This window comes from Colletotrichum chrysophilum (assembly GCF_026319265.1).
Source record: "Colletotrichum chrysophilum strain AFK26 chromosome Unknown scaffold_1, whole genome shotgun sequence".
Classification (NCBI taxonomy): Eukaryota; Fungi; Ascomycota; class Sordariomycetes; order Glomerellales; family Glomerellaceae; genus Colletotrichum; species Colletotrichum chrysophilum.
The window spans coordinates 830,862-897,379 of NW_026517288.1; the positions used below are offsets into that span (position 1 = coordinate 830,862).

The 66,518-nt window shown below is 55.0% G+C and overlaps 19 protein-coding genes across 19 annotated transcripts in view; 10 read left to right on the top strand and 9 right to left on the bottom strand.

Moving 5' to 3' along the window:
* Positions 1-2,941: 2,941 nt before the first annotated feature.
* On the top strand, positions 2,942-3,585 carry COL26b_000221 (uncharacterized protein; the record flags this gene model as incomplete). Its single annotated transcript, XM_053173191.1, has 2 exons — positions 2,942-3,287; positions 3,341-3,585. The coding sequence occupies 2 exons, from the start codon at positions 2,942-2,944 to the stop codon at positions 3,583-3,585; spliced, it is 591 nt and encodes a 196-aa protein (XP_053042897.1).
* An 889-nt stretch (positions 3,586-4,474) lies between these two features.
* COL26b_000222 (uncharacterized protein) lies at positions 4,475-6,042 on the bottom strand (the record flags this gene model as incomplete). The annotated part of the gene is made up of 4 exons (XM_053173192.1): positions 4,475-4,830; positions 4,895-5,277; positions 5,333-5,441; positions 5,490-6,042. 4 exons carry the CDS (start codon positions 6,040-6,042, stop codon positions 4,475-4,477), a joined length of 1,401 nt encoding a protein of 466 aa, XP_053042898.1.
* A 2,148-nt stretch (positions 6,043-8,190) lies between these two features.
* Positions 8,191-9,454, top strand: COL26b_000223 (uncharacterized protein; the record flags this gene model as incomplete). The annotated part of the gene is made up of 3 exons (XM_053173193.1): positions 8,191-8,304; positions 8,450-9,165; positions 9,217-9,454. 3 exons carry the CDS (start codon positions 8,191-8,193, stop codon positions 9,452-9,454), a joined length of 1,068 nt encoding a protein of 355 aa, XP_053042899.1.
* Positions 9,455-9,926: 472 nt separating this feature from the next.
* COL26b_000224 (uncharacterized protein) lies at positions 9,927-12,737 on the bottom strand (the record flags this gene model as incomplete). The annotated part of the gene is made up of 3 exons (XM_053173194.1): positions 9,927-12,477; positions 12,547-12,659; positions 12,720-12,737. The coding sequence occupies 3 exons, from the start codon at positions 12,735-12,737 to the stop codon at positions 9,927-9,929; spliced, it is 2,682 nt and encodes an 893-aa protein (XP_053042900.1).
* A 465-nt stretch (positions 12,738-13,202) lies between these two features.
* Positions 13,203-14,533, top strand: COL26b_000225 (uncharacterized protein; the record flags this gene model as incomplete). Its single annotated transcript, XM_053173195.1, has 4 exons — positions 13,203-13,307; positions 13,374-13,536; positions 13,591-13,901; positions 13,955-14,533. 4 exons carry the CDS (start codon positions 13,203-13,205, stop codon positions 14,531-14,533), a joined length of 1,158 nt encoding a protein of 385 aa, XP_053042901.1.
* A 577-nt stretch (positions 14,534-15,110) lies between these two features.
* COL26b_000226 (uncharacterized protein) lies at positions 15,111-16,567 on the bottom strand (the record flags this gene model as incomplete). The annotated part of the gene is made up of 3 exons (XM_053173196.1): positions 15,111-15,908; positions 15,978-16,260; positions 16,332-16,567. 3 exons carry the CDS (start codon positions 16,565-16,567, stop codon positions 15,111-15,113), a joined length of 1,317 nt encoding a protein of 438 aa, XP_053042902.1.
* A 3,467-nt stretch (positions 16,568-20,034) lies between these two features.
* On the top strand, positions 20,035-23,833 carry COL26b_000227 (uncharacterized protein; the record flags this gene model as incomplete). The annotated part of the gene is made up of 7 exons (XM_053173197.1): positions 20,035-20,161; positions 20,216-20,363; positions 20,420-20,879; positions 20,929-23,130; positions 23,179-23,496; positions 23,544-23,673; positions 23,724-23,833. 7 exons carry the CDS (start codon positions 20,035-20,037, stop codon positions 23,831-23,833), a joined length of 3,495 nt encoding a protein of 1,164 aa, XP_053042903.1.
* Positions 23,834-24,422: 589 nt separating this feature from the next.
* Positions 24,423-25,089, top strand: TIM22 (Mitochondrial import inner membrane translocase subunit tim22; the record flags this gene model as incomplete). Its single annotated transcript, XM_053173198.1, has 3 exons — positions 24,423-24,503; positions 24,562-24,657; positions 24,733-25,089. 3 exons carry the CDS (start codon positions 24,423-24,425, stop codon positions 25,087-25,089), a joined length of 534 nt encoding a protein of 177 aa, XP_053042904.1.
* Positions 25,090-25,702: 613 nt separating this feature from the next.
* Positions 25,703-26,972, bottom strand: COL26b_000229 (uncharacterized protein; the record flags this gene model as incomplete). The annotated part of the gene is made up of 4 exons (XM_053173199.1): positions 25,703-26,482; positions 26,532-26,578; positions 26,637-26,690; positions 26,762-26,972. The coding sequence occupies 4 exons, from the start codon at positions 26,970-26,972 to the stop codon at positions 25,703-25,705; spliced, it is 1,092 nt and encodes a 363-aa protein (XP_053042905.1).
* A 3,686-nt stretch (positions 26,973-30,658) lies between these two features.
* Positions 30,659-32,443, bottom strand: PRP45 (mRNA splicing protein; the record flags this gene model as incomplete). Its single annotated transcript, XM_053173200.1, has 2 exons — positions 30,659-30,826; positions 30,884-32,443. 2 exons carry the CDS (start codon positions 32,441-32,443, stop codon positions 30,659-30,661), a joined length of 1,728 nt encoding a protein of 575 aa, XP_053042906.1.
* Positions 32,444-33,063: 620 nt separating this feature from the next.
* Positions 33,064-35,107, bottom strand: COL26b_000231 (uncharacterized protein; the record flags this gene model as incomplete). The annotated part of the gene is made up of 2 exons (XM_053173201.1): positions 33,064-34,952; positions 35,014-35,107. The coding sequence occupies 2 exons, from the start codon at positions 35,105-35,107 to the stop codon at positions 33,064-33,066; spliced, it is 1,983 nt and encodes a 660-aa protein (XP_053042907.1).
* A 4,315-nt stretch (positions 35,108-39,422) lies between these two features.
* On the top strand, positions 39,423-40,952 carry COL26b_000232 (uncharacterized protein; the record flags this gene model as incomplete). The annotated part of the gene is made up of 3 exons (XM_053173202.1): positions 39,423-39,669; positions 39,816-40,323; positions 40,379-40,952. The coding sequence occupies 3 exons, from the start codon at positions 39,423-39,425 to the stop codon at positions 40,950-40,952; spliced, it is 1,329 nt and encodes a 442-aa protein (XP_053042908.1).
* A 2,161-nt stretch (positions 40,953-43,113) lies between these two features.
* Positions 43,114-44,236, top strand: COL26b_000233 (uncharacterized protein; the record flags this gene model as incomplete). Its single annotated transcript, XM_053173203.1, has 3 exons — positions 43,114-43,298; positions 43,473-43,891; positions 43,941-44,236. The coding sequence occupies 3 exons, from the start codon at positions 43,114-43,116 to the stop codon at positions 44,234-44,236; spliced, it is 900 nt and encodes a 299-aa protein (XP_053042909.1).
* A 1,445-nt stretch (positions 44,237-45,681) lies between these two features.
* On the top strand, positions 45,682-49,118 carry COL26b_000234 (uncharacterized protein; the record flags this gene model as incomplete). The annotated part of the gene is made up of 4 exons (XM_053173204.1): positions 45,682-46,411; positions 46,685-47,439; positions 47,497-48,699; positions 48,747-49,118. The coding sequence occupies 4 exons, from the start codon at positions 45,682-45,684 to the stop codon at positions 49,116-49,118; spliced, it is 3,060 nt and encodes a 1,019-aa protein (XP_053042910.1).
* Positions 49,119-49,786: 668 nt separating this feature from the next.
* COL26b_000235 (uncharacterized protein) lies at positions 49,787-50,960 on the bottom strand (the record flags this gene model as incomplete). The annotated part of the gene is made up of 2 exons (XM_053173205.1): positions 49,787-50,710; positions 50,841-50,960. The coding sequence occupies 2 exons, from the start codon at positions 50,958-50,960 to the stop codon at positions 49,787-49,789; spliced, it is 1,044 nt and encodes a 347-aa protein (XP_053042911.1).
* Positions 50,961-51,964: 1,004 nt separating this feature from the next.
* On the top strand, positions 51,965-54,125 carry COL26b_000236 (uncharacterized protein; the record flags this gene model as incomplete). The annotated part of the gene is made up of 4 exons (XM_053173206.1): positions 51,965-52,038; positions 52,136-52,666; positions 52,714-52,846; positions 52,899-54,125. The coding sequence occupies 4 exons, from the start codon at positions 51,965-51,967 to the stop codon at positions 54,123-54,125; spliced, it is 1,965 nt and encodes a 654-aa protein (XP_053042912.1).
* Positions 54,126-55,687: 1,562 nt separating this feature from the next.
* Positions 55,688-56,455, bottom strand: COL26b_000237 (uncharacterized protein; the record flags this gene model as incomplete). The annotated part of the gene is made up of 2 exons (XM_053173207.1): positions 55,688-56,023; positions 56,333-56,455. The coding sequence occupies 2 exons, from the start codon at positions 56,453-56,455 to the stop codon at positions 55,688-55,690; spliced, it is 459 nt and encodes a 152-aa protein (XP_053042913.1).
* Positions 56,456-62,830: 6,375 nt separating this feature from the next.
* Positions 62,831-63,388, top strand: COL26b_000238 (uncharacterized protein; the record flags this gene model as incomplete). The annotated part of the gene is made up of 1 exon (XM_053173208.1): positions 62,831-63,388. The coding sequence occupies one exon, from the start codon at positions 62,831-62,833 to the stop codon at positions 63,386-63,388; it is 558 nt and encodes a 185-aa protein (XP_053042914.1).
* Positions 63,389-65,502: 2,114 nt separating this feature from the next.
* COL26b_000239 (uncharacterized protein) overlaps positions 65,503-66,518 on the bottom strand; it is a gene marked incomplete at both ends in the record, with an annotated part of 3,507 nt that continues 2,491 nt past the window's right edge. The window contains 2 exons of the mRNA XM_053173209.1: positions 65,503-65,770; positions 65,821-66,518. The exon at positions 65,821-66,518 is cut by the window's right edge and continues 2,192 nt beyond it. Of these exons, the coding sequence (XP_053042915.1) occupies positions 65,503-65,770; positions 65,821-66,518 (966 nt within the window). The remainder of the gene's footprint in view (positions 65,771-65,820) is intronic.

A 66,518-nucleotide genomic window follows, 5' to 3' on the forward strand; every position in this document is an offset into this window, starting at 1 on the left:
GGTTGGAGCCAGGGGACGCAGTGGCGAGTGAACTGACCGCACTCTCGATTGCGGGAGTCACGTCAAGATCATCGCGTCTTGTCTGCCTTACAAGTCACTGATGAAACAACCTCTCGCTTGGGCGCGTCAGGGGAGGACGGAAGCGGACCGCACGCGGTGCGTGTTGGGACCGGGGCAAGCGATCCTTGATAAGATCGATGGTTCTCCCTGCCCTTTCCATTGGCAAGCCATGCTCATTTCATCCCGTCAGACCGCTCACCGTACCGGTGATTTGAATCTCGAGTCTCGCTCTTGCGGCCTCCATCGCTGCAAGTGCAGCGGGCCGAAGGCAGCACTTCCTAGTGCTATGATTCGGCCGAATGCTGCCTTCACCTGAGCGGATGTTGCTAGTCCAGACAGTCTATGAGCCGCTGATCCCCGGAGCAACGCTGCCAGCGCAGCAGAATGCCGGGGTGGCTTGACCCCTGTCAACCTATGCTACCACCAGATTAGCATCTTCCTTAACCGACGCTTTTTTGTCTCTAGAATGACAATCTCCTTTGTTACTCACCGAGACAGTCGAAGATATCTAGCAAGGTCTCTGGGGATTCGAAGTCGAGTCTTTTGTCTGAATTTCGTGGTCGTAAAGAGCTGGCCGGATATGCCTGAAGAGCGTGCCTGATCCATGGGCGCCTTGATGCTGCAGAACCAACAACCTGCCCTAACCTCCGAAACCTCGAAACCTCGAAACTCTGAAAATCACCGAAACCAGGTAATAATTCAACCATGCGCGCGGTGCTTCTGGATCCGTCATTTTTCCACGACAACTGTTGCGCTTGCAGACGTGTCTCCTCTCGCCTGTCATTTTATACTTCTCGAGCGTTGTGGACACTTGTCAAACGGCACTCTGAGCAAAGACAGGCCATCATGAATGGCATTGAATGGCATCGGTTTGCTTTCCATCAACTGGGTGAAACAGCAACATACCAATTGCACATGTTTCTGAGTAGAAGCGGTTTTCGAATCAAGCAATTACAATCAAGCCAAGTGGCTTCGCAGACTGGTTAAAGAATGAAAGCGGAAAAGCGAACTCGATCAACGGTCTACCAAAAATGGCTCGAAGTAAGCCTTTTGACCGGCTGTCGTTGAAATTCGCGGGACGACATTGTCTTATGTGCCGGCGAAGTCCGGCATGTAACACCGGACGCGCGTGGAAAATAGGGGCCCATGACTGGGGTTGTCGAGCTAAAAACGGCTCGGAACGCGGGGACCGCAGATTTCATCGGGACCGCCGGCTACAGGGGGTCACTTTATCTGAAGAAGATGGCCTTGAAGACTGGCCTTGCGTCAGACACCGTCATCACCTGCCTGACTAGAAGAACTGTGTAACGTTCCTGTTGGGCATGAAGTTGTGTGATGGCTTCTGGGTGTCATTGGCAGATGAATGCAAGGTAATGGATACCCGTACCCCCTTCCCCCTCCTTTGGAGTTGGACTCCATTCTTTTTCTGTGCTCGCAACGGACTTTATACCGCATTCATATCAACCATCGAGCTGGCACTTACCCCCTTTTGTGGTCTTAGGACCAACAGATGCTACCTCTCGTATCATGCATGACGATTTTCTGGAGGCAACTGGCATTGGGTAGCTTTGCCCTTCCTGCTTATTGTCGATGTTCCTGGACACTCTTCCCTTCGTCCCTCAGAAGTTTATCCATGTTTTCCTTTCTTATTCATCAGGCTAAGCCGAGCATGTCCAAAGCAGCGTCAATATTTGCATACTCAAGTGGCCCCTTCCGGCTCAAAAAGACGACTGGTTTCAACTGCATTGGAGCAGACCACTGGAGACCTCACTATACCAACAAGCAAGTAAGGCCCGCTGACGATTGGGCATTTCCCCCCGCGAAAGGATGTCTTACAGATGGCGCCTAAGACAGCCTTGAAGACCGGTGTGTTGGACGCGCTTCACACAAGCGCCGGCCTTGAACAACCGGTGAGAATGCTGCCCTATGCGCTGGAGATCCCGTGCATGATGGGCACCACGAAGCCTGCAGGTGGACTGCGGACATAGCAGCGGCGCCTGCAAGATGACTTGCAGCCTCCAGTGCCCTATGATTCTTACCGCCATTCTTCCAAATTTTCAGCTTCGCCTACATCGCCATGTCTACTTGCTCTAAGCCGTAGGTCCGTTTCGCTCCAGCATTCATCAAAGTCTTTCCCGAAAGATTCTCGGTATCTACAAGGAATCCTCATTCGGTGCGATTTACTCCTCTCGCACTGCCAGTAATTGAATCGAGGCATCACCGGTCTTCTGAAGAGCGCCCTTATGGAAAACGCGACAGCATAGACCAGGCAGCCAGTCAGGGGGAAAAGCTATCACACCATTCCAGACCGCCGCGGTCCATTTTTCTATTCTCGAGTTGTCAGTGGACTGCTTAAGGTTCAGAGTTGAGCGGCGCAATATACTTGGTCATCCGCTTACATTTCTTCGCCCTACACCCTCGTGTGTTCTCTTTGGGGTCCAAAGACCAACATTTCTGTCTCTCTTGACGAGAGCCTCGCCATGTCCGTAGTCCGAACACATCTTGGTCGGCTTTGCTGCACCAAGGCCGTTTTCTACAATATGGAGCCCGTTTCACAACCTTCTTTGGATCTGCAGCATCTTTTTCTTTCACAATATTCCGTTTCCTGAGTTAACAATGTATGGTTCGCGTCCGATCAACCTCGAAGCTGGGTTGAACAGCCACAGCGGGCAATCATCGGCAACGCCTCCCAGCAGACCGAATAGGGGCGGCTCGGGTGTACTTGGAAGCAACTTACCCGGGTTTCTCAACTTCCAGAGGCATTCTCCATCTGTTCATCGTACGAATTCTAGGTGCTCCTTACACGTCCGCGGAAGCCTGACCATTCCAGATCCAAATCAGCAGATCCCCAGCGGTGTACACGCCAAGATATACCGTCATAATGGTAAGTCATTTCGTTACGGAGTCTCATGGTCTCGCCATCGGTCGCGCTAACTTCTTGAAAGTCGAGCGCTATCCAGAGGGCTGGGCGCGCCTCGCCGCCGAACAGGATGAATCAGTCAACATAGCGATCCACCGCAAATTCAGCTACCTCGGGAACCGTTGCCTCCTGTACTACGAGCAGAAGATCACTCGCATGGAAGACCAGCTTCTCGAGATGGATTGGCAAATAGCCAACGGAGAAGGTGTCCAGGGGCAGCCGAACCAACACCCTACACAGTCGGACGAAGAGCCTGATCCTCGTAATCAGAAGATAGAAGCAATATTCGAGAATCTTGCGCGCTACCGTAAGTTTTCTATCCGACTTCTTGACTTGTGTTACTCTCACTAACAAAAGTAGAACAGGCATTGCTAAATGAGAAAGCTATAGCAGCTCTCTACGAGGTCGGCGACGCAGAACATAAGTTAAGGTACGACAAAGTTCGGAACGATGGCTACCTTGGTCAAGATGAAATGAAGTACCTATGCTATGTAAACGACTTCATCAGCACACGACCAGATAAGCTGCGGCTCGCATTCGAGAGCCTGTTTTACAAGATCCCGGACTCTTCCTTCACCGTGAGTAATCTCCCTCCACTGCTCTAATTCCCTGCGGCGGGTAAACTGCAATTGAAGATTCCTTGGTCTGACTGGGCACAGAACATACTGCAAGATAGAAGTGCAAGGCAAGAAAAGAACGCCAAGAGCCTTTATTACGCCGCCGTGGTATTCCTCTTCCGCGCTGTTCTCATCTGGTTTTGCGCGATTCTCTTGCTGCTTCCAGTGGCGTTGCTAGGCTTCCTTCCTAACCTAAGTATCCAAACGGCAGCCGGCATTGTCCTTGCATTCTCTGGTCTTGTTTCCATTGTGTTGGTATGGTTGGAGAATATCCAGACTGAGACAATTCTGCTTGGTCTTTCAGCCTACCTTGCCGTTCTGGTCGCATTCTTGACCAGCAAGGCGAGCACTTGATCTTAGGGGTTGAACACTACCATTGAATGTTATGTCGTGGATTCATGACTGTCCCGGGTCACAGTCTGCGATCCTGGCGCTTTTGCAGCAAAGAGATCATATATCATGATTCAAGCGTTGAAGTAGTACATGGAACTTTAAGTGAAATTACACAATTTGCTTCTGAGTCCAATCCTTGTCACCTCGAGGGCTTGCCTCGTCTCACAACCGAATAGGAACACTACGGAAACTTTGCAACTTACCGCAGGCTTGGTTACTCCTAGCGATGACGCTTACATGAGAATCGAATCAGGTTGGATGCACTCGAAGGGCATCTTAATAAGCTGAAACATGAACCACCAGTGATCAAGTTGGGTCGTCAAGTGGAAGCGAGTACGACCGGTTTCCCTTGACTGTGTCTGACACTATCCAGGAAATCGGGTTCCTTGCTTCCCAAATACCATGTGTCCTTCGCAAATGTGTAAATTTGCGTCTAATCGAATAACTCAGCCTTGGATTCCCACGTCAACTTTTGTGAGCCACCTCATGCCGCCATTTCATGTCTAACAGGAGTTGGCGAGTATGCCTCAGAAACCCCGTGATTACCCTGCAGTTCCACAGGGATCGACTGTTGGTTAGTACTCGCTTCATGGACCTGGGTCATAGCAGGCTCTGTGTGAGCACCGCCAACAGAACCGAACTTCGAGACCGGAGTGTAGTTTGCGGGATCAGGAGTCTCCGGGCGCCGCTTCTTTCGCTTGAGCAAGAATGCGGCAAGCCCAGCGAGGACAGCCAGACCTGCTAGTCCGCCGACAACGCCGCCGACAATGGCACCCGTGGGCTTCCCTGATTTTCCAGAGCCGCCAACGATTGGAGATGATGTTGGCGTATTCGTAGGATCTGGGAGTGAAGCTTCTCTTGAGATTAATTGCAGTCTCACCTTGCTGGGTCAATGCTCACTTACACTCTTTGAATAACGCTTCCACTTCATCGCTTGACCAGTCCACCTGATTTCCCTGGCTATACCAGTTCTGAACTACCTCGGGAGATTCATACGCATCCGCCTTTGCGTTATATTGATCACTCCAACGCATCTCTGTCATGTCGAAGATGCCGATGCCCTGAGGCCATGGATCTTTTTCTGTCAACGATGAGGGCCAGGCGCGGCCGTCTGTTCCGCCGACAGAGATCATCTGTCTCCCAGTTGCAACACAAGCCTGCTCCAGGCGTCTGGTCGATTGCGGATCGTTGGCCTTGAAGAAGACAAAACTGGGCAGGCTCAAGACGTATACGTCGTCGGTGGCATTCCGTATCGATTCTCCAATGACCAGCCCGCCGTAGATGAAGCTGAATTGGGCATTCGTGTGAGCTGCATGTGACTTCGACGAAATTCCCTGCTCACATTTCATATGTCTTGTTAGGTCCTTGGACACCAACTGTAAAGAACTTCTCTGTTGGTGGTGGAATGCTGCTCTTCGATCCGGTGGTACGCTGGGAGTGCCACTTTTTGGCTACGATTGGTTTAGTCGAGACTCGTGGATTTTGATGTTTTCACTCACCCTTTATATCATATAAATTAACGGAAGTGAAGTCTACGCCTGTCCAGTTGCCATAGCCGGTCTCTGTCGGTGCTCCTTGAAACCCTCCCAATGCGAGCAGTAAGCCGTCCGGCCCAAAGGGCACATATTCCATGGTGCCACCCTTGAATGTAAAGTTTCCAGACCCTTGGAAGGTAGTATGGTTGATCGAGCCAGTCTTCAAGTCGTAGGACACAATCCCTGGAACGTTGCGGGTCTTGTCCTTGTCTGTAATAGACAAGTCGGTTCGCTCGTTTGCATAGCCTCCAAAATAGTAGCCGGTGGTTTTGCTCTGGCAAAAAGCACCCTCTGTTGCTCGATCAAGTTTGTATAGCTCGGCCAGATTGGGCGGACTCCTCTTTGACCAGGTGCCGCCTCCATTGCCGTCAACCTCGAAACGCCAGATGTCGTTTTCCGGTGGTTTACTCCAATACGGAACTTGCCCGCCCCAGATGTAGAATGACTTGGACTCTGTATCGCGCCAGATGCCCTGGAGTTCCATCCTGGGCGTTTCGCCCTTAGGGGCAGAAAGCATCGTGACATTCGCGCTATTCCAGGACTGCTTCAAATTAATCGATAGCGTCGAGTTCACTAAACAAGAAGGTCAATGACTTGTTGTATTGCACTGGGAAGATGAGCTGAACTAACCTGGCCATGACGGGGTGCAATACGAGGACAAATTCTTGCCGTCATAGTTCTGTGCGACTTCACCGCCATCTATGTACAGATAGTCACCGATGATGATAGCTGAAGAGAAATTAGCTCCCAGCTATCAAATTTGACCCACAACAAACCTGAAGCAAAAGCTCGACGTAGGAAGTCAGAAATTGGCGGCACGTCGTCACGCCGGGCGAGTTCTGGCGGCTCCGACATGATTTGGCCATGAGCTGCTGCTAGCCATGGCAGCAGAAGGATGATCGATAAGCGCATCGAAAGCGGTTGTCACGACAGAAGCAGAAGTTTGTGACTGGTATGGGTTCAATTCCAATTACTATGGGAAAGAGGGAGATAGGCAGCCCATAAAGGAGCGAATGCTTGCTGCCTGATACCCAACTCTCGCCCCTCATCCCTTCGAAGGCCAAGGCCAGATGTCGCAGAAGAAGGGGTTAAAATCCTACATGAGTCCGTAAGCTCTGCCATTCCTTAGTGAAGGCGAAGACCGTACCGATCAGCCTTATGAGGGTGAGTGGCACGTTGTTGACACTGCCTGTGTTCGATGGCCAGCCACACATAACCGCGTTTATTCTCCGGTGCTTCGGGTGGCGACACTTTTCTGAGTGGTATTTTCAAGGACCGTGTCTTTCTTTCTTTTTAGTGATTACATGGTATCATGCTCTGAGACTACAGATGAGACAGCTCGTGCAAGTTCTCGTCTAAAATAGAGGATCTCATGCGTCTAAGTGAACCCACTGTAGCTGTCAGGAGCTGAATTTGAGCTTGACCTGGGTGGTGAATTCTTATATTTAGACCATGGAAGCATTATTTTTTTGGATGTTATTTTTGATACCAGCAGCGGCCAAACAGCAAAGAGGCCTTCTTGATGCTTGAGGCAGCCTTATTTGAGTCGCAGGCCAAGGGAGGCGTGTGGCTTGAACGCCAAGCCTTGGCCAGCAATCTGAGTCAGTAAGGGATATCTGAAGATCGCCACCAGCCTCGTTACAACTGGTTTATCCGCAGCCTTTCCATTATTCATTGAGAGGGGAGGAGCTGTTTTGTAAGTTCCCAGGCACCCAGGTTATTCCTCCACGATCAGAGTAGCCCTCCGTCCTTCCAAATATCTATTCAGAATAGTGAGACTTGTAACCTGATGTTGTTCAACAAAGTCAGAACAGACTACATACAATTTCACCCACGGTATATATGAAGTCAGGGCCCTTTCGAACTTCGTGAACGTGTACTCCACATCTAGTCGGCTTTCGCGTTGAACGCCCAGAGCCGAGTTGGGTCTAGAATGCCTTCTCCACGATTTCCCCACCCGAGCTTACCAACCGACACTCAACGTCGTTACACTGATGGTATTCTAACTTGGTTTTGGCATCAGTTCTCGAAGCCGGACTTGTAAATCGGTCGGATTTACAAACGGCGCCGCCAAGACTTCCGGCGGTATCCTGTTCCTTTTCGGACATCCTCGCTGTCCGGGCGGCACCGAGGTCAAGATCGACCCAGATCAGGCCGGATAGGTCATCGGAGCTGACATACATCATCCGAGCTCTAATATCCCAGAACAAATAAGTGAATCTAATTGAATAATGATTGCCAAACGGCTCCAAACGGCTTAGCCTAATCGACGGGTCGCCTCGCGCTTACAACCCCGTAGCGTGGTGATGACGTCAAAATCTGGGGTAGTTGACAAGGAGGAAACTCAAACAGGGGCATCACAGACCCCCTGCCAACCTACCCGCTACTAACCATCCTATGGGAACACAGCCGAATCGTATGTCATCCATCGCGCTCGCCCCTTTCCTACGTGCCTCATTTGTAAGCTGGCGAAGTTACATGTCGAAGGTGCCCCTGCTGCAGTGCGTACTTAATTAAGGTTCAGTTCCGGCCTGAAGCTCCTCCCCGGGGTTGATGCTTATCTTTATCTAAGATGCGACTATCCCCTGCACCGAAGAGGATCTCTAAGCACATTGCCATCATTGGAAACCGACCGTATTTTTTCAACTTCACGAGAGCAATCAAAATGGCGACGGCTTACAACATTAAGGTCCCGGTTGGAAACACTGGGTTGTGGAAGTTCAATCAGCAGGATGCCTCCGCGAATAAGGTGTCTGAGCTTCTGCAAAAGGACCTCGAAGTAGGGCCCTCATAAACAACCTCATCTTATCAGACTTGTAATGACCATTGCATAGAAGCACCATGTATTCTTCAACGCTGAAGGATTCCACAACCACGTTAGTTGTCTCTCACCCACCGTAGAAACTCTCTCACCCCCCTGTTAGATACCTCATCACCTCCTTGCCCTCTACGGCACTGGCGCCGACTCTGATGCTCTCCAACTCGCATGGAAAGACAATGCAAACTACCAGCGTCCAGCCAAGGACCCCAGCAACGGCGTCGCAGACGAGCTACACGACTGGGACAAGGCGCAAAAGTATCTCGGCAGGGAGAAGCACTATCCCGACTTCCTCCTCTTCTTCCAGCGCGAGATCGAGAAGAAGGGATGGGAGGAGACGCTTAACGAGTACCTCTTCAAGGGTGACGCGCGCGCCGAGGACATGTTTCAGCGTATGTCTGCGGGGTTCCTGCACCCCATCATTCAGCTCATGTACGGCGTCGAGTGGGAGCAGCCGGCCATCGTCGCCGAGGCCCTGGCAGAGGCTTCTGTGCACAAGAACCAGCTTGGTGAATTCTTCAATGAGGCCGAGAAGAACGCAAAGAATGCGAAGACGCCGATGCCCGAAGTCATGGATTTGATCGAGGAGATTAGAGGGAGGGAGAAGTTGGTGAACTCGGTACAGATGAAGGATTCGAACAAGGTTTTTGACGGGGTTCTCAAGCGTGCGCCAGGTGAGATGATGGAGATTGTGAGCAAGGTAAAGGTCTTGCCTGAGGAACTTGATGAGAGGACCGCAGAGATGTTCCACGCGAGTTGCTATGTTGCTGGGACTGCAGCAATAAAGCCTGGAAAGGAGACCAGATGGGACTTCTTCTTGATGTAAGTATTCGGGGTTCTTTGAGAAGTTGAGCGCCGCTAATGGTTGGACAGCCACCACGTCAACGCATCGCCAATCTTCCTCTGCTTCAACTCCAAATCTTGGATCTCCACAGAGAACAAGATTCGGATGCTGGAACACAAAATCCGTATGGACCTCGTCCAGTACGCGGCGCGCGGTAGTCCGCAGATCCGCGCCGACGCGATCAGCTCGTACAGGCCGAAGGACAAGGACCAGAACAAGCACCTCGTCTCCAAGCCTACAGGTTACTTCAGTCGCTCAAGTCAATGAGAGAAAGCATGCTTACATCAAGACAGATCTTCTCCCCAGATTTCACCACCAGTCTGATGATGGACACACCATCAAAGTGATACGAGCACTCGGAATTTGTCAGGAGCTATCCCAAAAATACAGCAATAAGCGATGGATCAGGATCAAGAATGACGATGAGTGGCTCAAGCTGCATTACTCAGTTCTGGACGGTACGGAACACTCTGGCACGAAATGGGTTCGATCGACTGGCCTGGACGAGGCGTGGAAGGTGAGTAGTCGAACTGAGATCCTCGACCTTTGTGACTGACTTATTTAGGACGTGCCCTCTCGGGACTCCTCGAAACTGTAACCAAATACGATATGCCGATAACGCCACTGCACAGGATATTCGGTGCCGGCCGGGCACTGAAAGATATCACCGAGGATGTAGGATGCCGGAAATTGTAAAAACGGGGTATACATTGTAATTTTATCTATTCCAGCCCATTATCTAATCCATACCAATCCAACCCTCACCATCAGACTCGCTCTTGCCATCCTCCGCGTCTCCAATCGCCAAAGTCTTGCTGGGTGCGTCGTAGGCCGCAAGATCCAGCATCTTCACACCGCTCGACTCCTTCTCACTGGCCTGGCCAAGCAGGTAATCCACCATATACACGTTGTCGTCCGCAAGCCTCCTAATCTCGTCCCTCATTCGTGCGACAGCTCTCGAAACAACACGCAGCTCAACATCGACCTTGCCTCGGTGCTGCGTGAGCCAGGCACCGTGCTTATCGACCAGCGCCTTGACCCAGAGCAGACAGAACTCAATGTGCGGCGTCTCCTCTGTTTGCGCAGCCACGAAGCGGAGTAACCTCGGGACGTAGACGATTGGCGTGTCCTCAACAACGAGGGCGATATCGCTGTGCGGTATTGAGAGGAACACACGCTTGATCAGACCGGCCTCGTTGAGGCGGAAGGCCATGACCAGGGCCTTGAGGTAGTCCTTCTCGTTTTCGAGGACGGCGAGGGTGGAGGCGGGTGTGATTTCCATGTTCAGGTCGAAGGGATCGAACTGCAGGAGGTTGTCGAGGCTGTAAATCAGCAAGCCCTCTGTGGAGGCGGCGCAGAAGGCTGTGCCTGTAGGCGCAAAGGCGACGCCGGAGACGCGGACTTCGGGCTGCTTCTTCCTCGAGGAAGGGTCGCCGCGCTTAGAGCCTGGGAGGGTGTTGTCCACTCTGTCCTCACGATCGGAGGCCTCTTGGTCGTCGAGCATGGCGTCAGGGCCGGCTTCGGTGAGGTGCCTGCTGTTGAGGAACTCTTGCGTTCCGGAGAGGGACAGGTTGACGCTGACGGTGAACTTCTTGAGAAGCACCATCGTGTGGACTGAGTAAAGGCAGATGTACTTGCTGTTGCCACCAGCCAGCAAGCAGCTGCCGTCTGTGCTGTATCGAATCGTGTTGAAGCTCTTTGTGCCTGACACGTTGGCTGCTGTCCTGCGGTCGGTGATCTTGCGACCACCAGAGACATCGCGGCGGCCGTCTACACCTGACACCTGCTCTGCATCCTGGATAGACCAGAACGACAGCTGACCGTCCAGCGTTGAGACGGCAAGCTGCAGCGAGTCGGGGCGCACGGCGATGTCGAGCACATCGGCCTGTAGCTGCAGAGGCTCGCTTGTTTGTGTTCGGTTGAAGATGGACCACACTCTTGCGGTGCGGTCCCAGCTGCCACTGATGAGAGAGTCTCCGTTTGGCGTGAAGGCCAAAGCGGACACAGGTCCTTCGTGTCCTGACAGTTGGTCCAGGAGCTGACCTGTTTGTACAGACCAGATGTGGATGTCGAAAGAGTCCAGAGATCCAGCAGCGACGACGTCGCCGCTGGGGTCGACGGCCATGCAGGACCATGATAACCTCGTCGGGGCCGTAAATGTCCTGAAGTTTCTATATCTGATGAGATCCCACGCTCTTACTGAGCCGTCCAAGCTAGATGTGAATAGAACGTTGCCCTTCTTGGAGAACTCGCAGGCTGTCACGCCACTCGTGTGCTCTGTGAAGGTTACGATGCAGAATCCTGACTCGACGTCCCAAACCTTGATCTTGCCGTCGTCTGCGATCGTAACGATACGCTGGCCGTCGGGCGAGTAGACCAGAGAGTTCATGGAATCGAAGTGACCCTGCTGCTTGAGGATGTACGACTCTGACTGCCATTCCCAGACCAATAATTGACCCAGCTTCGACGCGCCAAAAGCCAACCACTCGCCGCTCTTGTTGATCGTTACAAAGTCGATGTCGTTTTGAGAGATGTTCAGGTTGTGGATCATGTTGAAGTCGGGCATCTCGTACAGGCCAAAGGTGCCGTTGGAGAAGCCGGCCACCAAAAGATTGGACTCGGGGTGGAAGGTCGCGCAGCGCACATGCGCGCTGCCCTGCATGAAGTAGTGTCGGTTGACTATCCTCCAGCGCATATCGTCCTCGTCGACGTCAACCATCTCGTCCTCGTCCTGAACCGGCTTTCCGACATACTGCCAGTCAAAAACTGCGCCGTCTTTGCTGACCGTGTAAATTGTCTCCTGGTCTTCCGAAAACCAGGCGCCAATCACAGCTTGCTTGTGACCGGAGAGCACCGTGGGCACGAATCCCTCTTCCTGAGTCAAACTCCATATCCTGGCCGTCAGATCCTTGGACGTGCTAAGGAAGAATCGCGAATCGCTAGACCATTCGATGTGGCGCACGTCGTCAAAGTGGCCGGTGTGGGTGTGGTATTTCACAAAGGGGGCGAACTCGAGTTCTCCTTCGGCGTTGGCGTCCGGGGTGGATGGAACGTGCCAGACCTCGATCTTGCGACCCAATCCAACGGCAAAGTGGCGTCCAGATGGGGCAAATGACAGCGTGGTGGGAGCTGACTTGAAGGAGAATCGGTAAATGGCGATTCGGCGAAGGACATTCGTCAGGATAGCTTGGCCATCTTCGTCGATTGACAGCAACAGGTTTCCCCGGGGCGTCAGGCCGATTCTCGAGATGTTCTTTCGATGCGCAAATGGCAGAGTGTGAGACTTGTTACTACAGATCACAATTAGCATACCAGTGCCTTATGCGCCAATTCGCGACATTTTGCGAGCCTTCACCTACTTCACAAGATCAAAGACAGTGACCCTGTTCCCTACGGGGGAGAACAAATGGGTGCCATCGGGGCTGAAGAGCAGGTTGCCCTGGCAGTAAACCGTGCCGAGCAAGTTGGAGAACTACAAGTTTAACACCTGGTCAGAATCGCATGCGCTTGCGGGAAAAGACGCGAACCGTACCTTGAAATCGGTCTTCATTGTCAATTGGCACCCATTTCCTCACCTTGAAGCTACAGAAATTCTCTCCAAGTTTCTTATCGATTGAGCCGGGACTGGACTTTTTTTGGTGGGGTCGGCGAATCATTCATCCTTATCTCCGTGGGCTATCCCCATCAAGGTAAGGCGCGCTGTTGGGTGAACGGACCAGGGGAAAAGGGGACTGATTGGCAGGAAAAGGGGGGCCCTTTCATTAGTCCCCTGGACAAGTGCCCAATGAATGTGCAGCAGACAACCCCAGAAGACCGTAAGGGAAATTTGGAGGTGGCACCTTTTGATTCCCCTGAAGCACAAGCTCAAACCTCCCCAACTCAACTGTCAACACGCCCACACCGCAACCACATCACGAAATCCGTCGCGTGTTCAATTGCGAGACTCGCGGCCAAACAGCTCCAACCAGCCATCAACAACGTGTTTTGAGCAGTCAACCTTCAAATACCGCCCAAAATGGCCCCCGCCGCCGCCGAGAGCGCTTCACCGATTGGTATCGCCAACCTTCCCAACCAGCGGCATAAGATTGTCGCCAAGCGAGGAGCTGGCTTTACTATTATGGTACGAAAATTCTATTGAGAGGCATCTCGCTGGACGACCTTGGACGGGATACTGATTGCATTCTAGGTTGCGGGCGAGTCTGGCCTTGGAAAGACCACCTTCATCAACACCCTCTTCTCCACGACCATCAAGAACTATGCCGACCACAAGCGCCGTCACCAGAAGCAGGTCGACAAGACCGTCGAGATCGAGATCACCAAGGCTGAGCTTGAGGAGAAGTTCTTCAAGGGTATGGTTCTCCCAGGAACCCCAATGTCTGGATCATACGATTAACCTGCTATAGTCCGCCTGACCGTTATCGACACCCCCGGCTTCGGCGACTACGTCAACAACCGCGACTCGTGGATGCCCATCATCGAATTCCTCGACGACCAGCACGAGTCTTACATGCTTCAGGAGCAGCAGCCCCGCCGCCAGGACAAGATCGACCTCCGTGTCCACGCCTGCTTGTACTTCATCCGCCCCACCGGCCACACCTTGAAGCCCCTCGACATCGAGGTCATGAAGAGACTCTGCTCGAGAGTGAACCTGATTCCGGTCATCGCCAAGGCTGATACTCTTAGCCCTGCGGACCTGGCCAAGTTCAAGCAGCGCGTATGTGTCTGTGATAATTTCCTACTGACCAACACTGACGTGCTCCAACACAGATTCGCGCCGTTATCGAGGCTCAGAGCATCAAGATCTACCAGCCCCCCGTCGAGGAGGACGATGAGGCTGCTGCTCAGCACGCTCGCAGCTTGATGGCCGCTATGCCCTTCGCCGTCATCGGTTCCGAGAAGGATGTCAAGTCCGCCGACGGCCGCGTCGTCAAAGGTCGTCAGTACTCTTGGGGTGTTGCTGAGGTCGAGAACGAGGACCACTGCGACTTCAAGAAGCTCCGCTCCATCCTCATCCGCACCCACATGCTCGACCTCATCCACACCACCGAGGAACTTCACTACGAGGCCTACCGCGCTCAGCAAATGGAGACCCGCAAGTTCGGCGAGGCCCGCCCCAGGAAGCTGGACAACCCCAAGTTCAAGGAGGAGGAGGAGGCGCTGCGCAAGCGTTTCACCGAGCAGGTCAAGATCGAGGAGCAGCGTTTCCGCCAGTGGGAGCAGAAGCTCATTGCCGAGCGCGACCGCCTCAACAAGGACCTCGAGCAGACCCACGCCCAGATCAAGCAGCTCGAGACCGAGCTGGAGCAGATGCAAGGAAGCGCCGTCCGCAGCCACGGCCGCCGCTAAATGTGTCCACGGCGAGGTTTTGCCTCGAGTTTTTAGCGGTTTATGTCTCGGCAGTCGGTGCTTGCTGGATTCTCGACATTTGTTCTTCTCTTAGCTTCCGGGGATCGAAGACACCAAAGGCCCGCATCGTCCCCGGTCTTCCAGACGCATCTTTATGGATATGCCACTAAATCTGGTCGTTCGTACTGGACGCCGTGATCGACTTTATGACTACGACCTGAGTCTTATCAAAAAAACAACACACAAAAGCCACGTCCTACGACATGGTATGAGATGGGCCATGCGTCGGGAGTTTTCTTCTTTACAAAACCTGTTACCCCCTTTCTTCCCCGTTTAGTTACCCCCTGTTTCTTAGTCACGATGTAATCCAGCTCACCTTTTCATGATACCAAAATTAATGAGAAAGGCGTCCATAATCCTAAACATTCAATGCGTGTTCGTAATGAGGTACTACACTGCGCCGTCCCTGCAATGTCCCGGTTCCGCCGTCGTCGTCATTCGTGTTGGTATCTTTACATGTGCCTAGCCCTGACATATATGGAATAAAAGAAAGGATGATTTCTACTCTACACTGAAGCTACACAGCATCCATGGATGCTCTGGTGGTCAGTTGTTCGTTCTTGTTGCCAAGCTTCGATATCTGAAGGAAAGCATCTACGCCGTAGCCCTCGAGACTGTGTAGTTCGAGGTTTCCGGCCCAGTATTCCGCGTACACCCTGCTCAGGGGCAGACCCATGCCGAGACGCAGGTTCGGCGGTCGGGTAGTCATGGAGGACAGAGAGCTGCCGTAATTTGGCGTCTTCAAGTCCGCGCGGCCCAGCTCGTCGGTGACGTGCAGCTCTTGCATGGTGGCGGCCAGTTTAGGGACCCGTCCCAGGTTCTCCAGCCGGCGCTCGCTCTGGGGCCCTTTACTAAAGGACCAGAGGAACGGCAGCTCGTCTCTGGGTATGCCGCCGCCCTGGTCTGAGATGCGGATGATGACATGTTGCTGGGCCTCGCAGATGGTCACTTCAATAGGCGGGACGGGCCCGCTCTGGTTTTTACTACGCTGGCGGCGCTCGATAACTGCTTGGACCGAGTTGCGGAGCAGCTCGCCGATGATGTACTCCAGATGGCTGAGGATGTAGGGGAAGCTTGCTTCCAGGTGGCCCACGACCTTGATTTCGGGGACCTCGACGTCACGGCCGTACGTGGAGCGGGCGAGGGCCTCGACTGCGTGGCTACAGCGCTCGATCACGTCGCGGGCGATGCATTTTATGAAGATCTCGCCGATGAACTCTGACTCGTTGAGCTTCGCCCCTGGGGAGAACCAGGGGGAGTGGTATGTTTCTGTTAGGGCGAGGTGTTGCTCGGCGATGACTCTACGGGAGATTCTCTACACGGGGTATGTTAGGGTGCCAACGTGGGGTGTCGGCGCGGCCGTGCAGGGGGGTATGAAACTTACAGATCTGAGGATGGTGTTCATAAACTTGTCCAAGTCTTCGGCATCCATCAAGCCCCTGGATTCGAGAATGCCCATCGACAGTTTTGGAATGACGGTCAGATGCGCCTTCAGCATGCCGCTGATGATCTTGCAGAAGCGCTCATTGTCCTCAAGGCTCTTGATCTCCTTGACCTTGCGAAAGGTGTCGAAGGCTCTTTGATAGAGCTCGTATACTTCCTTGATGTGGGGGTTCTCGACGACGACGTAGGGAAGCTGCTCCAGATCTCTTATGCGGTGGGCGATTCTGTCGTGGGGGTCGAGTTAGTCTTTTAGACTCTGCGGAGGCGGTATGACTCGGTGGCGGCGACGACGTACCTAGTTGGCAGCTCCGTACGAACGTAGTTTGCAGAGCTGAGAAGTCGTGATTCCGTGAGAGAACGACCAAAGACCATAAGTTGGCGCAGACTAATAGGACGTGCTTCTTTGGCAACCCATCTGGGGGAGGTTGGGTCAGCATGTGACGACAGGTACACGACGGAAGGATTTGGCGGCGCACTCACTCGTCTAGGACCGACACCGGTCTCCAATTCGAGCTGCTCATGGGGCGCCATTGCGACAGCGAGGCGCTGAGATCCAGGAGCTTGTTCCTAGCCGCGGGCGATGCCCTCCTCGGGGCTGCTGTCAGTCCGCATCGTCGACTGGCATGGCTGGCATGCCGCAATGCGATTGAAACCATGCCGTCGATTCCATGCGCGGGGAGTATCTCTGGGAAAAAGTCGTCGGCGCAGGGAGCAAGCAGAAGCTGCTGTAGGAGCTGTCGGAACTCCAGGTGCGGGAGGAAAGCTGGACCTGTAGGAGGGTCGGGCGAAGGGGTATATGAGCGAATTTTAGGATCTTCGAGGGACGGTTGGGCAGCTGTTGAAGCTCATGGTCTGGTGGTCTCCCGGGGACGGGGCCTGAAAAGTGGTGGACGGATTGGATGACTCTCGCAGCAGGAAATGGCCGCTGAATGATACCCTGGGGCAGGCACTGGCAGGGTCTGGAACGGGTACCCCACACTGCGGAATCGGCGCACCACGCTGCGGACTGCCGTAACGGGCATCCCTGGTCTAGCGTAGTAGCGGCGGTTCGTGATTGGGCCGAGGGGGCGGGATGGAGCCCCTGCACGAGCTGTTTGGAGGTGCGTTTCTCCCGCCTGACAGACCGGATTTCCAGACATGTCAGCTCGGTCAAGGGGAAGAATCACATCTTGATCGAAAGAGGTAGAGTGAGGCGCCGTTTCAGGCATTGGGCGCTTGTCCAGCACGAGAGGAGATGATGTCGATGTCTTGATAGGTAGTCAAGCCAGGCAAGAAGAGGTCTTCACATGTTCAAGATGCTTGTGGGCAGATGTTTGTTTCCCTGTGACAAGGCTCAACCTTGTCTTGTTTCGAAGACGTACTGAGACGAGGTTCTTTCCTGCTAACCGCGGACCTGATGAGCTGGTTGCACTGGACCTGTATGAGGCCTATTTTTCCGGATCACACCATGGGCGAAAGAGCGATGGGATGGAAGCAGTCGATGGTTGGGTTCGCTGAGGGAGAAATAGGCATTGCCTCGGGATCTCTACTCGGCTGTGCTGCCAATCATGAGGCAGATGTAGTTGATGTGACATTTGTAACTGACCGGCAGCCTCCAGACGGGAGGGGTTCCGCAATGGGCAGTTTTGAAGTGGGCTGCCGCATCTGATCTCGTCTTGGATCTCATCTGCACCGTCTCCCATATATCATGTAAGGTTTATACAGTTGCAGAGCTGGCCTCCAGAGGATCCCGTGATGGAAAGAATAGCGTCGCCAACGATGTTCGGTGTAAGAGCTTACGTGCATCCAATGCTGTGGGAAGGCGCACGTCGAAGAGTCAGGGTGTGCCAGATGGTAAGCTGTTGCTTAGACAGAGGCAGCATTGAATTCGGCCGAAGTGTCGGGGTTCGCATTGACAGCTCTTGTGCACTCGGAAAGCTAAGCTAAGGTGAGGTTATCGAACGCCTGTGCACTTAGTCATGAATGAGTTGGAGATATCGTCTGAGGTCTGCGTTCGGGTTGAGGACCCAAATGCTGAGATGCTCAAGAAGAGATCGAACGGAAGTGAGAATAGGACAGCCATAGGAGAAATAGGGGAGACGGGACAAAAGGGACAATTGGCGTGCTCATGTTACTCGACCCGGAAACGGAACAGCAACAGCCGAATAGGGAGGCTTTCCCAACCTAAGTAGGCACATTGACTTGATGTCCGATGCTTCGAATAAAGTGCAAAGTGCGTTGGCATTCGCCCTGTCTACTTGCCCGCTGTTACAGAGCAATCCCCCTAGATGCAAGGCTATCGGGAGCGTCGTGCTGCTCGCCCCAGCAACAGGCGGCATCACCAGTGTCAAGTCGTGCCTTGCTTCAAGCGAGGTAACGTGCTAAGGCAAGGAGAGACGACGTGTGGCTTGCAGACATGAAAGAAAACGAAGCAGCCATGTTGGCGGTCACAGCAACGTCATTGGAGAGGGAGGTGGGGAACTGCTGATTGCGTGGTAGCACTCGCTGCACCAGACGGGAGGTAGTGTGGTGACTGAGGTGAGCCCGGGGAGTGGGAGTGGAGCAACAATAGGGCAGCTTTGCTCCGGGCGTGGTCCCGCGTGCCCGCACAGCACCCAGCAACTGGCGACTGATTGACGGTGCTGCTGCGCTAAGGTACCTACCTTACCTGCTGCGTACACACTGCAGTGAATGCACAGAGATGGGCTTCCTTGCTCCATGGCAGCATGGAGTTGAGAGGTGAGCCCAGCCAGGCGGGCATAAAAAAGTTCCTACTGGCTGGGCTGATCTCTCGACAGCGGGGCAATGCCCTCGACTGCGATTCCTCAGGTATCCACTTTTGTCAAGGCTGAACCAGCATCGTAACCCGTTTCCTTAACAGGCGATACCTTTCTCCAAGTCTCCATCGCAGTCCCCGTCCCGTCTCCATCGAGCTGCCTCTCACACTTCACTGACACTGGAGGAAGAGGATCAAGCAAATCAACTGTACGGGCTGCTCTCTGTCGCGGCACCACACACTGCGCCCTCCCCAACTTATTTTTTTTTCTTCTCCTTCCCTGCTCCACGACGACTGGATTTCCGCAGAGGCAGTGCTCAAGCTCAGTGTCTAGTCACGTACTCTGCATCTCCCTCACTGGACGAAGGAGGGCTGACTGGTAAATCGCCTCGAACTCGTCAACCTGTCTCGTGCCTGCTGCCCCCCGCGGCCAGATCCCACCATTTGCGTCAGTACTGTAGGTACCTGCCCGCCAGACCTCTACCGACCGACGCAGACCGACCGTCGACACGCTGCTTGCTGCTCACACCTAGACCGACCCAAGCAAGGTGAGGTACCTTAGGTTACCTACCTACCTACCGTACCAGACAGCCAGGCCAAGGTCTTGCCTCGCCCGCCTCCACCTCCTGGTCGTGGCTGCAATTCATGCAACTACTCTTGCCTCGCCGACACCAACTCCAACGCCGATTCCTTCTCACCAAGACACCATTGCTCCTTGCACCCGCCGTGCCCGTGTCTTTGAACGCAGCCTGCCGGCTACCTTCCATCACCCGCTGCCCGCCTGCCCTTCGCGGCTCCTACTTCGTCATCGAGGCAGCACTGGCGCGAATCGCTGTCTAGCTGTACTTTCCTGGCTTTGGCCCCGGCCCTGGCACTGGCAGCGACATTGTGCATCCTCTTGCACACCACAGTTGTAGACCATGGTAAGCCTCGACAACCACTCACTTGCCATTCAGCCCCTCTTTCCCTTGCCCGATTGTTTCTCGCCTCCGTTCTTTGAGCTTCCCGTCTGCTGAGTCCGCCCTCGTCGCTGCAATCTCCCCTCGGCACGTCCCATGTGCTTCACCTGCTTTTCACCCCACCATCCTCCAAAGTCCAAGCCCACAAGCTGCTCGGCCATCCTCTCCAGACAGACAACACTCCCACCCGTCGCCTAATTTACCATACCGCCAAGCCTGAATTGAGCTAACCCTCATCGCTACCGACACAGAGCTATAACAACGACATACACTCGCCGAACGAGATGGTGGTGGACACCGACGAATACGTCGGCGGCCCCGACTCCGAGAAGGAGCCCATCGCCATCATCAACCCAGACAATCTCGACAATGAGGTCGAACAGCTCCAAGACCTGCCCTTAGCCACCGACTGTGAGATCACCCAATCCTCTGCCGACACACCTTGCCCCGGCTAACTCGGACCAGATGAGGCCATGAAAGATGTCATCTTCCCACCACTTCTCGAGGAGCCCCGCATCCTCGAAGATGTCCATCACACGTGGACCGTGGAGTCCTGGAGGTCAATGTCCAAGAAAGAACATGGTCCCGTCTTTGAAGCCGGTGGCTACCCATGGTATGCTTCTACTCCCCGTCGCATCTCGCATCAACCTAGCTAACCACCCTCCATAGGCGTATCTTGCTCTTCCCGCACGGCAATAACGTTGATCAGTGCTCCATCTACCTCGAGCATGGATTCGAGCCGACTCAGATACCCGAGAACTGGAGCTGCTGCGTGCAGTTCGCCTTGGTGCTATGGAACCCGAACGACCCGAAATTATATACCCATCACTGTGCTCACCATCGCTTCACCAAAGAGGAGTCTGATTGGGGATTTACTCGATTCCTGGAGCTTCGCAAGATGTTCAATGTTCCCTGGGAGTCAGGCGACCGACCATTGTGCGAGAACGAGACGGCCAACATCACGGCATACGTTCGCATCGTCGAAGACGAGACGGGAGTTCTCTGGCACAACTTCAACAACTACGACTCCAAGAAGGAAACCGGCTATGTCGGTCTGCGCAACCAAGGTGCCACGTGCTACCTCAACTCTCTCCTCCAATCTTTGTATTTTACCAACGCATTCCGAAAAGTAGAGTCGCAATTGTCCCACCCCATCGGTATCAAGCTAACAAACATAGGCGATTTACGAAATCCCTACGCAAGAAGAAGAGAGCATGAGCAACAGTGCATACACACTCCAGCGTCTTTTCTATCAGCTCCAAACCTCCGAGACCGCTGTCGGAACCAATGAACTGACCAAATCTTTCGGGTGGGAAACGCGACACATTTTTGAACAGCAAGATGTTCAAGAGCTGTCGCGTAAGCTCATGGAACGCATGGAGGAGAAGATGAAGGGCACGCCAGCTGAACATGTTCTTCCTCAGATGTTCAGCGGTAAGATCAAGACCTACATCTCGTGCATCAACGTCGACTACGAGTCTAGCCGTATCGAGGACTTTTGGGATATTCAGCTGAACGTGAGCGGAAACAAGAACCTCTTGGAGAGTTTCCAGGACTATGTTCAGGTGGAGAAGATGGATGGCGAGAACCAGTACTTTGCCGGCGACGAGTTCAAGCTTCAGGATGCCAACAAGGGTGTGATCTTCCAGAGCTTCCCCAACGTCCTCCACCTGCAGCTCAAGCGATTCGAGTACGATATTCAACGCGACACGATGATGAAGATCAATGACCGATACGAGTTCCCCGAGCACTTCGATGCGTCCCCTTACCTGTCCGAAGACGCTGACAGGTCAGAGTCTTGGGAGTACCAGCTGCACGGTGTACTTGTTCACAGTGGTGACCTCAACGCTGGCCACTACTATGCCTTCCTCAAGCCTGAGAAGGATGGATGGTTCTACAAGTACGACGATGACAAGGTTACGAAGGCTACAATGCGTGAGGTCCTGGAGGAGAACTTTGGCGGAGAGTACAAGACCAGCCCCAACGCCTACCTCCGCGCCCCCATGCAGAAGAAGACCCCAGTTCTGCGCCAGAACAGCGCTTACATGTTGGTGTATATTCGCAAAACCCGCCTCGACAACATTCTTTGCCCTGTCACCAAGGACGACATTCCTATGCATCTCCGAACCAGGTTTGAGGAGGAAACCGCCCTCAGAGAGGCGAAGCGCAAGGAAAAGGAGGAGCAGCATCTTTACATTGGTGTTAAGGTCATCACGGAGCAGAGCTTCCGGAAGCATGGCGGCACGGATCTGACCTCGTTTGAGCCGGACCAAGCCGAGACAGAGGCCGCCCCCCGGTCCTACAGGGTACTTCGTCAGTCTGCGATGGAAGAGCTGGTAGCGACGATTGCGAAGGACATTGATGAAGATCCCCGGAAGATTCGACTGTGGATTATGGTCAACCGGCAGAACAAGACGATTCGTCCCGATCAACCCATCATGGATCTTCGCCCTACGGTGGAGGAGACCTTCCAGAGGGCTGCCGCGCACCGGGACCAGTCCTTGAGAGTTTGGGCCGAGGTCGCCGAGGAGACTACACCTGAAGGCGAAGCAATCTGGCCGACTTATCAAAGCCAGCTCAATGGGGTGGTTGTGAAGAACGATTTGATCCTACTCTTCCTCAAGCACTTCGATGTCGAAGAGCAGTCATTGAATGGCATCGGCCACGTCTATATTAGTAAGGAGAAGAAGGTCGAGGAGCTGGTGCCGATCATTATGAAGAAGATGGGCTGGGGCGATAAGCTGCCTTCTGATGAGAAGATCTCATTGTGGGAGGAGATCAAGCCAACCATGATCGAGGCTTTGAAGGCTAAGCAGTCTCTCAAAGCCGCAGAGCTACAGGACGGTGACATCATTTGCTTCCAAAAAACCACTGAGCGCAAGAGTGATAAGAACATTCTGGAGAAGCATCTGGGTTTGGGCGATAAGGACAAGCAAACACCAGAGCAGCCAGTCAAGAAATCGGACCGGTTTGACGACGCGCGGGAATACTACGACTTCCTGCACAACAAGAAGACTGTCAAATTCCACGCGCACCCGACACGTTGCAACGCCGAAAAGTACCAGCCTTTCGAGCTGGTTCTGAACTCCAAGATCACTTACGACATGCTCTCAGAACGCGTCGCCGACAGAATAGGTGTGCCGGCCACTCACATTCGCTTCTGGACCGTCAATTCGGCCACGGGAAACCCCAAGACGACTGTCAAGCGCGGCGTTAATCAGAGCTTACAACTCATCCTCAACCCTTCAGGTTACAACCAACTTAGCACAAGCCAAAGGACAGATGCTTTCTATTTCGAAGTCCTGGACATGAGCTTGGCTGAGTTGGACACCAAGAAGAGTATCAAGATTACATGGCTCAGCGAAGGCATCACGAAAGAGGTGAGGCAATTTTCAAAGAGTGCTGTGCGAGACGCTGACCCCAAATAGGACCACTACGATCTCCTTGTCGCCAAGAATGGCAACATTGAGGACCTCATCCAGGTCTTGGTCAAGAAGGCGGGTATCCCAGAGGAAGCTGAAGGAGGCCGCATCCGGGTGTATGAGACCAGCAGTCACAAGTTCTATCGTGAACTCCCGCGGGACTACCCTGTTATCAGCATGAACGACTACACGAACGTCTACGCCGAGAGAGTTCCTGAAGAAGAGGCCAACGAGGAAGAGGCGAACAACTTCATTCAAGTGTTCCACTTCCAGAATGAGCCGAACAGAGTCCACGGCATTCCGTTCAAATTCTTGCTCATTGAGGTACGCGTCACCTGATTTATTTATTGTTTGATGCTAATATGGCACAGAGCGAACCGTTTGCGGAAACCAAAAAGCGTCTCGAGAAGAGGACTGGCTTCAAGGGCAAGAGCTTCGAGAAGATCAAGTTTGCGGTGGTTAAGAGATCGCACTTCTCCAAGCCACAATACCTTCAGGATGGTAAGATAGCTAATCGCCTTTGTTGCGTTTGTGATTCTGACACTTGGCAGACGACGTACTCTGGGACATTGCGACAAACGACGACGACTTCCTCGGCCTGGACCATGTTGACCGGACGAGAACACTTAGGAACGGCGTTGGTGACCTGTTTTTGCGGTAAACGTTTCCTCTTGCTGCAGAATTGAATGCCCATGAAACAGGTTGAAGTTATTAGAATCACGTCCGATGCTGCATCTCGGAATGGTAACGATAAACTGCAGCCAATTATGGCTGGACGGAAGTTGGAGCCGAAGACGGGCAGGATTGGTCTCAACTCTTACTTTGACCAATAGGCATTCATATGATAGGCCGAGCGGGGTCATTGCGGGCGATTCATTCCGTGCCCACGCGATAGAGGCAGACTTCTTGTAGCTCATTTTAAGACGTGGAAACGAGTGTTGCTGTCCAGTAAGAGTGATGATGCTGTGTTTACTGATTTGGGCGGCGCACGGAGAATGTCCGGAGGGACCCCACCAGCTTCGGGAGGGACCGCTCGGAGGCCGGTCGGAGAAGCACGTGCCACTGAGTCCAAATCCGATAAGATAAGAAATTTATCTTTTGCCATCGAGAACGCTGAGTGGTTTGCTGCGGCAGAATTTTGGTGATCCGTCAACTCCCGCGAACCTCTTCCACGCGTCGCGATCGCATTCAATTATCGCGCTTCGAGCAACGTACCTCCCTACCGCGAAATATCGATCGATCTATTCATCATGAGTTTCCCCGGTGTTGGCCCTCAGGCGGGATCGCCAGCCGATGCGGCAATGGGTCCCTCGGATCCGCAGATGGCAGCTGTACGTGTGGGCATTTGCGCAAATGTGAGAGGAGCAAAGCACTGACGAGCCGTTCTAGATGCAAAACTTCATGGAGAACTGCTGGACCAAGAGCGTCATGTCTGGTGTGATGGGATTCGGCATGGGTGGACTGTTTGGCATGTTCATGGCCTCCGTAAGCCCCCCTCCCCGCAGTCACCTCCCTGAGCTGCCTTTACGAGACCGAGAAACTCACACGAAGACGCAATAGATGTCCTACGACACACCCTTCCACACGGCGACGATCGACGGCAAGCCGACGACGACGCCCATCGCGGAGCTGCCGCTGCGGCAGCAGCTGCGGGTGGGGTTCAAGGACATGGGGACGCGGTCGTACAGCATGGCCAAGAACTTTGGCAAGGTGGGCGCGCTGTTCGCGGGCATCGAGTGCGGGATCGAGGGGCTGCGGGCCAAGAACGACCTGGGCAACGGCGTGGCGGCGGGGTGCCTGACGGGCGGGATCCTGGCCAAGAACGCGGGGCCGCAGGCGGCGCTGGGCGGGTGCGTTGCGTTTGCGGCGTTCAGCGCGGCGATTGATGCGTACATGAGGAGTCCGAAGGACGAGTAGATGCTGGTCGACGGGGAGTGTATGAAAAAGGGGGTTGGTGGTGGTGGCTTCATATTGTTTGCATTGCATGGCGTTCAAGGGGAGCCTCTTCGGGATGGAGGCTTCGACGGGGGGAGGGATGATAGACTTCAAGGGACCTCTCCACTTTGACTTTTTCTTTCCCCGGGCTGTGGCAGGCAGCATTTCTTGTATGACGATGGGTTGGGACCGAAACTCCTCACTTTCGGCGTGTGTATCATTTCACATGACGGCACAAGGCACAAGCTTCTTCCGGTTGCGAGGAGTGAATTGTAATATATAGACACAAGACCATTCTAGACATTAAGTCCGCAGCCATTCTGAAATGGTGAAAGAACTATGAACTTTTGTTGTAGGACTTTTGCGTCCCCCCCTTTTCGTCTTATCTGTAGAAAATCCCTGCCTCTCGAGTGTAAAACCACCAGAATGTCGAAAGGCTCGCTCGCTCGTTGAAAGTCAAAAGGTCATTGATCGCCCGTCCGTTACGATCATTTTAGCCACCGGTGACCTGCCTCGGTGGCAATCATCTCATGCTTTATATAGATAAACAGTGTTTTCCAGTGTGAACACATCCCTTTTTAAGTAGTTTATCACATCACGAAGCCGAGTAGAACTTGAAGGTTCCAAATTCCCAGTACGCCGTCTCGAAGGCGCTGGGGTTGTTGGCCTGAAAGTCAGAGCAGCTCGTGCCGCCGCAGCCCGAGTCGGCGTACTTAGCCTCGACGAGCGAGCCGCAGACATCAATGTTGATGATGAGCGACTGGTTCTTGAAGTGCGACGACATGTCGCAGGACGTGTTGGGGAAGTCGGCGAGGGCCTCGCCCCAGGCGCTCGGGTCCGGCGAGCTGTTAGTGATGTCGGACGGCGCGCTGGAACGGGCGAACTGCCACACACGGATGCCCTCCTCGCGCCACTCCATGGCCATGTAGCCGCCGCCGCCCTTGTTGAAGGCGGCGCCGTACGAGGAGGTGGTGCCCTCGACGCCGCAGCCGGCGTTGGAGTTTGTCGAGTTCTTGCAGTCGGTCTCGAGGACGCTGCCCGTTTGCTTGCGCTTAACGTCCATCTTGCAGCCCGAAGTGGTGTGCAGCGTCATCTGGTTGCCGTCGGTGCCCTGGTTGATGGCCTCCATGACGTCGATCTCTCCGTAGTCGGGCCAGTTGTTGGGGTCCGAGAACCACAGCGCCGGCCAGGAGGCGCACCCGTACGGGGTGTGCTTGACGTCGAAGACGAAGAGGCCCTTGTTGTACTGCGTCTTGGACTCGACGCGGACGGAGAAGCGGCCGGTCGAGGCGTCTGGGGTGGAGCTATTGCCGGTGGTGCTGTCGACGCGGAGTACCGCCGTGTCGGAGGTGGCGTACGTCAGGTTCTTTTTGGGCTGGTGTTCAGTTTGATGTTACGTCAAGTAGGAGTGGTGTTGAATGTACCCGTGATGCCGCCTCAGCTGAGCCAACGTAGTGAACCATTCCTCCCGCTGTCGGGCTCAGTTAGTATGCTGCTGCGCCGGGCAGTCGAGTGTGAGTGAAACACACTTGGGTCATATGTGTTGAAGTAGTTGAACTTGTCAAAAAAGTCCTCTCCAGAGTCTGTGTTGGGGTTTCCAATGTTTATCAGTCGGGGATTTCTGGTGAGGAGTCCTCGCATGGTTGATCCGTACATGTGTCACTCAGCGTATACGACAGCTTGGAGTAGTCTGGGTATCGGTTGGCGTTGGCCTGGGTGACGGCGACGGCGACGATGATAACGATGAGAATGATGATGGCGGCACTAACACCGGCCCAGATACGCTTCGTCCACCCCCTGGGATCCCACCACGCGGTGGCGGGCTTCTGGGCGAGGCGCTCGTTTGAAAAACCGTATTCGCCCATGATGTTGTAAGTCGAATCGTTCATTGAGTCCGGGTACGGGGAGAATCCCCTGGGCCAGTCTGGGGTCTTTATCTCGTCTCGAAAAAGTGGATGCACCAGGACCTTTGGGGGGACGACGAGAATCTCCGCAAAAGGTTTCGCCTTATTGGGCGAGGCGATGAACGAGTGTGGCTGCGCCACGAAGGCACTCGGGGGAGGAGGAGGGCGTTGAGGTTTCTTCAGGCTATGTTGACCGGGCCATGTTGCGGCAGCGCGAGGCCTCGGGCCCGGTGTGGGGGTGGGAAGCAGCGGTTCTAGATCGAGGGCGACGGCTCTTGATTTGCGTTTTGGCCTGGGAATGACAGGTTTCGGGCCCTTCCAGTATTCGAACGGAGTGTAGCCGAGTGATGAGTTTGGCCCCAGATTTGGAACCATCGTCTTCAAGCTGATACGCTCCCCGATTTAAAATCAGAGCGTCCGACGATTACGCCTATCATACGTACTACGTACGCGTGTACGTTGCTGGTGGTGGATCGCTCTAACAACCTGGGCCCAATGGGACTAGTCCAGTTGCCCGACTCCAAGTGTGTCTGCAGGGGATGCCGATACGTCTCGCATCAGGGGGGAACTGTGAAGAGCGCGCTGCTGTGAGTCTAAGGCGCGGGATTCTCGTATTATTGAGCCAGCTTTCGGGCTAGTATAATATGGCGTGGTATGCCGGGGGGATGAACCGTGGCTCGGTGAGCGCGGGCAACGATGGAGATATGGGTACTTTGGACGGGTTTGGTGTGGTAGCTGAATGTGAAGGCGGCGCAGTCCTCGCAGAGGCATGAAATGAAATTATGGAGAGATATTAAAATGGAAGGTAGTGTAAATGCCCGGTACCAAAATTAACGACGACGAGAAGAGATGAAGGAACAGAGCAAGTCCAGAATAAACCGGAGGTGGGCAGACCGGAAAGAAATAAGCATCGTCGTGGGCTCCTCCGTCAAAGACACGACGAAGTTCGCCGCCGAGGCCACGACGCGGGGGGCAGAGACATGATACAAGGTGCCCAACAAGTAACCGCCAACTTGGCAATTGAGCTTCAGCAGTGCGTCCGAGGTATGGGTGATACCCTGGACGCTCGCAGATGCCAGGGGTAAGGCATAAGGAAACAAAAGAACGACTGGCACCGCCGCCGGACGCCAAGTTCGGGCTCGGATGCAACTGGATGACGGCGCCGACCACGAGAGCTTCGGGAGCTAGTTTGCAGGTGGTGGTCGTGGTCGTGGAGAGGCCAGACGACAGACACTGCCAGACCACACCAGACAAGACGAGACCAGGCCAGGCATGCCTCGCAGGCTTCTGCAGAGCATTGAGCCAGGGCGGACAGTGACACTCTCTACACGAACCTTGACAGGCCGGGGTTTTGGTGTGTAGTGGACTCAGACCTGAGGTGCATCGCAAAAGTCAAGTCTGTCATGCTGGCCGCTGATGGCTGGCCGGTGCGTCCGGGGTGTCGTGTCTGGGAAGAAGCTTCCTGTTCATGCTTTGGGGCCAGAGACACCTCTCGGGCATGAAGGAAGGGGCAAAAGAGGACAGCGACGGAACATCTGAAGTGGACGTGCAGCACGTCGTTACAGGGTCCTGTCTTGGTCTCTGGAGTGGGATCTTGGTAGAGCGCGGCAGGTAGCGAGGAATGAGAAACATAGATGGGATGGAATGGAGGACTGCCGGCCGGGGTCTTCCTCCCTGGCGGAGTTCTGCTGCTCATCCATCCCCTCACTCCACGACTGACTCCACGACTGACTCCACGAGGAGGAACCAAGCTTTTCTTCAGCTGGGCGGGAGGAGGTCAGGTTGACTTCGGCCGGATCTCAGCTTCGCCGTTCGTTCATGGAGATGGAACGGAAAGATGAGAACACCTGCCTCGGCTTGATGTATGTCCCTCGGCGAGTGTGTTTGTGTAGGCTGGCGCCCGGTCAGTGCTAGAGAAAACGAGTCCGAACTGCTGATGCAGGAAGAAGAAGAAGAAGCAAAAGAAAGGCTTGACGTTGAACTCGGATGATGCAGCCGGGCTCGATCGACACTTCATAGCGCCTCAAAGCGCGCCGCCTGCAGGTGCCACACTGCCATGGCGTACGGGGCGAACAGCGCACCTGCGCTAAAGGGCTTGGCGACAGGAGCCAAGTTGGGCGCTGAAGCCAACCGAAGTCTTGGGCCATCAGTTGTGTCTCTCTCCAAACTCCACCATTAAAAGTCTCAACGTTCCATTGTTCTTGCCTCGCCAGGCACAGGGAAAAGAGAATAAAATAACTCTGAAAAAATTGGAATAATAAAAGCTTACCTGTTAGCTGTCTCCATACTGCGGTAGTTATTGCCCTCTCCTCATGTATCCGCAAGGGCTCCGCCCGCATGAATGGACATCAGCCCGCTGACAGAACCCAACATCTCGTGTCGATCTGCGCTTGGAATCCCGCATTCGGATCAGGCTTGACTTGCCCGCTGCCGCTCGTGCAACCAGGAACTCAATGGACAAGAAGAAGGGTCGGGTGAAGGGGAACGCTCACATATGAACCGAGTCGATCAGCTCTCGCAAACCTGGTCTCTACGAGTTGGTGGGCTGAGGCTGCATCGGAACTGCTGGCGAACGCTGCCGAGAAAGCCAAATATCAGAAGCAAGCCTCAAAACTCTGAGTCTCAACTCTCGACTCAGAACAAGCCAACAGCCGCATCTCGATGCCGAACTCCAGAAATTAAGCTTACCAGAATGGCGCACTCTCCTGGCTGGTAAGCTCGCGATGCTTCAGCTGTGGCCAACTTTCCCCATTCTTGACTTCCCCCCTGCCTCTCGCCCTCACCCTTTTGCTCCAATCCACGCTGCTGGAACCTGGAAAGTGCTGGACTAGCCTCAGCACATCATCGGCATCGGTTGGTTCTTGGCCAATGCTGCTAGAGTCTCCGACCCGGAGCCTAACACAAAAATCAAAAAAGAGAGAGCGAGAGAGAACCACTACAACTGTTTCAACAAGCCGTCAATCAAGCTACGGACAACAAATATAGGCCGGAACGTCCAATGCTCCATGTCCCACGTTTCCCACCCTGCCTGATCTTCGTCTCAACTTTCCCCCCCTTCAAGCCCCCCAAACCCAACCAACCCCTGCTCGCCTGATGTCTTGACTGTTGCTTCCGAATATTGACGCAGCCAATGACCACCCGCGGCGCCGCCCTCGTCGACCCTGACTGTCACTTGAGCCCGACACACCCAACTCTGACAAGTTTTACCGAACCATCAAGCCTGCCTGTCTGGCACGAACCCGGATCGCCTGGCGAGCATACCAGACAAGAAAAAAATGTGTCCGCCTCGTCCGGTTCTCGGCTTTGAGCTTGCTGAGCCAAACGATCCCGCATGAATCTCGAGGCTTTGAAACCGTCAACGTCGCTGCTGACTGACCAGTCGGCTTTCACCCCTTGCCTCTTCGCCCTAGAACATTGGTTACACCACGCAATCGTCCAATGGTTCTTCGTCTTAGCTCGCACCGACTTCTGTACGGAGCTCACCAAATTCTTTTCCTGCATTTTGCTCTCCGCCCTGGTTTCTCAACATCGTCGCTGTCTCCACACGTGCCTTTTTTTCCACCATGCCTCAACGAGTCGCCATCTCAATGACCGTCTGCGTTCCGCCGCGCCGAACAAGCCTGCTGCCTGGTGCTAGTACCTGCCCTTTAATCCTCGTCTTCTTCTACTCGGGCCCGCTTTGACTGCCGGGATTCTTCGTCATTGAGTCCGTATCCTCTCTTGGACGATGAACTCTGCTCCACCTCGGACAAAAACTTGTCAACGTTGAAGGGGTCTCCCGCGTCCTTTTCGAACTGTACTGGTCCCTCCCTTTCCTGTAAAGCAGACTTGTTAGCTTTCAACTTCATTGCGCTGCGAGCTGGCATGCTTACCTCGACATCTTCTGTGCCCTTGAATGTTCCCCTGCCGAGGGCCTCGCCGAAGCGGCTGGACTTTTGAATCTTGGCCATCTCCTTGTCGCCCGCAGCCTCATCCTCTTCGTCGTCCATGTTGGCCCGAGGGCGGTAGATATTGTTGATGACTTCTTGTGCCGCAAACAGCGGCTTGTCGTAAGGGTTGTCCTCGTTGAAGCCGCTGTCAAAGCCGCTGGTCTGGTTGAAGAGTCTTGAATCGTACATCGTCTCCTTGGACTGAGTGGGTTTCGCAAGGCCGAGCGCAATCTTTTCAGAGATGTCCCGGTTTTGCTCCCTGGCCATGACTTGGACCCTCCTCTCGGCTCCCATCCGTGACTGACGTAGCTTCCTTTCCTCCTCGCGCATCCTTTCCTTTCTGGCCCTCTCTCTCTCCCGCACTTCAGAATCCTCTGAGCCGTCAGAGTCTTCCGAGTCAGAGCCGCTGTAGCTGCGCGACCGTGACCTTGACCTTGAGTCGCGTCGACCGGCACCAGCGCGCTCTTCGCGAGCCTTCTGCGCCAGCATCCTCAGGTTCTCCTCCTTTTGCGCCTTCTCCTTCTCCGCAAGTCTCTGCTGCATGGCCGCGCGCTGTCTGACTTCTTCGCGAGCGTGTCTGTCGGCAACGTACAGCGCTTCAGAGAACTGCGCAAACTTGTCGTTGATTGCCACATCCTGGAGACCTCGGCCGTCGGCTGCCAATCTCTTGTCCAGGGGCACTGTGAAACCCTTGGGGTTCTTCCAGTTCGACACTGGCGGGGGTATACGCCAGTCCTCCTGGTCCTTGGCCGTCAGCTTTCGTGGCGGTGATCTCAGGACTGGAGGAGGAGGGCTCGGTGGTCCGCGGGGGATCTTCTTGTGCTTGAACTTCGGAGGCTCCATCGGGTCCCGCTGCCTCTCCACGATCTTCATGATGCGATCTTGCTTCTTGGAGTTGTCGCCCATCTGATTTGCCGGCGTGTATCGCACGAACGTCGGGTCCTTGCAATTTCCAACATTAACGTTCTTGGGCTTCTGCGCCGCCACCGCGCCGCTGACCAACGCTGCCAGTGCATTCTTGGTTTTTTCCGCAGTCGCAGCAACTTCTTCTTCGCTCGGTCGGCTGAGATCGATTTCGCCCGCGTCGGCGCGTTGGCGGAGGGGAATAAGGTCCTTAAATGAGGTGTGCACAATTCTGTCCTCGCTGTGGCCCTGACGCGCGATGGCGCCGTAGTCGAGCTTTCCCTCGGCGTCGACCTGAATCGCGAGCGCGTTACTTGCTGACGCTCCCTTCTTTCCCATATCTTGCGGGTACTGTGCAACCGGAATCTCGGGGAACGCGCCACCATCGCCAAAGTCTTCGGGGCCTCGAGGGCGCCATCCTGCGCGTTGTCCGTACGGTGGAGGACCGGATCTCTTCAGCACAATCTGGGTCTCGTCGAGCTGACCGGCGCCTATGATACGCGGGCCGCGTTGCTGAGCGCGTGCTGGAACCTCTTCATCTTCGCCGGTGTACTTGGGTTTCGGGAGGGCCGCGGCCAGAGATGCGGCGATGGAAGCCATGATGGACGACGGCTGGTTCGTGAAGCTATGGTTGAAGAGTTTGGGGGAGATGTCACCTTGAAATTCAGAGGCAGGTTATGCGCCTGTCCGGGTACGGTTTAGCGTGAAATTGAAGTGGGGCGCGCAGTCAGGTACGTCTCCGCCACTGAGCCAGCACCTTCCTGCCAAGCTTCATCCAACTTGGGCATACGAAGTACAACGTCGCCGTATGTTGCAGGGGAATCGGAAGAGACCGCCTCATTTTCCTGTGTCTGGGCGACTACTTTTCTGTGTACTTTGTGGCTCTAATGAAGAGGACGACGATACACAGTGATAACAGCAAAGATTACAACAAAGAGACGATGACGGCGGTAAGGAGAGTATAGCCACAGAATAAACGAGAAGAACAACTCTGAAACCGTCAACAAAAGCCGCATATCCATCATCCAGAGGTTTGAATATCGATATCTTGATGTCTACATGGTTTAAACTTTGCTATTCTCGGGCGTTGAGATCATCTACTAATGTTGGTTTAGGCTGCAAGTGGCGCGAATTGGCCTTGTTATATACAGCGATAATATTTACAGAGAAATGAGGAGACAATGCCCTCAAAATGATACAAAATCCTACACGTCAATCAACTACTCTTTGCGGCACAACTTGCTGTTCTGGGAGGGCAAGTTGCCCATAATCATCTCCGACATCTCCCAGTTTTCGGATCCGACGCCATTCTGAGCGTAGAAAACGTCGTTGGGATCGAACCTCTTCTTGAGCTCGAGAGCCTTGTCGTACTTGGTACCCCAGAAGGCCTGGGTGAAGTCAGGCTCAATGTAGTCCGACTCAGACATGTATGCGCCGGCGCCGGGCGAAACGTCGCGGAAACGTTGCATCCAGTCGAAAGTGAGGGTGTCACTGGCGTTCTTGATGACAGACTCGTCGGCCGTGGGATCCCAAAGGGCGGCCGTGATGCAGTGCATCACAGTCTCGCGCCAAGCAGAGTTGACGGCGTTGTCGGGGTATCCCTCAGGTGCGGCAAAGATGTTGAAGGCGACGATGTAGCCACCGTCCTCGACAACGGACTTGATGGCGTCGAAGGTGGCGTTCAGCTTGGTCTCGTCCTCCCAATTGGCCTTGGGAAAGAGACGACTGGCTTGGCGAATCGCGTTGGATCCCCAGGGCTCGAGAGGGAATGAGACAGACCAGGCATCATAAAAGTTTTCGTACTCTGTATAGACGGGCTCGACGTTGAGGCCAATCTCAGCCCACTTTGCGAGAAGAGGCGCCGTCAAGTTGCGGAGCTCCGCCTCTGTCATGTTGGGCGCCCACCAAGGGCCCATGTCGAAGGCGAAAGAGGTGCCGAGGTTCTGGATACGGAAGTATCCGTAGTTGGCATTGTCGACGGCATACTCGATGAAGCCATCGAAGTAGAGGCGCAGTGCGGTCCAGAACTGGTCGGTGGTCACATTGTCGCCGGTCGAGAAGGCAAAGGTGGCGGTGCTGACCTTCATCTTGGGGTAAGCCTTAACGACGGCAGATGTCACGACACCGTACGTTGAGCCACCACCACCGCGGATGGCCCAGAAGAGGTCCGTGTTCTCGGACTCGCTGGCAGTCACGAAACGGCCATCGGCAGTGACGACTTCAAAAGAAAGAACATTATCGGCAGCCATGCCGTACAGGCCGGACAAAGGACTGTGGCCACCTCCCTGGACGTAGCCACCCATGACACCAACGGTCTGACCTTCGCCACCGATGGCAGTGACGCCGTTCTTGTTTGCTGCCTCATAGACCTCGAAAGCCCGAACACCTGCACCGAGCTTAAAGGCAGGGCCACTGTAGGAGTCCTGCTTGTAGCTCTCGAAGAACTTGATCTCGTTGAAGTTGTGGGTCCAGATGGACAGCGAGCCAGCACCGGTGGACTTGGCACCGAAGTCATGTCCGGTGTTCTTGACGACAAGGCGGAGGTTGAGGTTGCGGGCGAAGTTGATGGCCAGTTGAACGTGAGCCACGGTGGTCGCCTCGACAACATACGAAGGCAGACCGCCAACCTTGCAGCTAGTCTCGCCGACGTTGAGGGTCGGAGGCATGCAGTTCAATCCTTCGAAGAGGACAGCATTGATGGCAGTGGGATCTTCGGTGTGGTAATACGAGCCATTGACCCAGTTTGTGGTTAAGAAAGCGCATTTTGCCTCATCGTAGTTGCCAAAGTCGTCATAGCACACAGAGGCTTCGGGTATGGTCTTGGTGAGAGCACCACCGAGAAGGAGGTCGAAGACACCCCATATCAGACTGCTGGGGTACAGGATGTCTCCTGGGTAGGTCTTGCATCGGCCGAAGAGAGATCTCTTGTTGACCGAGGTGGCATCATCGAAGCCAAAAAGGGAGATGTTGGACAACTCGAGGGTCGTCAGGTTGGCGAGTACAGCATCGGTCAGCTGAACCTTCTCTTGGTCGTTGAGACCAGCAGATGTGCTTGCGACGGCGACATTAGCAACCTCCGCAGCCGGAGCGACGGTGGAGTTATCGGCAGCTGAGAGATCGTCAGTTGGAGAGAGTCCTGGTCGAAACAACACACACCCAGAAGTGCTCACCAATTTCTTGGCCATCGACCTTGATCGTCTGGGCCGAGACCAGTTGACTGACAGACAGCAGAGCCGCCGTCCAAACAGAGCGCGTCGAATACATGATTACCACGTGGATTCAGACGCGAAGGGCTGCTAACGGACGAATAGGTGTGTAAGAGATGACCACCCAGACGGGAAGAGGCGCATCAAATATATCAAAACTCCGTGGTCGACAACGGTGGCAGCGGGGTGAACGCGTGGAGACCGAGATGAGCAATGGAACGCTGGACTGGACGGTTGGAACAGAGCCCGAGTCGGTGGACACGGCAAGACCAACAACGGAAATGGCTTCGCAACGCCACCAACGAGATCGAATGATGCGGCCGGCAAACGGAATTGTTCTATGTGGAGGCTGAATGTCAATAGTCTTTGGTTGTACGCTTGTCCGTATACAAATTGACGCAGGACAACGCATACACGGCCAAGATACAATATTTGCAGGGCTCTTCTAGGACTATTCCACTCGCAGCAGGCAAAGTTGGGGGCGAAGATACGAAAAGGAGCGACTATCGACGGGCAAGGTCCTGGACGGGCGCAGCGGACAGCGGATGCACAGCAGGCATCATTCGCTGGGTCACAGTCCTCCTTTGATTACAGCAGCCAGAGAATTTCCTGCGTAGGACCCCTTGAGGGAGATGAACAATGCCAGCCTGAATGGAGTTGGGTGAGAGGCAAGGAAGCGGCGACGAGCCGAGTGATACGGCGCCGAGGAACGGCAAAAAGTCTTACACCAACACGGCTCGGAGAAGGAAGGCAGAATGCTACAGTGATTCAACCCTCGTCGTCCACCTCGATGTGCAGCTTCATCTCCACTTGGACTCGGCCTGGTCAAGGATTTTAAGGATCTGGTACAGATTGGCGGCCGTTGAGTGGCTGGACGTTGAAAATCGGAGTCTGGAGCACTGGCTCCTTGGCCGAGATGGCGGCCCCCGCACACTTCGCCCAGGCACAGTAGCCCCGACCCTTGCCATGCATGTTGTTGTCATCTCGGTCCTGGTCAACGTTGGGTTGTGGAGGTATGCCGACCTGACCGGCGCAAGATGCCCGGTCAAGTCGGCTAGACGGTCTTTCGACCAACTGCAGTATCTGCGCATCAACATCCCGCGGAGGTAGGTCTGCCTTGGGGAAAGTTGCCCTGCTGCCAGTTGATTTCCTCTTCTCAGCAGGTGCAAGCAGATACATCAGCTCACGTTTGGACGAACCATTCTCACTGCACAGTACGTCAAGCCCGGCCGACTGAGTCAAGTCAAGAGTCCAGTCCGGTTTCTTTCTCTTCCGGCTTCTTCAACTCACGTCTTTTCTTCTTATCCTTCTCCACGAGGTCCACTTGGCGGTTTTGCCATTCGCCGCTTGATCCACACGGCCAACACTACCTTGAGTCGGGCCAGCGTTTAGTGCGCGGTTGGATGCGATGGGAGATGCGCAAGTATAAAAGATTGCCGTGGGTTTCTCCTGTCCACGGTATCCCGGCGACTTGCCAGATTCGGGTTGTTCGCAAGCAAGGTCTCGCTGGACACCTCAATCCTTCGCTCGAGGCGACCTGCAGAGAGACTGAAGAATGAGGCACTTTTTGATCAAGGCACAGTCACTCCTGGTTCCAGGCGAGGATTTCGCTAGCGATTCAGAGACGTCCCAAGGAGGGGTTGGAACCGTCTTTGCAGAAGGGAGGCTCCATGTTGCGAACGCACACCGGCCGTTTCGTTTTGTCGGCTTGTTTAAATCCAGGAACCATCCGTCATCTATTTACCGACTCACAATCAAGCTTAAGCCTGTTGCAACTGACGAGCACTGAACGAACTTTGTCGGGCGATTGCGCGGCGTTCATCTCAACTCTCGGGGCTCGGAGCGAGTTCTTCTCAAGACATTCCGAAGCCTTTTGGCTTCAGCTGGGGAGCATCATACCCAGGGCCGAAACCCGTCTCGCCTCTTCGCCTTCGTGTCTGCCGCGCGAGATTTACCCTGATAGAAATCTGCGCTTTTGCCATTCGGGGATGGTTGCTCGGCACGAGAGGAGACATGCTCTGCGCGGGACAGGGGTTGTCCACACCCGGCGCGAAAATATATGAAGTTCCCATGCAATTTCTACCCCGGTGGACTCGCAACTCCTGCCGGAGCATCGGATGCCGCACCGCTTCCCGCAAGTGATCACCAACAAGCGGCAGCACAGAGGCCAGTTCTTGATGCTATCTTATCACCTACCTATCTAGTTAGGTTAGAGTTCGGTTTCGACCTACGACTCTAGAGACTAAGAACGTCGAGTTTTAGGAGCGCATTCCAAGATGTCGACAAGTTCTGCTGTGAATGACACGTCGATTTCTCATCGATTTGGCCGACTGAGTGCATCTAACAATCAACCAACAACCACACCTACGTTGCGCCTGACAGCACGGCACTCGCTAATTCCCCGGCTGTCATGCAGTGCTCATTTCTTCACGCCAACGCGTTGTCTCTCGGCTTTCGCACGTCTTCAGCGGCGCAGCAGCTCTCACATGCATGTAACTGCCAGCAAATTTCCCGGCGCAAGACGGCCGATACTTGTTGGATCCAGGAAGTCCGCCCGCAACACCCGACCATCACCAACTTCTCCTCGGTCAGGTGAAGCCAGGTATGGGCAAACCCCCTATCCCGATGCAGTGCATCGGTGTCAAACACGGGAAAGTCACACAATGCCCATCCTCAATCTTTCTCCTTCACTGCCTCTCCGCCATCTGAAGCAGCCACACAAGCAAAAAGCCCTTTGGTGTGGGAGGGGTTTCACCTGGTCCGAACGCTCCTGCGGAACCCCGGTGTGTGATGGCGTACCTGCATCCCGGGATCCCGCCTGAACAACATCGACGTCGTTGGAGTTGCGCCCTCCTCACCCAGCCAGTACGAAACCAATACGAGCGCCTTCGCGATTCATCCAAGGACCAGCAACCTCCCAGCCAACTGATCCACTATCCCGCGCCTTTTTTTTTGTTCCTCTTCGGCCCCACGAACCAACTGGACCGCCGACATGGGGAATCGTTCGATATCCCATCCAAGGCAGGGAGACAAACACAGAGACAGACACAGAGAGACCTAAGGAAGCTCCACATGCCCACTGGGGCGAGATGCAGCCCGCGATCGAAATACGTACTTCGGTCCCCCGCTCTGCAGGCCAACATCCTACAGGTCGCAGCTGCAACAACCCGCCTGCAGAACCCATTCACTTTAATTTCTTCCATGCTCAAGTGAGTTCCAGGCCAGGCAGCCGTGGAGAGAGCAGATGCTTCTTCGGCTTCCTTTCCTTTTTGATAACCGATTAATGGGTCCGCGAAGAAGAGGACGCACTCGTCTTCGCGCACCCCCCATCTTCAGCAACCTGAGTTGTTAGCAACCCGATGGAGACTCTCAGACATGAGCCCATTTCCACGCCGTTGGCAGCTGTCAACTAGATTGCACTTGGAACTCTTCACGCGGGATGGCAGCGGGTGTTCCCCTCGGCTGTAGCTGGTACGCCACGAAAGTCTCAACGGTCGCAAGTGCTGTCACGGGAGAAGCAAGGTAGGTAGCATCTTTCTGGGCGTCTTCCATGGCACGGCCCCAAGACAGATCGACGGGTGGGATGGTGTGGGAGGTACCAATTCCAAACTTCCGGTCCTCATACTACCATCCACACAGGGCTGGACCGTCTGTTCCAATCTCTGGTGTCTTCTCCTTCTCTGAGCCACTCGCCTTCATCCGCCCTCGGCTCCCTCTGCGGCGAACGTATATCCTTGTCTTGATATAAACAAGGGGTGCGTGGATGGGCCGTCTGCAGTTAGGGTTACCACCGTCCGCAGGCCCAAGTGATCTCTCTCTCGTCCTTCCTCTCTCTTCAAGGGGTCTCCCGTACTTGCATGGCCACACCCACCCACACGAGTGGTACAGAAGCTGTTTTGGAAGAAATCCGGCGCCACTTGGGGCTGGACTTCCCAGGCAGAGGTCACCGAGAGGTCAAGGTCTGCCGCCGTTCCGTTTGGCTCATGCTTTACCGACCCTGTCGCTGCAGAAGTGGGAAGGGAAGAAAGAAGGAAAGGTAGACCCTTTCAGCTCGCACTAGGGCCTAATATGTGTGTCTCTTGCGAAGGAGGAGCCTGGTAGGTGTTGTAGGCGCGTAGTGTGGCCAAAGTAATCTATGTGTTCCAGGGCGAGCAAAGCAAAGAAACAAAACGCCTTGCCTTACTTTGTGGTTCCGAGGTCTTCAAGCCAGGTGTTATGACATATAGAACCCTCGCCCCTCTCGAACCTTTCTTGAACCGATTTCCGCGGCACTGTGTTACGAATCTGATCCATATCAGCCAGCCAAGGCTCCTTTGAGCTTGTAAACTCGCGCGGGATATCGAAGGAAGCAAAGAGGACAATCACAGCCGGCCATGTCGCAGGCCATCGCGGCTCTAGTCTACGCGGCGCAGGAGGCCCGGGACACAACGACGACGACGACAGCAGCCTCGCCTGCCACGATATCTTCGACGTTACCGCCCGTCAGCAACGACTACCCGTACCCGGAGACGGGGCTCCAACAGATTGGCTTCTTTATTCTCTTCTTCTTTCCGGCTTTGGCGCTTATTGTGGTGGGATTGAGGGTGTATAGTCGAGTCAGCACAAAGCAGTTCGGATGGGGTAAGTTGGTCGTCAAAACTGGCTTGTCTAGCTGAAGTCCGCGAGATCTGGGCTCTGTGACTAACTGTAGCTTTTAGATGATGGCTTGATATGTTTTGCGATGGTAGGTTCCAACACGCACTTTTCCTTGGATGCACTAACATCAGCACAGGCGGAGTCCATCGCCGAGACGGGAGCATCCTACATGGGCATGCGGTATGGCTTCATCGGCATCCACGTCTACGACATCCCTCTGGTTGCAGACAACCGCCTCGGCAGTTTGTGGAACTACATCATCCAGCTCCTCTACAACCCGATCCTCGCCCTCGTCAAGACGTCGGTCCTCATGTTCCTCCTCCGCCTGAGCGGGCAGAAGCGGCGCATCCGCTTCGCCCTCATCGGCCTCAACGTCTTCAACCTGACTCTGATGGTCGCCATCTTCGTCACCGTCATCTTCCAATGCCAACCCATCAACTACTTCTGGGAGAAGGCGGGCCGGAACCCGCCCACGGAGGGGAAGTGCATCGACATGAACGCCTTCTACGTCAGCACCGCGTCCCTGACCATCCTCACCGACGTGCTGGCCCTGGCGATGCCGTTCTGGATCTTTCTAGGACTCAAGATGCCCACGAGGGTCAAGATGGCTCTACTTGCCGTCTTTGCCCTGGGAGGAATGTAAGTTTCCCGCAACCTCCTCCCAAGTACCTCGGCTTACACAGGCTTCCTCCAGCGTCACCGCAATCAGCATCCTCCGCCTCCTCTGGCTCGTCGAAGTCGGCTACCACATCAACACCACCGACCCGACCTACGACATCCGCTTCACCTACTCCGCCGTCGAGACGAACCTCGCAATCATCACCGCCTCGGCCCCGGCTCTCCGCGGCCTCTTCCTCCGCTGGTTCCCCAAGTTCTTCGCCTCGCTCAAGTCCTCCTCCAACGGCCGCTACGGCTACGGCCGCTCCGGCGACCCTACCAAGAAGTCGCGGACCACGGCGACGGTGACCACCAACACGCGCGGCCGCAGCGGGACGACGAACCGCGACAACGCCTTCCAGCTCAAGAACATGAAGGGCCGCTCCGAGATCAGGGGCCACTCGCCGACAACGAGCGAGGAGGAGATCATGACGTACGACGGCATCATGCGCACGACCGAGGTGAACATTGTGTACGACGACAAGAGGGACTCCACGCCGAGGCCGCCGCCAGCCGGGGGCAGGGCGCCGCCACCACCGATGGATAGGGGCCCCGGGAGGAGTCATTACGATACCAAGCTGTACTCGACCAACAGCTCAGAGAGTTTCTGAGAGAGGCCCGGGGGAGGATGGGAGCGGGTTTCTCCCCCTTTTCCTTGATTCGCTCGTTTTTTGCCGCCATGATGACGATTGCATTGTAGTACAATATAGATTAAAGATACCTCACGCGCACACACACTGCGAAAACAAAATCGATTTTTCCCCTCTTGCCGCTCTCTGCCTCTTCTTGGTGATGCTGCGGTTACGCTGGACGTGGAAGTCGGTCAGGAGCCGCGGGGAAGGGATTCCCATGCATATAACGCCGTGTTATAGACCATTGCCGCTAAGAAAAGACGCTCGCTCGAGGGGACGGGGCCCAATGGCACCCAAGCACAGGAATAGGCAATATACTTGATACTTACTTCCCCACCGCATCATCGGGAGCGATTTAGATCACACCCGCTTTTATTCTTTCCGGCCTTGCGACATGGCCTGTACGCGTTCTCGAAACCTCGCCGGGGGTTGGTGGGCTTGGATGCTGTTTCTTTCTAGCGTCCAAGGCAGGGCCAAGCGCGGGTGCGCCACAGTGGGCTGCGGTTGTTCTGGAAGGGGGCACAAAAATAAAATGCAACGGGGCGAGTGCAGCATTGTCTGTGCAAGATGTGATGGAGTGAGAGAGCCGGCATCGGTGAAGAAGAGAGAATACCGGGCGGAATGTTTCCACAGGATACGCAAAGAACACGGTTTGATTTGGGTTTTGAATTCAAAGCGGGAGATGGACATTGGAGAACCGGGCCGTTGATGCAAGATAATTTGCCAACGGTGGACACACGCGATCCCGTCTCTTGGCGGAGAACGCCGTGCCGGTGGATGAAGGAGATGGGAAGAATGCTGTCTCGTTATTGCGCATGCCGTCCGGGTCATGGCACGGCACCGGACGGAAGATCGAGATGCGGTTGCAGAGCTTTTCCTCGGTGTAATTTGGCTTCATCAGAACTCACGTCGGAGGGGAGATTGGGTCGGGGAATTACTTGCGCCGTCGAGCGTGCCGGCGGCTGCTGCTCCCGATGACTTCCATCGAAAGTTCGGCAGTGAGCCCTTTGCTTCAGGTCTTCCGGAGGGTCTCGTCCAGTTGCTAGCGACGAGTTCCGCCGCGCAAGCTTTGCTCGAGGAGACGACAATCTTGTTAATCGGTCTGCTTGCTAGGGCAGCTCTCCCTGTCCATGTCTTGAGACGCGCCGGTGGGAAGGGCTAGTCTGGGGCACGATGGCGCGAGAATCGGGTGCTGCAACGTCGAGGTGCTCTGGCGGACGATCTGGTGTTATCTGGGTGCCCGGGCTATATAATAAATGCCGTGGTTATGAACATGTCAAAAGGGTTTGCCGCTGTCTGGGTATGATCACCATGCTGCTGACGTCTCGTGAGGCGAGATGTTGCTTACGCAGCGCTCGAGGCCCGTAAGCTCGACTGCTCCGTCTGGCGGGAAGGTGGGCAGCGTGTAGCATTGGCTGATGTCTTGTCAAAGCCATGATAAAAGGCGCGCGGCCCAAGCATGGCGGTCCAGCGTCGTTGAGGGTCGTCCATGACTCGGGAGGTTTTTGCTCGAGAATTTTCGACAATTTCATTCCTGAAAAGCCAAGGGTCTGGGCAAAACCAGCGGTTTGCGAGTCAACGAGTGCTGTGCTCTCTTGCTCGCTGAAGATTTCGCTTCTGGTACATGGTGAGCCGGCGTCGAATTGGCTCGATTCCAGTGGATCGACGTTCTGCCCTTGAGTTCCGCAACATGCCCTTAGGCATGCTGCCAACTTCGGGGCAGCTTGAGCGTTGCTTCTGGTCTAGTTTTCCTGCCAGGTGAGCCCGGGCTGTTGCGGCGCCGAAGCCTTCGGAAGGACCCGTGGATACGTCGTCAACCAGTTCTTCTGAACATATTGCAGCGTTGACCTGTGAGGCTTCGGGGTCCTGGTTTCGAGAGAAACAGGGAGGTCACAGTTTACGCTGTCTCTATGCATTGTGTGAAGATGATGTAATTATCCGGCACACCGTCCAATTGAGTTGTCGCAGGTGAAGGAAACCCCCCCACCGCGGGGTAGCTGAGGGGCAGCTAGAGCTTTCTAGCATCGCCAGAGCCAGAGCATAACGTGACAAGAGAAGCGTTAACAATTCCTTTTCAACTTAACTCGAGTTTGTTATTTTGACTTTTTTTGAGACTCTGATCGGAGCCTTGATACACGAAATGGCCGGAAAGGACGTTGTTGTGACTGGCGCGACCGGCCTCCTGGGACGCCAGGTCGCTAGAGCTTTCGACCGCAAAAGCTGGAATGTCAAGGGCACGGGATACTCTCGCGCAGACAACGTGTCGGTGTTCAAGGTCGATCTGGGAAGCCCTGTCGGAGTTGAAAAGTTTCTCGAGGAGTCCAAGTAGGTTGGCCTGCGTTCTCGACTTCTGGGCAGCCAGAGCTAATGCCTCTCTCAGGCCTCGGGTAGTTGTGCACTGTGTGTCAACCCATGTCTAAACTTGCTTCATGTGCATCGAATCGCTCATCAATCGTTCAAAATAGGTGCGGCTCAGCGATATCCCGACAAGGTGGACAGCGACCCCGACGCCGCCAGAGCACTCAACGTTGCCGCCACCAAGTCACTCGCCAGCCTTTGTGCTGCTCGGGGCATCTTCCTCATCTACATTTCCACCGACTACGTCTTCTCTGGAAAGCCTGGAGAGGCCCCCTACGAGAATGACGCCCAGACTGGCCCTACGAACTTGTACGGCCAGACTAAGCTGGATGGAGAGCATGCTATGCTAGAGGAGTACAAGCAGGCCGGCCGCGAAGGTCTCGGTGTCGTCCTGCGCGTACCGGTCCTGTACGGTCAGGCAGAAACGCCTGCCGAGAGTGCCACCAACATCCTCTTGGACACTCTGTGGAAGACGCAGGACGGGCAGTCAAAGGTGAAGATGGACCACTGGGCCATCCGATACCCCACCAACACTGAAGATGTTGGTCGCGTGTGCCATGGTAATCGCACTCTCTCATAGTCCCAGACGCAGAGTTGACGGTGGATCAGATATTGCTGTCAAGTACATCGAGGCCGACGACCGTAGCTCGTTCCCCAAGATCCTCCAGTTCTCCAGTGAGGACAGAATGACCAAGTACGAGATCTGCCAGACGTTTGCCGAGATCATGGACTTGTCGATGGACGGCATCATTGCGAACACGGAGGGCAACGACCCCAATGCTAGCGTGCAGCGTCCGTACGACTGCCACCTTAGCACCAAAGCGCTCAAGAACCTAGGCATCGACGTATCGACAAGCGACTTTATTGGATGGTGGAGACGCGAGGTGCACGCTTTCCGACATTAGTCTGGATCAGCCCCTTGCACGAACTGCATCGGCGAACTTCGACAGATGGGAAGCTATGGGCCGGCAGATGAGCGACGGAGCTGTGTAGAAGATGCCACTCTGCTCACAGGTTGGGATGAAGTTCCTCTGCCACTCTTGGCGCTGAAATGGTAGCGTAAGACGCATTGGGCAGCACGTGATGGCGATGGCTGTTGTTGAGCTAGAAAATCGGTCCGCAAGTCAGGATGCTTCGTCAAAGCATCAGGGGGGGGGGGGGGGGAAAGAAGGGACAGAGACAGGGACGCTCAGATGGGGCTCAGGAACAGGTTCATTCCACAATACGAATCCGTCTCTGACACTGAAATGCATACAGTGGTCTCTGCACGAGCGCGTCGCCTGTTCGCGGAAGTGTAAACACGGCACATCCAAGACGGCGTTCAGGGCTGGACTTGGAATGCATCGTGGAGAGAAGTGTGATGACACAATAGACCAGGCAAATTGGACATGAGCGATTGGCATCTGGCTCACGGGGCGCAGTTGCACCTCATTGTGCTGCGTGCCGGTGGACGCGTCTTGTGAAGAGGTGGCCCTTTTTTCTCAAATGTCTCTTGAGTGTCTCTCCATGTCTATCGGCAGGAGGTGGAGTTTTAATTGCAAGAGTCGTAAAAAAGCCTCCCTTGGTACCCCGTTCCTGACGGACCCGACTTATGGGAAGGAAGGTCTCGCCACTTTCCTTTTTCCCTTTGGTAAATTTTATTCTTTCTTTTGCTTCCTTCTCAGACCCGAGTTTACAGGTAATTTTCACCCCTGCGCTGTGTCAATTATTGCCGGTGGGCGGCAGCGAGAGCAGCGACAACTACGACGACGTTTAATTATCTCCTTGCTTCGTTTTTCCTTGGTTACACCAATTGGCAATTACGCTTAATCGATACCGGACGGCGTCAGAGTGTCTGACCGAATACCCGAAGAAGGGACTGCACAAAGGAAAAGAGAAAAGAAAGAAAATTAGGGTCATCTCAATCTGCTGGATCGTTATCAATCACTTGCATGATCTGCAGGGTCCTGGGGGAGGACTGCATCCGGACGCAAGATAACGTTCAGCAGTTCCCTGCTGGGCTGGGGAGATCATCTCCAGCTCCGGCTCCGAGGTCCCAGCGGACTGGGCCGCTGCCGCTTGCGCTATCCGCAACCTTCCTACCGCTGCCATCGACGCCATCCATATCGGACGAGAAAATCCGGGGGATTGGCAGAGTAGCCCTATCGTCTATCGGATCGATCTCTTCAGACAGACGGGAGAATAAGGGGTCGGGTCGGCATCGTCGTTTGATTGCTCAGGGAGGCATTCGAGTCCTTTGGTCTCCTCTCCGACCGAGAAACAAATCCTTACGAATACAGAAAGGTATTAATAAATAATTAGCGCAATGGAAGCTGCTGGAGGCGGGCTGCATCCGCGTATTAGTCGGACCATGTCGGCAGGGCCAGGACCACCCAAATCGCCAGCTCCGCATCCACCACGACGGGGACACAGCGTTACCGCCGGACGGCTGACCCGGTACAGGAACCTGCGGGAGCACAAGAGCGTGCTGGACTTTGGCCGAGACTGGAGGGACTGGGACGTGGACATTTTTCAGGATGACGACACTGTGTCGAGTGCCACGACGGAAACGGGCACCGCGACAAGCATTAGCATTTGCATCGGGATCGCCGTCGATGACGAGCAGCAGACGACAGAACAGCAGCAACTGGCGACGGCAGCGGCACAAACACCAGCCAGGAATACGCAGCAGCAGCAGCAGCAGCAGCAGCGCGGCCAGACGACGCCCTCTTCCGCGGCAAGACGGCGGACGGCACCGGCACTCACGCTCCAACCACCGCCGCAGACCCCGCTGCAGTTGTCGCGCCCACAGTCGCATTGGCAGTGGCCCGATGTTGGTGTTGGTGTTGGTTTTGGTGCATTTGAAGACGACGACTACGACGACGAGGCATCCCCCTCCTTTCTCGGACGCGGCACCGCCAGCTGCTACTATGCTTCGAGGTCTAACCTGAACGATTACCACCCGTATTCTTCTAGCACGGAAGCAGCAGAAGCAAGCGTCACAGCGCCGCCGTGTCCCGAGTCTCCTGTGCGGTTCAGCTACCCCAACAGACGGCGGCCAAAAACAGCCCCCAATGCGGCCGAGAGCCCCTTGCAGGGGGGTTCGCCCAGCACCCCAAGCGAACCGGGTTCTTTATTTTCCTTAGCGCGCTCCAGTTCCGGGTCCAGGACCCCAGCCCCAGGGGTTTCCTGCACCCACCAGGCCATTCAGACGAGTGCCCAGCGTCCGCCTGCCCCATCTGCAGGATCAGCGTTATTATTGCCAGCGTCAGCTGCTGATGCGGCAGCGGCACTACCACCCCTTCTCCAAGCATTCGCTCTCGGCCAGGTACCTGGTGCTGCTTTGCCTTTAGGAGAAGGACCATCGCCTGCAGGATCAGCAGCAGCAGCAGCAGCACCACCACCACCACCACCAACTGCACCACCGCCGAATGTACCACCTCCTCCTCCTCCTCCGAATTTCCTGCCGCCTCCTCTTCCGTTAGCCGCAAGGGTAGCACGCGACTCTCTGCCGCCTCCTTTACCCCAGCTGAGGCCTCGCTCGCACAACCCGATCCTCGTTTCCAACTCCTCGTCATGCGCCGACCTCAAGCTCTCTGCACGAGCTGACCACGCCCGCTCCCAAATCATCACCAAACTCAACCTCCACCCCGTACCCAGCAGAGAACAGCTCAGAGACGCAGAGTGGGAGAAGCACCGCCAGCAGCAACATCAGCTCCAACAGCAGATTGAACAGGAGGAGGAAGACGATCGCCGGCGCAAGGACCAGGAACAGGAGGAGGCCACCCGCTGGGCCGAAGAAGTCGCCCGTCTCGAAGCAGAGACTGATCGCATCTTGGCAGAACAGAAGAGGAAGGATCTTGCAAGACTTCAGGCTCAATTAGCCGCTGTTCCCGACCCCCCGCCCCGACGATCCCCCATCGTCAACAAGTTCGCCTTCTTTCTTAGAAAAAGTCGCAAGTCCGACTCTGCTACGCTCACAAAGTCCCCTCCCACATACTTTCAGCCACTTTCGCTCGATTGCCGGCCAGTCAGCGTCATGGATCCCACACGCTTCATTCAGGCCGGCGGAGGCGGCATCGTCCCCCAGACCGATGCCCCCATCACAGCCAGCAATGCTGGCGAACGTGTGAGTTGAACGAGTCGTTCGTACTGTCCCATGCGCCTCTGCTAACACCTCGCCCAGCGAGTGACAATTCGATGCATGCAGTCGTCCATCAGCCTGCCCGTCACCCCCGAGACGACTCCCATGGAAATCTTATATTCGGCCGCCAACCTCATGACCCAGAACATCAACCCGCAAACCAGCATTGTCATGGAGTGCTACTTTGCTTTTGGCCTGGAGCGTCGGCTTAGGCGATATGAGAGGGTGAGAGATGTCTTGAATTCCTGGGACCGTGACAGCCAGCATTGCCTTCTCATCATCCCTGGAGACTCTGTCGACAAGAACCCCGATCTGAACGTCGAGGTCGTGCCCCGCACCATCGACCCCCCGGCCGGTCTGATCAACTTTTTGATGTACCACTCTTCGCGACCCGGGAAATGGAACAAACGGTACATCACTCTCAAAGAGGATGGGCAGGTGTTTTCCGCCAAGAAGAAGGATGCCAAGGTCTCGGACAAGGATTCGCTTTCACTGTGTCATCTTTCGGATTTTGACCTCTACTCAGTCACAGAGAAGGACATGTTGAAGCAAATCAGAGCACCCAAGAAGAACACATTTGCCGTGAAGAGTCAACAAAAGTCCAGCGTTTTCCAAAACACCGAAAACTTTATCCACTTCTTCTCGACCGATGACGCTAGACTCGCTGAGGACTTTAAGAGAGTCCTACACTCATGGCGCAGTTGGTATCTGGTCAACAAGAAGGTTGATTTGAGCAAGCCAAAGAAGACGTCGCGCAGCCCGAACGAGAAGCCCTCGAGTGGTCTCGCCAGAAGCGGGACCCTGCACCGACTCAAAGTATCGGTAGACGAGACTCCATACACGATTGGAACATTCTCTCCGCTCCTGGATATGGAAAAGCTCGAAAAGTCCATCGACGATATTGGCAGGGAGCCTGAGAAGCACTCAATGTGGCCGGCAGAGCAGCTCTCTGTTCCGAAGCAGCAAAAGGTCGTCTCTCGTTCAAGGACTACGCCCAACCTTGCTTCTCCGATGCCGAGGAAGCATATTGATCCATTTGCCAGGGACCAGGAATTCAGAAACAGTGGCTTGCTGGGGCGCGCGTATGAAGGACGAAAGCAGCAGGCTGAGAAGAACGCGGCAGCTGCAGCTCACGAAGATCTCTCGCCCGACAGCCCTTTTACTGGGGGACTACTCACCAACTACCCAGAGCCTGAGATGCAGACGTCCGGGCAGCTGAGCGGGATGCCCGCGAGAAGAGGTACGGTGCGCACGTCCCGGTCGGCCGTGGAACCCATGGCCCAACCCCGAAGCCGGTCCCGCCCTCCCGTCGCTCGTCCAACTACGTCAGCACGCCCGACAACATCGGACGGACCGTCCCAGAGGAAGCCAGGGATGCCTCAGCCTCTGGTCGACCTAACGCCCAAGGTCCCAGACTTGCCTGCCGCTTGGCGAGAGGGTCACGGGCGTGGAATCAAGGCGCCAACAGGCACGCCTTTGATTCAGATGGCTACGGGCTGGGAAAACTCGCCGGATACCACAATGGCACCGCAACTGCCAACCGTAACTCGCATGGGGACGACCAAAGCGTACCCGCCTCAGCGCATGGCTTCGCAGTCGGCGGCCTCAAGACCGAGGAGTCGCTCGACGGCTGGTGGCGCACCCGTCCGCCGAGTCGTGTCTAACGAGCAACCACCCATGCCGTCGATGCCGAGACGGACTTCGCGACAAAATGACGAGGACGTGCCGCTGATCAATTTTGTCGAGCGCGAGCGAGGTCGCGACGCGAGACCCCGCGCCTCACAGGGCCTTGGTCGGAGTGGCACTGTCAGACATTGACCGTTGCCATTTGATCACAACGGCTTGTCTCAACCTTGTCTCAAACCGAGAATGACGCCAAAGAGAAAGAAAAAAACCCGAAGTTGAAAAGAAAAGGAAAAAAAAGGTCAAGAGCTGCATAATGGCCCGCGAGGTCACAGAAGAGAAGGTCTCGGGGGAAGAGACGAGTAATGGGCCCTGAGTAAGCCGTGCACGCAAGATTTGGCGTATGGGTGATTTAGCTTGTAAGATACCCGGTTGTTGACTTTTGCGTCACACAGCACAAAAATAGGGGAACAGATGTCAAGTCGGTGATGTATCTGGACAGGAAATCTTCTTTGTTTACTTAATATGGCCATGTATGAATCTAACGGTCTATTATCGTCGTCATCAGTTCAATTGGACTCAGGTATCTTTCTTTTGTCTTCAATGCCAATGCCGCGCCACATTAAGGTGTTTTTATCTCTCTTCAACTCGTTCGATTCGTTGTTTTCCGCTAGCGTGTCGCATGCGCGCGTGTGTGCGCGCGCGCAGTTTACTTGCTGCGCTTGTAGATCTTGGCCAGGAAGGCCTCGAAGATGCCCTTCTTGAGGCCCTCACTCTCGTCAATGTTGTTGATCATGTCCTTGATTTCGGTGGCGCGCTTCTCCTCAAACTCCTCGAAGCGCTCCTTGAGCTTCATGTCGTCGTAGAGCTTCTTGATGACGGCCTCCTTCTCCTTGTCCTTCTGGCCGTAGTTCTCCTCGAGGATCTGGCGCTGCTCGGGGGTAGCGAGCTGCAGGGCCTGGTTGACGAGCCAGCTGCACTTGTTGTCCTGGATGTCGGTGCCGATCTTGCCAATGTGCTCGGGCAGACCAAAGTTGTCGAGGTAGTCGTCCTGGATCTGGAAGTACTCGCCGAGGGGGATGAGGATGTCCTCGGCCTGCTTGAGGTTCTTGGGGGTGGCGATGTTGAGGCAGTGGAGGGCGAGGGCGACGGGGAGGTAAAAGGAGTAGTAGGCGGTCTTGTAGATGACGATGAAGCGGTACTTCTCCATGGAGAAGTTGTCGAGGTTGACCTGCTCCTCGGGGGCGGTGAGGAGGTCGCAGAGCTGGCCGAGCTCGGTCTGGAAGGTGACCTCGTGGAAGAGCTCGATGAGGTCAACGTAGGAGGCGTGCTCACGGAAGAAGCGCTTGAGGAGGGTGTAGATCGCAGCCTCGAGCATGAAGGAGTCGTTGATGGCGATGTTGCCGACGCCCTCGTGGCGGTACCAGCAGGGCTTGCCGCGGCGGGTGATGGAGCCGTCCATCATGTCATCCGAGACGAGGAAGAAGGCCTGGAGGAGCTCCGTCATCCAGCCGAGGGTTGCGGCCTGGAAGTATTCTTCCTCAGAGAGAGGCTTGCCAAGCAGGAGGGAGACGGAGTCGGGAACGGACATGCCGCGGTTGCATTTTCCGCCGAGGGTGTTGACTTCGAGGGACTGTATAGCTCCGGGGCGGAGTCAGTTGTCAATTGATATGATCTCTTTTTCCTTTTCTCAAACAAGCGCAGTGTCTCAACTGCCATCACCGATCTCGGTGGTGGTGTTGGTGGTAGTGGTGTCAGCTTGCCTTCTTGTACCACAACAGCTCCTCCTTGGGGAGCTTGTACTTTTGCGCATGCTCGACGAGTACCTCCTCGAGCTTGGGGAAGACGGATTCGAACTCGGCGAGGGTGGTTTTCTTGGCCATCTTGACGGTTTCTGGAATGGTGCGGAGCTATGGATCGGGACGAGGCTTGTTGAGGCGTTTTCGTGGTCAGCTTTCCAACGGTCGCGCGAGGTATCAGAGGATGGGTTGGGTTAAGAAGTGCAAGGCCGAAGCAGACTTTCTGTCTTCCCGATAGGCAAAATAAAAAAGGGGGCCCTGGTGCCTGGCGGGACGTGGAGGACTTACAATGGGTGACCGGGGCGTAAGCAAAAGTAAGGGTGAGCGGGTGAAGTAGGCAGGGGGAGATTTTGTTTGCGCGGGGCGGTTGATCGCAAATTAATGCGCCGGGCGTGTAAATTGTTGTACCTACATGTGGTAAAAGTGCGGGCAATCAAGTGAATTGGTACCAACGGCTCAGCTTGCACCACCACCACCAATGATGCGACCCCTCATCCGATCTTCATTTTGTTCAATTCAGGCAGGCGGTGGAGGGGCACTTTGGGCCGGTGTGCGGTGAGGCAGTCGCTGCGGCTGGCAAAGTTGCAGTGGGAATGGAAAGCGACGGTTCCCGGGCGTGGTGGGGCTGGCACTCGGGATGACAGGCGCCCAGGGCGTCCTGATCAGGTCCCTTGCTCAGTGGCTGTTGCTCCCTGGAAGTGGAGGGGCAGAGGCGGTCAGTGTCACTAAGCTAAACTGAAGGTCGTCGCGCCCAGCAAGCGCGTTGTGGATGTTGACTTCCATCGCCAAGTGGATAACGCCTTTTCTGCCGTTAAGCCTTACTACGTCAGGTCAAAGAAACACAACCCGTACATTTCGACAGCTCCAGCGTCCTGCAACCCCCTTCGACGGCAAGAAACTCTCCGGTTCCTCCTCGTATGCGCGGCCGAGACTGTGTCTAGAAACGTAAGCGCAACATCGGATAACGGGACCAATTGGGGCATCTTTGGCCGCGTTTTTTGAGGCCTTCACCCTTGCCCATCGCGCGCGACACTGCTGTACACACACACACGAACGAAACAGCGACCCCCCGCCGAGGATGCCCAGAGATGTCGCTCAACGAGAATGACCTGTCGCAGCTCCGCGCTTCGCTCCAAGATGCCGTTGTGAAGTGCTCCGAGCGGTGTCTCTATTCGTCTGCGAAATGGCAAGCTCTCTCCCTGCTGCCGTCCGAGGCGACCCCTGCAAGAGCTTGTAGCTAACGTTGCTCCTGTTCCCAGGGCGGCAGAGCTCCTCAATTCCATACCCGAGACCTCGACCGATGCCGACGTCGCCGATGCCGATGGGCAATATGTCCCGACCGTCTTCACGCCCAACGCCGACCCGGAGGAGGCTCTGCTTGAGGCCAGGGAGATTAACAAATACCTGCTGGCCAAGGCGCTGTTCGACTCGAGAGAGTTTGACCGCTGCGCCGCGGTATTCCTTCCGGATGCTGTGCTTTCGGGCAAGATGAACGCCAAGGCTGAGGGGACACCGAAGGGAAAGGGAAAGACAAGAGAAGACAAGGCGTTCAGCAGCACCGAGGTCCCGAGGTTGAGCCAGAAGAGCTTGTTCCTTGCCCTGTACGCAAAGGTCATGTCCGGGGAGAAACGCAAGGACGAAGACTCCGAAATGGTGATGGGACCGCAGGATCTGGGCAACGTGGTCAACAAGCAGCTGAATGCTGTCAGCCGGTTTCTCAGCAATTGGTTCGACGAGAGGACGACGGATGACGGAGAGGTGCTTGGCAGCCAGGGCTGGCTGGAATACCTGTGAGTGTGAGCGCGTTGATGGTTCGGACGAGTACTGACTGGAGTAGGTATGGAATGGTGCTTGCGAAGGAGAAGAACGAGGATAAGGCCATGGACTTCTTCATTCGCAGTGTCCATCTGTATCCCATGAATTGGGGCTGCTGGCTCGAAATGACCTCCCTGATTTCACGGCTCGACGACGTAGGTCCCGGATGTGCACTTGAACTTGAACTTTCATGCTAACTGGTGCTAGTTGAGTCGTATATCAGCTCATCTTCCTCAAAACATCGTCTCCTTTATTTTTCATCTCCACACATCCCTCGAGCTATACCAGCAAAGTCCTGAGCTCGCAAACTCTCTGGATCAGTTGCTGAACATCTTCCCGACCTCGTCATTCCTACTCACATGCAATGCCCTCCTTTCATATCACGCCAAAGATCTTGTGGCAGCCGAGCAACACTTCAGTCGACTGTTGTCACTACACCCTCACAGGCTGGATTCGCTGGATCACTATTCCAATATCCTCTACGTCATGAACATGAGACCGAAGCTTGCGTTCCTTGCACATTTGTGTTCCAGCATCGACAAGTTCCGCCCAGAGTCCTGTGTAGTAGTGGGCAACTACTACTCACTGCTTTCAATGCACGAGAAAGCAGTACAGTACTTCCGTCGAGCCCTTACACTTGACCGGACTTGCCTGTCTGCATGGACGCTCATGGGCCATGAGTATGTGGAGCTGAAGAACACCCATGCAGCGATCGAATCATACCGACGCGCAGTCGATGTCAACCGCCGGGACTACCGAGCTTGGTACGGCCTCGGGCAGACATACGAGATGCTCGAGATGCACACCTATAGTCTGTGGTACTACAAAAAGGCGGCTGGACTCAGGCCCTGGGACGGCAAGATGTGGATGGCGGTCGGCTCTTGTCTACAAAAGATGGGACGCGACCAGGACGGCATCAAGGCTCTGAAGAGAGCCCTGCTCGCGGATGCCTACTACGATGTTGGAAGCAGCTTCGGCAGTGGAGGAGACTTACTCAGCGGCCGGGGTGCCACGGGACAACTGGACCCAGAGGTGCTGTACCAGATTGCGATGATGTATGACCAGCTAGGCGAGCTCGAGGAGGCTAAAGCGTACATGGAGCTGTGTCTCGCGCAAGAGGGTGGTGAGGTCGCTGCAGAGAACAATCTGGGTGATTCGATTGCTATTCACAACGACTCTCCCGGCGCTTCTGACGACGAAGGCAACGGAGAAGGCCGCGGAGACGGCGGACATGAGGGAACGGGCGTCACTGCCTCGACGAGCAGGGCGCGGATGTGGCTGGCAAAGCATGCCATGGCAAGCCATGACTTCATGACGGCCAATCGGCTTGCCACGGAGCTCACCCAGGACGGGTACGAGGTTGAGGAGGCGAAGGGCTTGGTCAGGGAAGCAAAGGCGAGGCTACGTAACGCGGGAGTAGGTCTTAGCCCATGACCTTGTCATTGAACATGGCGAAAAGAACCACACGGGTTGCGAGGCCTCTGTCGCACTTAGTCCCGAGGAGATGTCTGCAGTTTAGACGATGTCACGGCCAGGCAATGAGGCGTCTGAGAGAAGAGAGAGTATAGAGCTCTCGTGTATGTTTAATGCTCGAGTACAATGCAACTGAGATACCACGTTCTCGAGGCTTCCTTCTCTCCTGGCTTCATTGCGCCTAATGTGCCACCCATGATCGTCGCAGTGGGCCTCATGCAACACCGCAGAATCCCTGGAACCGGCGTTTTCCCACTGTTCCCGTCTTGCGATGAGATGAACGTGACCATCCTCGACTTCCAAAGGCGTGGAAATGCAACGTTTCCGCCGCCCACAGCAAAAGTCAAGCAGGCAGTGGAAAACTTCTTCACGCAGTAGTAGACGGATAAACCAAAAGGCTCCAAGTGAACGTTGGCGGAGGATTGGCGAGGAGAATCGATCAAGTGACGCAGATACGAGATTCTGCAGGCCCTTTTCTCCCGCTCTCTGGCGATGAGTGAGCGAGCGCTTCTCCCAGGAAGACTCAATTCCTGCCGGGCGAATTGAGTGCGGTGCGGTTTAAGGTCCCGCGAACCACGTGCTTGGCTCGTGGCAGGGTTTGGAGGACGCCAACACCGTTTTTGGAGACTGGACTACCGTTCTTTGGAATGGGCGGGGGAAGCGCACTTGGGGGATCCAACACCTAACACAAGGCTAGGTCTTAGACCGGGTAGTCTATCTACCTACCTTGGTTTGCAGTGCTGGGAGAAGTCCACGGTAAGGTAAGAGGGGACCTTGAGTGTATCGAAGATGGTGTGTTTGTGAGGCGGGGGTGGGAGTGGTTTGTTGGCAGAATACGAGGTGCATCAGGCATCGTCACCGCATCTCTTCTCTTTAGTCTGAAATGGTCGCGGTTAGTTCCTCGACTTTATGTGAAGGTCGGCGGCACAGCAAAGCTTTTTTTCCCCCTTGCACCGTTCAGGCTGAGAGGGAGGGGGGAGGGCGAGGGATATATGCGTGTCAGCTGCGAGAGAAGAGAAATATTGATTCTTGGCGAGGGGGGCCGGGTGAGTTTTAGATAAGGTCGCATAAGCGGGTGTGGACGATCTGTTTGCTTGATCAGACGCCACCGCCAAACGAAGCAATTCCTTTCCTTTTTGGGGAGTTTTCTGGTGAAGGAGCGTGATCGCGAGTCTTGTTGCCCGCTATTATTGTATGTGTATGTGTGTGTGTACTAAGTAAGGACTGTCCTGTCCCGTATGGCGAAACTCCGCACTCCGCTTGACTCCAGATGAATCAAACCCGTTCCAACGATGATTCCTGCAAAACAAAAGACTAGCTGTATCCCGCGAAATCAAAATGCCATATGGTATCATGTAGTGTTGTAAATCCCGGTAGTTTCCCCTCCCCAAGCTTTTTTCTGCCGGCCCATGAAGGAAAGTGTAGAATGGAATAAGAAAAGTCTCAACTAGGACTGACGGCCTTTGTGTGTCAAGACGTGGTTTCCCCCGATGATGGGGAATCGGGAATTAAGTAAGAGAACATTAGATGAGCAGAGCAAAGAGACCCGCGAGAGCGACCGCGCCGAGGCCGGCGCCGAGATGCTCCGCTCCGCTGCCGGGAACGGTGACGGGGCGCGTAGTCGTGGGGCCTACGGGGGTGTTTGTTGGCGGGGAGTCTGGCTTCGTGGTGGTGAGCTGGGGCGGCGCGACGGGGGTTACGCCGGCGATGGTCGTCTCCGCGGGAGGGGTGACGACGATGACGGTCGTGGAGGTGGTGCCGTTGTGGTGAGGGGGCTTGGGGGAGTGGGTGTGAGGAGGCTGAGGGGTGTGGGTGAGGATGGTGGTGTTGTGGTAGGTTGGGTGAGGGGGCTTGGGGGTCTTTGTGCTGGTTACGATGGTCGTTTGGTCGGGCGGGCATGAGGTTGTGGTCGTGTTTGCATGAGGAGGGGGAGGAGGGAGAGTCTTAGTCGTCGTGTAGGGGGGTGGTTGGTGAGTTGTGATGGTGCAGGGGCAGTCTAGAGGGTGTCAGTCGAGGTTGTAAGAGGAGAGATGGGAGCGACGTACTGGTGATCGTAAGAGTTGTTGCGGTCGTTGCGGTGTAAGTCACATTATGGTGGACAAACGTTGTGGGAGACTATCCGCTGTTAGTTGAATCATATCATCGTGAGTGAGACGAATGAGACTCACAGGGCAGTACGTCTCGTAGGCCGTAGTGACGATCGTGGTGTAGGAAGTGTGGACGTCAGTCCCCCAGGCATTGGCGACGGCGAAGAGCCCAGCGGCGGGCGCGAGTATCTGCATAGACTTCATGTTGACGAAGCGAGTGGCTGTTGAACGAGAGTGAGTTGCCAAAGGCACGCTTAAGCAAAAGCTGCTGGTTGGTAGTTGCTCGGTGATGCTGGTTGTGATTTGGAGACAAGAACCAGCCAAGCCGGGGAGCTCACTCGCCTTATGTATCACAACGGACGCCGGCGAGAATCATCGCGAAGGCTGGTTTAGCTCGTCTGCCCTTGCAGACTGAAACTTACAGATCCCCCGGTCGTTTGCCTCGCCCCAGATCTTAGGTCGGGCGCACCGGTCCTGACCCCTCCATGCCGAATTCGTGATCTCCTACCCCAGGAGGCCGCGATAACGATACGGAGCGTGGTGATGACTGTACGCACCTTGCAGGCGGTATGCAGTCGTGCCAGATGGAGACAAGATGCGGGAGGATGTGACTCTGCGGTTGACGGCCAGATACGAGACGGCCTTCGTTCTGACAGGTGCTGACGGTTCTGGTGTTTTCCATTTTGGAGTTGACGCCATTCTGGAGGCTCCTTTCGATTGGACCGGCAACTTTATCGATTTCGTTTTGGGCAAGTGACAGAACGGTGGCAGGGGTTAGATGGCGTCGCTCGTGTTGAGGCCACAACGTTGCCATGGCCCGGAGGCATTTTAGCAAAAGACCACGAGAACCCGACAGTCGTCAGGACCGACAGAAAATAGAACAATTCGTCGCGGATTTCCGCAGGGCGATGGATAATTGTATCGGTATTACTCAACGACGCTCGTGTCCGTGAAGCGACAAGTCTCCGGCGTCGAGTCACTTGACTGGACGCTGGCAAAGAAACCAAGGCCGTCGCTTAAGGAATGCTTTTGGGCCAAGAATACCGCCAGATTGGGCAAAGGGCGAAGGTAAGACTTCGTGTTCGGCGCTTTTTGACCCATGAGCCTCGGGCAGTGCGGGGTGACCAACATGTTACGCCACTGCGCTGCTTGTGGATGAGAATAAAAGCAGGCTGTCAGCAGCCAGTGTTGAAATAAGCAGCGGTGCTGTAAGGGACATCGTCGACGAAGTTCGAGCATTTGCAAATCGCCCCTCAAGACACTTGACTTGATTGTTCCGTACTTTCGGAACGTGTTTCCAGGTCACAACATGTCTTAAGCTCGCGCGAAAAGACCAACAACGTTTCGGGACGGAGACTTCTCTGCACCTTGCGAAGGGATAATGAAGGAAGTGGAAAGTACGGTTCGTGGGAGAAGCAGACCAGGCTCCCAAAGAGCTTGAGCAAATGCACCTCATCCCCAATACATGCTCAAGCGATGTATAGCAATCAATATATCCAAGAAGTGATATTGAGAAGATCTCTGCTGACACTGCAGCACAACTGCAGCTTAGCATGTGACATCTCGCCCCAATGAGGATCGATAGGCTTATCTTTGTGCCTTGCGTGACTCTGACAACTTCAATCGACCACCGCAGTCGAGCAGTTCCCCGAGGTCGGCGAGCCGTTATTTGCCATTTCTGGGCAATGTGATCAAATCAGCCCACGACCGGTACCCGGACGAACGTTCCGACCGATGGCGGTTTCTCTAGCGAGGCCGCTCAGCAGTCAGCCCGGAGCGGGAAAGGCGCTCTCGTCTTCCATCCCAGCGGCTCGGCTCCAAGGTCTGTAAGTGCCCACCGGCACGAGGTTCAGCCCCAGATATGTCAATGCCTCGATCGATCAGCCGTCAGGCCAGGGAAAACCCCGCCGGAACATAATGATGGATATGCGGGGGCTTTTCTGCTCAGCTCTGGAGTTAATGCTCAAGGTTCTTGGATCTTGGTTCTCTGAGAGTTGATCAATATGTCGTCAATGCTCCATGCCCCTCGCGAAGCATCCGAATCGATCGACAGGCGACGGAGAGCCTCCGGACTGACCTCGGGCGAAAAGCTTTTACTGCGCAGGTTGCGATGACGGTGGCGTTAGTGCCATGGTGGGCAACCGGCAAAAATGGCCAAGGTCGTGACAGGTTTTCACATGGTTCTCGTCTTGCCATCATCTCAAGCTCAACTTGTTGGGCGGAACACTGGTTTCCGTGGTGGGAATATGTCGTCTGCGAAGAGGAGGCACATGTTGGAGATGACGGTGAATGGCGGGGTGCCAATGGATATGATGAGGTCAGGAGCTGTCACGAACCTCCGCAACCGTTCGCAGAGTGCCAGTTTTCAACCTCCTGTGACGCTGGTGACGGTTCTGGGGCCAACTCAAAAGCCAGTTTGGCAAGGCCATGTTGCGGCGTTCCACTGCTGAATGCAACGGCGGTCCGGTGGAGCAGGAAGAGCGGTTCTGTTGAGAAGTGTGAGGGAATTCCACTTCCTCCAGCCAACACTTCAGCCAGTGACAACAGCTGCTGATGAATCAATGACAAGCGAGCAAGTGCAGCCGCAAGAGGCAAGAGGCGAGAAGTCTTGGAAGAGGACGAAAAACTGGGACGCAGTGGAAGCGCAAGAAGTGTTCCCCGGCTTGAACCCCCTGCGAGCTTGTGATGTTGACGGAGAAGAGGACCTGGAGGCCCGCAGAGGCCCGCACCCCGTTCTCGAACGGACAGTCTTTCCGTTTGGAGCAGTCTTCGCGCCGGAGGGCATACGCACCGTCCGTGGCCGTTTGGTTCCTGGTTTTTTCTTTCTTTTTGCTGGGCGACGGTTTGGGCCTGTGCTTGTGCCTGCGCAAGTCATGCACAACGGCCTTGTTCCGTCCGGAAAGTGAGTGATGATCAGTGGGTACCCGGCTGTGGTCTCGACCGTCCCCGTCCCAATGATCATCGACGGGCCGCCAAGGAACACATGCTCATGCAACCACTTGCGACTGCCAACTGTGTGTGCTCGTCCCTGACGTACGGGTGCAGGTAGCAGTGACAGTGTACCTGAGGACGGGCAGAAAAACTCGATTGAATGCCATCCCAGGAGGAAGCACATGTTTGATACAACGCAGCCTGGGATTTCTGCTCGTCTGGCTCTAACCGACCGAGCTGACGGGCTGGGTGGCTGGTGATTGACAGGACATCTCTCACTCTAAAAAATACCTTAGATTTGAGCTTGTAGATTCGAACCACGAACCTTGCAACTTCGCAAGGTTGCGAAGCCCATTGCGTTGCTCCGATGAGGCGCAAGACTGGTCCATTCTTTTTGCGATTCGGCTTAGGATGTTGAGAACTCTGAGAGGCCTCTGAACATATTGGTTATTCATTTGTATTCGTCCCAACTTAGCACATGGGGTGCACTCGGCGCGACTGAGGCGTCTGACTGCAAGGTCAGCGACGGGCTGACGGTGGCTCGGCCGTCGCTCAATATGCAGCCTTCGGTCGAGATACCTACTAAGTCAGGAAGTACATGGGATGACTCAGGCAAAAAGAAAGAAAAAATCCTTTTCAAAAATCCCTCGAAAACTCAGCGAGGCATCCACACCTGAGGTTCCAGGCCGTCGAAATATGCAGGCACAGACACAGCTTGGGCGGCCGGCACTGGCACACCGTAAATCGGGTCTGGATGCAAGCACAAAACTTGTTCCTGGCAGGGCAGACGTCGGGCAGTGCCCGGGGAACTCCGCCCAGTACACTTAACACCGGCGCTGCTGGAAAATGTTACAGCGTCTGGTGGACTGAGGTAAGGTCGTCTATCACGGCGGTAAGCTTGCCTTGTGCCTGTACCTCCTGGCTACAGTGTTCACCGCACCACGCACTCGGAATATGATCGACAGGCACAAGCCCACTCGTCCCCCTTCCCACCATCCTGTTCCCTCGTGTCTTGTTCCCAGAAACACAACCTTGGAGCTGCCCTCCAAAACTTTGGCCAGTGTCTGGACAAGTGGTAAAGTACCGCGGTCCCAGGGCCGTGAGCTGGGAACCATCCTCCCCGATTCGCCCACCGAGGTCAGCGACCCAGTTCTTCCAGTTTTTTTTCGCTGAAGTTTCTTTCCCCCTTCCCCTCTTTCTCCTCCGCAAGTACCTTTTTGCCAAGTGCCCCTTCCTTTCGTCGGTGACGAGTTGTCGAGGACGGGATGGAGTCTGCCAGGGAACCGAGAGGCATTTTCCGGGCTTCGTGGCATCGTCTGTGTCGCAGGAGGATTCGAACCGAGATGGATGTCCCTTCGCTGCCAGGTCACTCGGTTTGTTGGCGACATTACGGATACGCTGTCGTCCTTTCTTTTTTGCCTTCCCCGGCCACACGAGACCAGGTCTCTTTTTCTCTCTGTGCGTGTTCCCCTTTATCTGAGTCGACAGCAAGTCAGGCTGTCGTCCAATGTTCAGAAGCCAGCCTCAGCAAACCTAACGAAGCGGCGCCATTTTGGCTGGCTCTCGTCTGTCGTCTGTTGTTTGTTTTCCCGTCCAATGTGTATCGCAGTAGTTGGCCGCGGCGGCTTCCAAGCAAACCACTGTCGCCCGCATTTTCGTCACATTGATCGGCCAACTGGACCTGCGCAAGAAACCAGATGAACCAGCGCGACGGGAACTTGGGCCCTGTTTTTCACTGCCTTACTGCCTTGGCCTTCACCCAAGTGGCATAGGCCGCAGCACGCCAGCACGGCACTCCCGCGCCCTCCCTTCCCATCTTCCGTGCCGGCTGCACTGTCCGGCCTTCCTCAGCGGTTCAGGGGGTGTCTTCTCGGTAGTGGCCGGCACATCTTTCCCATATCGTCGTGGCAGCCCGGCGCCTCGGCCAGGGGCGGCAGCCCTGGCCCTCTTTTCCAAGGACGGACTCAGGGAACTGGAACTGCTGCCATGCATGGGTCTTTCTATGGGGCACTCGTCGGCTACGAATCATGAGCCGCGGTGCCGCGGCGCTAATTTGCGTGCTGGGCTGCCTCGAATCGCGCCTTTTTTCTGAGTACCTCGACAGAAGACGACGCAGGCTCTTCTCCTCCTCTTTCGGGCCTGTCAGGGCACGCCACGCGGAGTTGGCTGTTAGTGTCAGGTACCAGGCACAATCACCCGCCGGTTGACCAATGACGCTGCAATACAGGCGTTCGAAGGCAGATGCGTCCTGCAGCTAAGAAAAAACCAAAACCGCCCCAAGGGCTGACGTCCATGATCCTGCCGAGTACTGCGTACTATGGTAGTGCCAACACGCACCTGCAGAGCCCTGAAGATACATGCAGAGTCATCCGTGGGTTACTCGAAATACATTCACAACAATCGCTATGGTGGTCTGTCTGTCCACCACACCAGGGCTGGAGTACCGACTCCCTCCACCATCCGCAAGAGTGCCGTACCCGCACCCGCACTGCCCAGTCCGAGCCCGTCCCTTGACGCCAGGTACCCGTCCTCTCCTGGCGGCGCCCCCATCCCCATCCCATTTGCGCGAACGAAGCCGTGCTCTAGCCCCCGAAGAGGGCGGCCTTGGCGCTAGAAACGAAAAGGAACTCCCAGACACAGCCTGAAAACGCCCCCAAGAATAGGTGCAGACTGCGGAGTCCTCGAAATAACCTGACGAAATGCGGAATGGGAGGGGACAGAGGGCCATCATTGGATTTGTTTCTCATGTCGTCTGTCCCGTCGATTCCCCCTGTTCCAGCTCCAAACGATGGAGGAGAGCCATTCGTCTGGAGCACCAAGGCCAGCCTGAACGCCGGACGTCTTGGACGGTTACTCCCTATGCTACGACAACATGCCCAGTGGTGTAGGGCCCGGAAGGATGGCAAACCCAACAGGTCCAGACCCAGAGCTCTGAGCTTGGTGAGGCCATTAATTCCACGGGCACGTCCAATCATGGTTGGCAAGTTACAACGGCCGTGTACAAGATACAAAGTTACAAGCTCTACCGCCATATTGACCAATATCCAAGCCCACTCTCCGATGGGGGCATGTTCCATGCATCTCTGGGAAACACCCTCGGGCTGACGTCTCCACCAGACGTGGTCGACGTTTCCTTGACGCCTCCAAGCTCCAGCAAAGCTCCCCACCACACGTCTTTCATGAGCGAGCATGTCCCTAATCCCTCGTGCTCCTTCATTCGGACGTGATGTATAAGTATTCCCTCATCCCCCTGGTGCCTCTCCTTCCTGTCCCCGGTTTTGAATCTCCATCCCACATCACTATCCTTCGATTTGGCACTTTCGTCTCTTCAGACAGCCTCATTCAATTCACTTACAGCTTTTCACTCCTTTGAAAGCTTAAACAAACCAAGTTTCTTGTAACGGCTAGGTCCCGTTCAGAACAACTCGAGTCTCACTCAACCACACACCACCCAACCCAGGGCAACTCTTCATTCCAAGGTCTATAGCCAGCGGCTCAGATACCTTTGTGACCACCAAACAACTGCCTTTGAATCTGTACAACTGTTGTAGACAACGTTTACAGTTCACTCTCAAAAACCAAAACCTTCCAAGCCCAATCCTCGGCACTTATACACACATCAACAAACACCAAAACACATCCTTCAAGATGCAGTTCTCCAGCCTTCTCGCCCTCCTCGGCTCTGCCGTCGCCGTCGCCGCCAACACCGTCACCTTCAAGTCCCTCGACGACACCGACCGCACCATCTACTTCATCGCCAACTCCGGCCTCGCCGCCATCGACTCGGTCAAGGTCCCCGCCAAGGGCTCCACCACCGTCGACTTCCCCCAGGCCTGGATCGGCAACTGGTACTCCGTCTCGGACGGCTCCGAGAACACCACCGGCATGCTCGGCGAGGTCGCCTTCAACGGCTGGAACGACCTGACCTACTTCGACGTCTCCGCCATCGTCAACGCCAACGACATGGACGGCGTCAAGCTCATGTACCCGGCCTCCGCCCAGACCCCCACCTCCGGCTGCGACAACTTCCTGTGCAACAACGCCTACTACCTCCCCGACGACATCCAGACCAAGACCACCTCCGAGACCGACCTCATCTGCACCCTCGGCAAGAACGGTCTTACCTCCATCGCCTCCCGCGACGTCCACGCTGAGGTCGAGGAGGCCCCCGCCGTCAAGCGTGACTTCGTCCTTGGCAAGTGGTAAATTGTTGAAGCCTTTCGACTTTGACACCCTTATCATTTCCTGCGGACACTTTTCTCACGCGCTGAGCGCCACGACTTCATGACCACTTCACACGGGATGAGCCAACGAACCCTCAAAAAGTTCAGCGATTCATCTTGTTTTTCCATTCCCTTTTACACCATCAAATATCAAAACGGATACCCCAACAGTCTCAAACGGCGAACCGCTTCTTCGCCAGGGGAGAGGAGAAAACTTTCTGGGATATAGAGCAACTTTTTGTGTTTACACCTTATTTCAACACCGGCGGAGGCGTTTCGACTGTCGAGGGGAAAACCGGAGCAATTGGAGCAATTCAGGCGTTTCGCTTTCCCTCTCCCCCTCTCACCGTCAAGGAGAAGACTTTTCTGTCAAGCCTTGGTCTTCTCTTTTTCTCTTTTTTGAGCGTTTCGACTTTATTCTACGGGATAAAGATGAGATCTCAAAAACTTCTTATCGCTCCTTTGCGCACCACCATTTAGGGAAACTTCTTCTGTTCATACAGACTTTTCGTGTACCTACTAGGGAAAGCCTTTGCACCAAAGGAGGAAAAAACAATATCAAAAATCAAAAGCGTTCAAAACATCATACTGTCCACTGTGTCCATTGATTCTGAAGTGACTTCAATGTTTTTCTCTTCATCCCAGTTTCTGTTGATGTTTATTGTTATTAACCCCTGGCGAGGAGGTGTTCATCTCATCTCGTGTGTTTCTGTTATGAGTTTAAAATGAAGGACGGGAGGCCCGCGCTCACCTCCGACCTCAGTTGCCGGGGGACGTTACGGTCTGTGCCATGGCTGTGCCGGCACCAAAAAAAGTCTACGTTTCTCAAATAGGAAACTACCAACTATCCTGGCTAATCTAGCTCCCGCCAGCGCGCACGTTTCTGAGCCGTTACTCCCTTTTCAACGAGAAGGGGAAAGAAAAATAAACCAAGCAAGAAGGCAAAGATCACCATTGCAACCGCCCCTTCAATCTGTGTAGGAATACCACACCCGACTCTCCGTCGTGGTATCCGTAGTCTGTCAACCCCGGCCCCGTCCATTGGGACGAAACTCGGAAACACGACCACAAGCATAAGCAGAGGCAGCAAACTCCCGCTGACCACAGACCAACACATACATTAATCACAGGCCAGCTTGCAGCAGCAGAAAGAAGAAAAAGCAAGGGGGGAAAAAGTAAAAAAGGCAGGGGTTCCCACAGACGTTTCAACGGCCGGGATAAACCAACGACAAAGACAACGCCTCTGCAGCCCTCGAAAAGCAAGAAACGTCGCACCGCCTCCACTCCTCAGTGGGGGAGGGAGAAGGGCAATACTCTTCGTAGATTGTCGTCGTAAATTGGGAAAAAAAAGACGACGTTGCCGTTGACCCGTGCCGCTGGGAAGTAAAGACCACGCGTCGCAGGGGTATCCGAGTCGGACGTCGGGCCTCCCCCCCTCTGATTGGCCACAAGGCGGAACCCCGGGGTGTGGTGCGCTTTTTGGTAAGGCCACGGGCAACGTCAGCAGCCAACGACGACGACAGCCACTTGAACTGCTATCGTCATCCTCTCGCCTTCTCCCTCGGCGGGGGAAAGAAAATGAAGGGTATCTCCTGCTTGATTACCCGTGTCGTATGCTGCGGGGAGCTGAAAACCACCAAAAGGGAAAGACAAGCCGATCGCTCCCCCATCAGCTGCCCGATTGACGATTACTACCAAAGGACCCGGCAGGCTGGATCCGACGAGGGAGTGGCAGGTCTGAAACGACGCAGGATGCGGGCTTCCCTTGACTGACGGGCAAACGTATGCGACTACCCGTGGGGAAACGCCCAGCTGCAGTCGTCGTGACTTCTTCTCATTGAGCACATGTCCCTCTCTCCGTGTGGTGGCACATCGGAAAGAGTTGCAAGGAAGGGGGTAACGCAGCTAAAGGCGGGCCGCGTACGGTACGTTGTAGATCTCCCCAGTGGAATGTGTGGTACAGCATTACCTGTAGCAAAAGAAGTACAGCTTTTCTTCCTTGTGAAATTGACGCCGTTACATGCTAGTCCGCTCCTTCCACGATTGAAATCCTGCCCCCCTCTCCTCCCCCCCTGCCTCGTCATCCTACAGCTAACATCACGACGACGGTTTTGGCTCCTCCTCTGCCCCTGAAGGCGATTCCGTCTTCCCGTCCTCTGCGCTTTGCCGGCTGCCCGGCTCAGCTGTTGATGTGGTGGTTGACACCGTTGTTTCCGATCCACCGTCTGCCTGCTTCTCCGAGGGAGGCGACGGGGCCGTCTTGATTTCTTTGGAGTTGATGATGCCCTTGAGGTAGTCACCAGCATCGCGGAAGCCGTCAAGCTTGCCGAGCTTTGCGATGAAGAAGTCCACGTCTCGGAGCATGCTGCGCGTACGTTAGTAAGTGGAGACATTCGTTTAGCGACAAAAGCGTACCTATTACGACCAGTGTCCGTCTTAGGGTCTGATGCTTGCAAGACCCTTCCGAACTGGTCTTTGTAGCTTGCAAAGACGGGACCCATGATCATCTGCACCGAGTTCTCGGGCAGGTGCTTGTTCAACACTCTGTGCAGGGTCGTGGTCTCCTTGGCTAGCGTCTCCATGTAAGGGTGTGTCGATTGGCTTGTGTCGTTGTCCCAGTCGACGGCCTTCATGGCCTTGGAGTGCGCCGCCGCTCGACCGCTCATAATCTCCACGAGCTTGTCGTAGATGCTGTTCTGGTGCTCTTGGAACAGGCGGCGAACCTTGTCGAACTCGCCCATCAAGCTGGATACGCCTGCACCAGAGCCAGCATGCCTCCGGACGAATTCCCGGATATGGGGAATCAGCGTGACGATGAATGATAGAGCTTGTGATGCCAACGCCAAATGTTTGGTTGTGATGTTCTTCAATCCCGCAGATCGAGTAGCACCCGCGCCAAGAATTAGTTGCGTACAGCGAGAGTTGAACAGCTGTAAGTAAGTAATAAGAGAGGTTGCAATGTCTGTGGCCATGGACGGGATGCTTCCAATGAGATGCAGGAAGTGCGAGATACCCTCGAGGCAGAGAATCGCAGCATTCGGTAGCAAGAACGCCTCCCCTTCGATCTCTGCCGTTCGCGCCTTTTCTTTGCTCGTACCGTTTGTTTCGAGTGC